The sequence below is a fragment of the Adiantum capillus-veneris genome, chromosome 4, assembly GCF_014529385.1.
Source record: "Adiantum capillus-veneris isolate H3 chromosome 4, ASM1452938v2, whole genome shotgun sequence".
Taxonomy (NCBI): Eukaryota; Viridiplantae; Streptophyta; class Polypodiopsida; order Polypodiales; family Pteridaceae; genus Adiantum; species Adiantum capillus-veneris.
The window spans coordinates 109,160,618-109,232,706 of NC_140934.1; the positions used below are offsets into that span (position 1 = coordinate 109,160,618).

General features: G+C 40.5%; 1 protein-coding gene across 1 annotated transcript; it reads right to left on the bottom strand.

Moving 5' to 3' along the window:
* Positions 1 to 29,992: 29,992 nt before the first annotated feature.
* Positions 29,993 to 30,307, bottom strand: LOC147459781 (uncharacterized). The gene has a single exon (XM_086509902.1). It carries the CDS (start codon positions 30,305 to 30,307, stop codon positions 29,993 to 29,995), a length of 315 nt encoding a protein of 104 aa, XP_086366028.1.
* Between the last annotated feature and the right edge of the window lie 41,782 nt (positions 30,308 to 72,089).

Sequence of the window (72,089 nt, forward strand, 5' to 3'; positions counted from 1 at the left end):
TCTATGGTAGAACTATTGCTTGGGCCAAAGACTGGAGACACATTATTGCGAGGTCCTTTCACTTTGTCAGGAGAGCATGGAAAGCTTTGGCACATAGAAAATAATATGGGAGAGCATGTTTATGCTATTTATACAGCATTTTTGTGATCCTCCATTACAATATGATGGATATATTGCTTTTGAGATGCCACCACAATGTGACAACTAAAGCATGTATGGTGAGGAACAACAATTTGATGGGAACTCTTGGACAATATATGTGACTTGCAGTAGGGACTTATTTAAAGGTGTGATACGCGTTAATAGGTGTTGGGTAATTTCCTTTTGAGTTGAGGTGTTGGGTGGTGGAGTCCAACAAGTCATGATTATTTTCTTCAATATAGCTTGCGCTTGCATCAATTTGTCAAGGGTGTTTCTCATATTTACTCAGAAATTAGCTTTGATCGTTGATTGGAAACCCCCATCAGTAATGGGCTAGGGTGGTGGTGATGATGGGTGGTAAGGGACGACAATGGGAGGTAGTGGTGGTTGGATAAGGAAAGAAAAAGCTCGCTTCGTTGAGCTCGCTCCTTCATAATCGCCCCCATGCACATCTTCATGAATGGAAGAGACAAGTACATGAAGATATTCAGATAAGTATACAATAAATCCAAAATTTTCTCTCTTTCTCTCTGTCTCTCTCTCTCTCTCTCTCTCTCAAAATGATAATTTCCTACTTTAAAACCTCTTGGCATGTCCAATATAATGATACGGTCTCTTTCCTATTGATTTTATCTCCTTGGTTGATCGGATTGTTTTTTTAAACCCCCTTTTGGGTGGAAGTTTCTTAGAAGTATGTACTAGAGCCGCCCTCTCCTTGCATTGCCTTGGTCTCCACTCCTGCCTCTAGTGCCTCTCCCGGGGCCACATGCCACAAGGCAAACAAGGTTCTCTAGAAGTAAAAAAGAAAAAAGATAAGAGATACAAATAGCAATAGAGAAGAGAAGATAAGTATAGAGAAGAGAAGAGACACAAAGTATAGAGAAGAGAAGAGATGAGATTAGATGGAGAAGAGAAGAGAAGAGAAGAGAAGAGAAGAGAAGAGATGGAGATGGAGTTAGAGAAGAGATTATTGTAAAAAGTAGATTAAATTAGAGATCTCAAGTAACCTATTACTATTGATTGGATAGTGCTTTCAAAAGTAAAATGAAAATCTTGAGGCTGATTTATAATTTTTTGATGGCATTCTAATACAATCACTCACAATTGTGAGTTTTGAAAAAAAAATGCAAATCTAGAATCTGTACCAAGTTTAAAATTTTAAAATAAGAAAAATTTCAAAAAACACTAACAAGTAAAGTATAGCCATGTGGCACGATAAAAATCACCATACATTAGTTCAAATTTTCTAAGGATCTAAACTAGAAGTTTAGGCTAGAAGAAGTTTAAATATAATAAAAAAGTCAAAAATATAATATTTTTTAATTTACTTGATTAATGTACTATGCCAGGGACTTGCCAGACTTTGAATATGAGAATATTGTTCACAAGATAAATAAGTACTAGTGTGTGACCCATGTGTTGCTGCGTCAAAGAAAAGCATGGCCATTGGATCATACACATACACATATCCGTGAGTGTGTGTGTGTGTTTTCACAAGTGAGAAGGGTGTACTTCAGTTCCTATAATCACTCTAAGAATATGAAATTCCCTCTATCTTTATAATTAGAACTTGAGATCAAGACTTGTCGAGTAAATCTTTGATGTCTGTTTGGATTATTCTTATAACCATAAAAATTCTCTTCTTCTTCATCACTCCCTCCCTCCCTCTCTCTCTCTCTCTCTCTCTCACTCACTCACTCACACACACACACACACACACACACACACACACACACACACACACACACACACACACACACACACACACACACACACAATTCTGAGTTCAATACTTGTCGAGTAGATCCTTGGGATCTCTCTCAGTGAATAAGAAAAGGAAACTATAATAACCTTTGAGTGTAGGAGATTGATTATCATAGTTCCCTCTTAAATACTAGGTCTTAAGTTCAAGACCTATTAGATAGAGCTTTGAGGTCTCTTGATGTGTCTCTATAACATTAAAACCTCTCTCTCTCTCTCTCTCTCTCTCTCTCTCTCTCTCTCTCTCTCTCTCTCTCTCTCGTTTTTTGACCTAGTAGACAGCAGTTTAGTCTTTTGATCATAACTCACTCATTTGAACTCCGATTTAGGTGATCTATAGCCTCAATCAAAGAGCACGAAGCCCTCTAGGCATTGATGTAAAGACAGATTTTCTTTGAGCAATGGAAGGCTTTGCTGTAATAGAATCTCAGAATTGAAAAAACTGTCAAAACTTTGCGTTTTTGTTGCCGACTTGAAGGCAATGTCGGACAAAACTCACAAGGGTGGAAAATCCACACTTGCCATGGATAATGATGCAAAATCTTCAAGGAATTTGGATGCTAATCCAACCACATCGTCCACAACAACGGAAGCAATGATCATGAATTACTTGGTCTCATTACTACAAGAAACCGTCAACAAGCAAGGTGAAGAGCTGCACGCACTTGCAATGGAGAATGGCACTTTAAGAGTTCTTATTGTGGAGAATGAGCATCTCAAGAAGGTTCTTGAAATGCAAATAACACGCTTGATGCATCTTGAGAATGAAGTTCAAGAATGTAAGCGCTCTCTTGTTGACATGAATGTATTGAAAGAGCGCTTGAGCAAAGTTGAGAGTGATCATGTATTGAAAGAGGAAAAGATAGATACAATACGACATGATGTATGTGAGATGAGAAATGCATCCAAATCATGGTCTAATATATGTAAGGATAATGTGGTTTCTACACCTCCTATCACGCAAGCTGTTGTCCAAGCAAAGAATGTAGAGAATGTGGACACTCAAGAATTACAAGAATGACAAAAACGCTCAAAGAACATCGTTATTCGTGGAATTAAGGAGGAAAGCATGGAAACACCCCAATCTCTTGCGGTTGCTATTGAAGAGTTTTTTGCTACATACTTTGGCATGTGTGGAATCATGGCTTATGGTGCACATCGAGTTGGAAAGCAAGGACTTCCTCGCTCGGGAGAAAGACCTATTGTATGTACCATGGTTGATGAGGTAAAGAGAAATATCATCCTTGACAATAGTTGGATCTACCTCAAAGGAACGGGTTGTAATGTATATGAGGATCGCTCTCTTATGCAACAAAATTACGTTGCAAAGTCTATGAGGAAAGAAGCAAGAAGGTTAAGGTGTCATCTTAAGAAGAAAAGTCATTTGAGGAGGATGCAAGTCCACCCAACAAATAGGGACACATGATCTATGAGACCAACTCACGCTTGCAAATAACCTTTTGGAATTGTAACGGGTATCCATGGAATGCGGGAATTGGCATTGATGAGCTTACCAATGACTCCGATGTGATATTTCTTTTCGAAACATGGGAGCATGATGCGCAATGAATTCTTGATTTGACAAATATGATGTGCATTCTTTGATGTGGGCCAAAAACGCAAAGCAACGTAGAGGCCAAGGAGGCGTAGTATGTATGACCAAAAAGGGTTTGAAAGATGTTTCCATTGTCAAAGAAGATAAGTATAAAAGCTACTTATGGCTGAAAATCAGCCCACCAAATGGTCGAGTAATGTTTATGGCTGGTTGTTACATTCCGCACTATGACTCCAAATTTTATGCACGCTTGGATATGGATAGAGATCAGCCCTTTGTTGAACTAGAGGAAGACATTGCTCATTACAAGGACCAGGGTGAATGCATTGTCTTTGGAGACATGAATGCTCACACAAATACATTACAACACGACACACAACAAGTCGACATGCCGCATGTCTCAAGAAGAATGGAGGACTCATGCATGTACAATCAAAGTTCTAATGATGCAAAAGAACTAGATTACTCTAGAAAGTCACTTCTACATATGTGCAATAGTACCGGAATGCTCATTGCAAATGGTGTATCTCTATGGCAAGGCACCAATGACTTTACATGTGGAAAGCACAATGGTGATAGCATGATTGACTATATGTTGTTTTCGGAAGCCACTCTAGAATGCATACAAAGGTGAATGGAATCCGCAATCAGATCATAGGATGCTATGTATTGACCTCAAGTGTGGTAAAAGACCCGAGCATGTAGCCTCCAATTATGATTTGAATCATTCGTACCTACGTCTAGACTTCAAACGAGCACTTATATATGTTGATATGGTGGACTAAAAGTTAAGCATGACACAGCATCAAGAGAGCCCAACATTAAGTGGAAAGTTTTCAAAGAAGTAATTTTCTCTTGTGCGAAGGAATGCTTTTCGATGAAACACATGTCTTGCAAAAGGTCTAAGAAGGGTAGCACCAAGAAGAAATTGTAGTCAAGCCCGAAAACACTTGCTAAGGTTGGATGCAAGCAAAGACAAGGAAGTTTACTGGAACGCTCACACACATACAAAGCACTTGTTCAAAAAAAGAGGAGGAGGTGGGAAGTAAAAAAAAAACTTCTTTTAGCGCAAGAGAAGCACATGCATGTGGCAAGTTTTGGCAAAATCTAAAAGGCAAGCGTGTTGAGGCTTTGGTGATTTGACTCTTGAGGATATGTATACGTATTGCAAGAACCTCTATGAGAAACCCAATGTTGATAAGATGGAGTGTTGTAGCTCCCTTTCGTTTATGCCTCCCTTCTTTACCCCATTGAAGATATATGCCGCACGCTTGAGAAACTTGCTAGCCGCAAGGCAGGGGACCTTCAAGGTGTCAAGGCTGAAATGATTACATGGACAAGCAAGAAAGCACGATATAGGATACACGATATGTTTAACCTTACACTTAAGCATGGTATGCCTAATGATTGGAGTGAAAATTGGATCAAACCTTTGCACAAAGGAGGAGATGTAAACAATGTGAACAACTATTGCACTATAATGGTTGGTTCTTTGATGGCAAAGTTATTTGGATGTATCATGGAGATGAAGACAAGTGAATGGGTTGAAAAGAACGGCAAATGTGCTCTTGGCCAAGCAGGTTTTTGAAAGAATCATAGCGCTATTGATCACCTGTCACTCTTCAAGTTCTTATGGAAGCGTCTCGAATGAAAGGAAAAAAGTTATATTGTTGCTCTGTGGATTTCAAGAAAGATTTTGACATGGTACACCGAGGAAATCCTTGGAGACGTATGCAAAGTCTTCAAGTGCCGAGAGAATTTATGCATGTAGTCTTTCGCATCTACCAAAAAGTGATACGTCGACTACGTATGGGAGATGGAATTTCAGAATTTTTTGCAAGCCCCATTGATGTCAAACAAGGATGCCTACTTTGCCCAACCCTCTTTGGGCTACTCATTGATGAATTGGAATGCATGGTTCTTGATTTTATGGAACAAGAAGGCATAGAAGCGGTTAAGATCGGAAATGCGGTGATCATGCTTTTGCTTTATGCCAATGATGTAGTGCTCTTGGCACATACCTTAGAAGATGCACAAAAGTTTATGAGTGTCTTGGAACGCTTTTGCCTACATGGCGGGCTGATCGTAAATGGATCTAAAACCAAGGTTATGCTTGTAAAGACCCTCAATGAAGAAAATCCATGCATTGTATGTAACATTTAATGGCCTAATAACTTTTGTGTAGCGGAAATCAACATGAACATAGTGGGCATTTCATTAGAATAGCTTCCTAATGAGAATTACAAGAGTGCTTGGGTGGAGAGAGCAACAAAAAAACATAACACCTAGTTAGATAGCATCGACAATACTTTCAAAAGAGAGAGCAATTAAGCTATTGACAACAGTTGAGGACCGGATTTGCATGGAGCCGGTCCCCCCTCCAAAAGGCTTTGTATTATGGTTTCTCCCATCAAGAGAGACATTGTACAATACAATTCTTTGTGTTCCTTCAAGACTAGCTAGTGCGATGAAGATGGAAGCTTCATACACCAAGCAAAACACTTAATCAAACACAACTTGAATTATCCCCGTTCTCAGACCCAAGACCTCACACACCTTCGAAGATGGTGAGAGCTAGCAGGGTATGAGAGTAGATTGAGAGGAAGAAGGAGTATCTTACGAGAAAGATGTACGTCTCCTCACATAATCACTCATATTAGCATAGCTTAGCTTAGTAATTAGCTTGGTAGAGGAGATGAGCATGCATTGAATCTTGGCTCTTGGTTGGATTTGCATCCACATGCCAAGAGAGTGTTGATGTAGGCTTCTATCTCACAAGCTTGGAGTAGGTGATGAGCTCTCCATTAAAGCTTGGGAGGAGATAGAGTATTCTTCCTTCACACATGGTCAAGTGTGAGTGTGTGTGTGTCAATGCCCAGCAAAAATCAGCCCTCTCTCTCTCTTGGGCGAGCCCTAGCTGCTAATTAGGTCTGGCTTTTGCCTCATTGGACCTCCCCAGGTCAAGCCAATAGGAATTAAGCAGCATAAGTGATAGCCTTCTGACATGTGTCCCCCTTTCCCCTTTTGTGAGAGCTTTAGGTAATTAAATAATTAAACAAAACTCTCATTGGACCCCTTTGTCTCCTGGCCAATAGGAATCAGGCAAGCCATGAGGCTTCTGAATGCTCATTGGACCCTTTGGGAGACTGCCCAATAGTCTTCTAGGAGACTTAATTCTCATTGGTTTCTTTTATTAAATGTTTTTAAATTAATTAAACTACATTTACTCTAGCTTAATTCTCATTGGTCCACTTCAAGGGTCTTCCAATAGGAATTGGGCACACCTTGTGGGCATCTGGCTTAGGGAGCTGACATGTGTCCCTCATTCCCTTTGTGTAAAGGGAGCCTGTGTGTGTGTGTGTGTGGATTTCTCTCTCATCCCCTACCTTTGGGGCTCGCCCCCTCCCATGTAGGGATGTGCAAAGACTTTTAGGGCACACACAAAGCATCCAATTTTCCCTAGGGTTGACCTTTGGACACAACCTTTGAATTTTGGAACCTTAGCATTTTGGAAGTCTTAATGGGCTGAACCTTAGGGTCTTTTTAGCCCATTGTTTCACATGGCTCTTTTGCAGATGGCCCCCCTTTGGATCCCTATTTTCCCTCCTTTGGATCCTTACTGTGGCCGGTCTGCTAGCTTAACCAACATTCTAGCTTTTTCTCCCTTGGCACTTCCCCACATTAAATGATCAGTTTAATATGAGAAAATCATTTAGGAGAATTAGATATTGAATATTATGACATTGTATACGACAATGAGCAACTTGAAGTGGTAGATAGCTTTAAGTACCTTGGCCTTGAGGTTCCATCCAATCATGAATGGAAGGACTGCGCAATGCGTCACTTGGAAGTCGGAAAGAGGGTTTATTATGCATTTGAGAACATGTGCAATGCTGGAGAGATCAAGTGTTGGGCTCTCAAAAAGTCCCTCTTTGACACATTGGTGACACCGGTGCTTCTTTATGGAGTGGAGATGTGGGGTGGTAGCATCGGGAAGTCTACTTGGAAAAAGTTTGAGAATGTCCAAAAGAGTTTTCTCACCCACTTTCTCCAAGTCAAGACACAAACACCCTACATGCTCTTACTTCTTGAGTCCGGGTCGCTTCCCATTGAGGTCTTGGGCATATAAAGGGTTGTGGAGTACATGCTTAAGACACAATGTAGCCCTTTGTATCGACATCCTAGAATCGCATATGAAGCAAGTCAAAAGGTCCAAAAGACATGCAAGAGCAAAATACTAAGTTCGGGGTGGATGCTTGACATCAAGAAATGGTTTGGAAGATGGGATGCATGTTACTTGGTCAAGGATGTGTCAATCGCCCAAGTTAATGAGGCCTTCTTACAACACCAATGTATCACGGCTTGGGAGAAATCCGGAGGTTCTCGCTTCAACCATTACACCACACAGATTGCCCCAAACTACAAATCTCTCTTTTTCTTCGAACGAGGTAGCCGAACCCATCCCTACATCCTTGAGCCCATCCCATTGAGTACGATCTGCACCATTGCCTCTATTCGTCTTAGCTCCCATTCTCTAAACTCTGAGACAGGACGTTGGGGCACTGGTGAGGAGTCTCATCAACTTTGCAACTTATGCCCTCGTCAAGTGCGAGAGAGTGAGTGCCACATACTACTTGAGCGCTCAACTTTTGACCACATTAGGTCCTCTTTTCCCATATATTCAACCATGAGCTCTCCTTACATACCTTCCTCTCCCGACCACGATGTGGACTCTCTATTGCGATGCTCATTTCAACCATTTTTGAGCATCGAGAGTCACTTATGACCTCCACTCACACCACGTGACATGCTCATTTGGTCCCATAGGTCATATTTGACCTCCGAGGACGATAATAGAACTATCTCTCTCTCTCTCTCTCTCTCTCTCTCTCTCTCTCTCTCTCTACATTGTGCGATGCATGGAAACATCCAGAGCTCAGATTTGTGAAGCTCTTTAAATACAGTATTAAAAACTCTCTCTCCTTATATCTCTCTTTCTCTTGCTTCAAGTCTTGTTCAGGTGGATCTTTGAAGTCTATTATTAGAATTCTCTCTCTCTCTCTCTCTCTCTCTCTCTCTCTCTCTCTCTCTCTTACAGACGCACACACACATATCAATGTCCCACGTGAGGGTGTAATAGATTTTCAATAGGTGTGTCCCTCCTCTCTTGGCATAGCATGTCCTCGAGGTGGTGAGAGAATGATCATGGATGTAGTCTCCATTCAATTTATCTACATCCGTCATGTCCTCCCATTTTGGGGCTATTTGAGATTCCCAATGTTTGCAATAAATCAAGCTTTGGTGTTTTTTTTCCCGCTAAAATTACAAATTCCAGGGTAGATTCCAAGCTTTTCTTGAAGAAAATCAATAAAATTTTACAAGTTTTAGTGTACCATCAATTCTTCAAATTTTGACCTAATCCAAAAGAGTCCTCTATGCAAACCTACAACGTGCAATGTATACATCCTCGGGGCTAGAAAAACATGATACATGAAGGTGCCAAAGGCAAGGTTTTAACTCAATATCATGTGATGAGTGAAAGCTTCAAAACTTCTGTATTTGTCTCAACTCAAATGTGAATTTTAAAGTTAGGTGCATATTTGTGTTGAAAGAAAAGAGGAGTTTTATGGCCTTCAAAATGCAAAGTAATGTAGAGTCACTTTAAATATTATAAATATAGATAGAGTACTAAACTTTTTGACTTTACATTGCCATTTCAAGTCTCAGAACTCACTCAAAAGTCTTTTCATTTTCTACCATCTAGTCATTTTCTACCATCTAGTACTTACACTCCACTTTTGCATTGCAAATTAAATGTTTCTTTATGTTTTCTTTGAAATGAACTAAAGTGTGACACCATGGTGGCCCTCTCCCCCTTAAAAATTTTAAGCTCCATTATATATAGTATAGAAGTATAGATTCTTGGAAAAGGTTTGAGGAGAAAATTATTCTTTAGCTTCAAAGATGTGGAGTAAACTGCCCACCTTGACATTGAAAGATAGAAGTAAGAAAGATATCCACTTTTTACTGGGTTCATAAATACATGGATTTATTATTATGAGGAACAAATGTCCTCTTTGTAAGTTGCATCTCATGTTTTTATAAGCGTCTTTGGTCCTTTGCCTGTAACTTGCACGCAATTTTAAGTATTGTTACATTTTGATAATCTTCTTTATTGATGACCTAATCTTGGGAGGGCTAGGTCATCTTGGTGTGCACCCAAGTAACTAGATTTTGTTACCTGAACCATGCTTGGATGTCCAGAAACCTTCGGGTTTTTGAGGCCAAGTTGGTTGTGGTCCGTTTTGATGATACCGTGTGCATGAGCACTGAGCTCATCCCTGGTGTTGAAGCAAGAAGAGGGTCAGTGGACAAAGATGAAGAATGGACTCACGCATTGAGCTGCTTGGAACACTTGAGAGGGTAGGTTCTTCATTGCTGGTTTTGTTTCCTTTGTGTTTGTGTGCAAGCCTCCGTTGGAACCCTAGCCCCCCCCCCCCCCCCCCCCCCCCCCCCCCCCACCCCACCCCACAAAGACACATGTGGTGCTTGAGGGCAAACTGTATTCTTTTTGAGTTAATATAATTTCTCTTAACTCACAATTGTATGGCAAAAAAAAAGTATTGTTAGATTTTTTGGGTTTTCATCTTGCCAAAAAAGATGGATTCCTACTTTTTTTCCCAAACTCACAATTGTGAGTATATGTATTAAATTCTCCATAAGGAAATGTACAAAGTAACCTCAAAGCTCGTGTCAAGCATTGAGGGATCATGCAATACATCGAGATGCTACATGGTCCTAGTCTGAGGTGAGCCAATACCCATGATTCCTTATACATTGTCCCTCTTGGTTTGTTCAATATAATGATGTAGTCTCATGGTTGCTTACTCTGGGTGGTTGAGTGGTTAAGGTTATACACACTCTGGGTGTGAGTAGCCTATCTGAGCTCTTATTCAATGAAGAATTGTGTGCTCTTGTGAAGCCAAAAGATCGATCAAGCAAGGATGCCCCTTGGTCCCTCTTCTCTTTGCTATTGGGTCACATCCTCTTATAACGATGCTCAATGCTACTATTGGGCGGGGGAAAAAGGGTTAACTTTTCTCGGTAACAACCAACTCCTGACCAAGATGTTTACGGACGACTCCCTCCTCTTCTTAGAAGCCTGCCCTTAGGTGCTCAAGAAGGCCCTTGAGATTGTGCAGACACTTGTTGTGGCTTCTGGGTTGAAGTGTAGTATTACGAAGTCTAGACTGATCTCCCTAATGGAAAACGACTCATTTGACCCATCGGTTTGGTAATGGGAGATTGTGTCTAAAGGTAGGATTTTTAGGCATCTGGGGGCCCCCTTAGACAAAGGTTCCAATGGGTCCCTTGAAAACATTCAGAGGATAATGAGAAGGTGGGAGTATGTGTTGCTTCCCTTCCAGAGTCGGTTCAAAGTGATCAATTTATTTATGCTTCCTTAAATTGCCTTCACCAGCCCACTCCTCAAAATAGCCAAATGTAATTGGAAGGATTTTTTGAAACTAGTTAAAAGATCCTTGTGGAGGAACAACACTAAAGCCTCGGCATCGTGGAAATGGGAAAAGTGGGAAGGTATTGCTCTACCATTGGTCCAAGGTGGCCTTGGAATTCTCAACCCTGTTGTTCATGTTGACATCTTGTGTGCCAAGTTTGTGGTCTCAATTGCAAATTAAGACCAATCTTGGGATATCATGACCAAGGATATGATTGACAAGAGAGAAATTTTCTCAAAAGGTGGTCAATGGAAAGGGATTGAGGTACACGACAAACTTTTAGCCCCAGGGTGGGCTAGCTTAAGACTGAGTGGCATCATGAGAGAGATGGTGCAAAAGTGCAATAGAGCAATAGGGGCACTGGAATGGGGTGAATTAACCAGATACTTTCAAAACTCCATCTCGCACTGGTCCCCTTGGCTATCTAAAGCTGCTGGGGTTATCTTGAACCCTTATTGGAGAGAAATTTCAAGAAGGATGAACAATAAAGGATTTCAACGGCTGAGCCACTTCTGGGATAGAAATAGCAAGTGTTGGAAATCCTCTAACCAAGTGGTTGCCCATTTCAACTCAATGGCACTAAGAAGCTTCTTGCCAATAGGGTTGTAGAAGGCATGGACTGTGTTTTGATGTCGATCTGTGAATCTACTTTTGACTGGAAAGCTTAGAAATGGCCCATGAGTAGTCGATTCTATAAACCCCATACCAAGGGCATTTACCAAGTGTTAATTCATGAGGCTGATTGGTTCGCCCCTTTAAACAAGTAGTGGAAGAAACAGTGGTCGGAGGCTAGATGGGTAGAGGTCACAAAGAACATGTAGAATCCACAATGGCCTCAATTTATGAAGACATTTTTGTGGAAGGTACTTTGGGGGGCCTTGCCGACAGGTGCCAAGATTCAAGCGTGTGGTATCGGGCCAAATAGATGTTCAAGGTGCAGATTGGATAGCAAAGACCTCGGCCTCCTTTTCATGGAATGCCCAACTATTAGAGGCCTTGCAGAAAAGGGGTGCAATTGGATACAAAGGACGTGGAAGATAGGGTTTTTCAAGAGGGATTTGTGCCTTGGTGGCAAATAGTTTCAAAGTTCTACAATTCTAAGTTGTACTCAAATTGTCAGATATTGTTTCTTCAATAATATCTGGAAGCCCAAAAGTTGTCGTATCTTTGATAGCAACCTCTATATGGCTAGCTTCTTAGAGAATGTACAAGAAAGAAGGGAGATAATATATGTGGTAAGTAAAAGGCATAGCTCCGATGATTGGCTTAGGGCAATCCTCACCATCCGGTCGAGCCCTTCTTTGTCAAGGATTGGACTGTTCGCAATAGTAAGATACTAGGTACTTGCAACATCTAAGCTTGGATGTAACCCTCTATCCCTCAAGGCTCGGCCTGAGCTTGAGGCCGATTTGTTTATCTAATGGTGACTTTATAATACAATCACTCACAATTGTGAGTTTTGCCAAAAAAAAACTTCCTTTTTTATTTGGAAGTTTAAGTGCTCTCTCTCTCTCTCTCTCTCTCTCTCTCTCTCTCTCTTACACACACACACACATACAAAAACTCTAAATGAAATGCACAATGAAGTAATCAATGTTTTTATATATGTATAATGGAAGTGTTTTTGGAGACTATAGTACTATTGTGTGGCTTTGGCGGTTTTATACACATGAATTTTGGGCAAATGCAACATTACACTATTGAAATTCTGTGAACTCTTGTGAAGCATTCGAAAACAAAGAAGTTTCTATTTTTATGAGGCTTTGGAAACAATCTATACTATGTATAATGGGGAAGGGATTCCGACCCCTCCCCCCACCACATGTCAGCATATCCTAATTCCGACAGGCTCCAGGCAGTGTACACTGGTAGCCAAGTAGCAAGGACAGAGAGAGAGAGAGAGAGAGAGAGAGAGAGAGAGAGAGAGAGACAAATTACAAATTACCAATAGTGCCCTTTACGCTCTCCAACTCCAGCCTTCGTATCCACATCGCTCACAATCAACTACACTCCTTGGCCCGCTCCAAGAGGTGGCAGGCACATTGAAGAAAGAGGATGTCGCCAGGCTGGCAAGAGCTGCTCTGAGTGCCACATTATTCTATAGACTATAGCCCACTGAACCCTGCTAGGTAAGGGGGGTAGCCTCAAACTCCATGGCTGTGCTTGGTCTGCTTCAATATTTGAAGCTTTGAACATGATGTAGCTGTAGTTCAACGCCATAGCTGTGTTGCGGTGGGAGGAGCTCACCTCGGCCAACATGTGTTGTACATGTTACGAGGGTGTGTCTTTTTGGACTACAAATTTTCCTGCCATACCCTTGCAGCTCCATCCCTAGGTTCAAACAGACTGCTTCTGCATGCTCATCATGAAACGTGAGTTGAGCATGCTCACCATCATCACATCCTTGGCTCTTGTAGCTTTGGCAATGTGGTGTAGTCATCTGCATCGCTCTCTCTCTCTCTCTCTCTCTCTCTCTCTCTCTCTCTCTCTCTCTCTCTCTCTCTCTCTCTCTCTCTCTCTCTCCAGGTTCAAGCAGACGGCACCTGCATGCCGATTGTGAAATGTGAGATGAGCTCAAAACACAACACTTAGCATGCTCGCCATCATCACATGCTTGCCATCATCACATCCTTTGGATGTAGCTTTGCTGATATGGTGTAGTTGTTTGCATCTCTCTCTCTCTCTCTCTCTCCTCTCTCTCTCTCTCTCTCTCTCTCCTCTCTCTCTCTCTCTCTCTCTCTCTCTCTCTCTCCTCCCTCTCTCCCCCCCCCCCCCCCCCCCCCCCCCCCCCCCCCCCCCCCCCCCCCCCCCACAAATTGGCCATGTGTCAGCTAGCGCTCACTTTTGGCAGGCCTTTCTTCTTCAATTGCAAGTATGGACTTTGCTTCACAAAACAAGGATTTAAGTGCAATGCCACATGCTGAAAATGAAGAGCTTGAGGGATGGCTAACCTCCCACACAATTATGCAAGAGAGAGAGAGAGAGATAGATAGATAGATAGATAGTTCTATTATCGTCCTGGGAGGTCAAATATGACCTATGGGACCAAATGAACATGTCACGTGGTGTGAGTGGAGTTCATAAGTGACTCTCGATGCTCAAAAATGGCTGAAATGAGCGTCGCAATAGAGAGTCCACATCATGGTTGGGAGAGGAAGGTATGTAGGGAGAGCTCATGGCTGAATATATGGGGAAAAGAGGACCTAATGTGGTCAAAAGCTGAGCACTCAAGTAGTGTGTGGTACTCACTCTCTCGCACTTGACGAGGGCATAAGGTGCAAAGTCGATGACACTCCTCGCCAGTGCCCCAACGTCCTGTCTCACAGCGTAGAGAATGGGAGCTAAGACGAATGGAGGCAATGGTGCGGATCGCACTCAACGGGATGGGCTCAAGGATGTAGGAATGGGTTCGGTTACCTCGTTCCGAGAAGAAGAGAGATTTGTAGTTTGGGGCAACGTGTGTGGTGTAATGGCTGAAGCGAGAACCTCCGGATTTCTCCCAAGCCATGATACATTAGCGTTGTAAGAAGGCCTCATTAACTTGGGAGTCGATCGACGCATCCTTGACCAAGTGACATGCATCCCATCTTCCAAACCATTTCTTGATATCAAGCATCCACCCTGAACTTAGTATTTTGCTCTTGCATGTCTTTTGAACCTTTTGACTTGCTTCATATGCGATTCTAGGAAGTCGATGCAAAGGGCTACGTTGTGTCTTACGCATGTACTCCACAACCCTTTCCATGCCCAAGACCTCAATGGGAAGCGATCCGGACTCAAGAAGTAAGAGCATGTAGGGTGTTTGTGTCTTGACTTGGAGAAAGTTGGTGAGAAAACGCTTTTGGACATTCTCAAACTCTTTCCAAGTAGACTTCCCGATGCTTCCACGCCACACCTCCACTCCATAAAGAAGCACCGGTGTCGCCAATGTGTCAAAGAGGTACTTTTTGAGAGCCCAACACTTGATCTCTCCTGCATTGCACATGTTCTCAAATGCATAATAAGCCCTCTTTCCGGCTTCCAAGCGACGCATTGCACAATCCTTCCATTTATGATTGGATGGAACCTCAAGGCCAAGGTACTTGAAGAGATCTACCACTTCAAGTTTCTCATTGTTGTATACAATGCATGGATTTTCGTCATTGAGGGTCTTTACAAGCATAACCTTGGTTTTGGATCCATTCACGATCAGCCCGCTATGTAGGCAAAAGCGTTCCAAGACACTCATAAGCTTTTGTGCATCTTCTAAGGTATGTGCCAAGAGCACTACATCATCGGCATAAAGCAAAAGCATGATCACCGCATTTCCAATCTTAACCTCTTCTATGCCTTCTTGCTGCATAAAATCAAGAACCATGTATTCCAATTCATCAATGAGTAGCCCAAAGAGGGTTGGGGAAAGTGGGCATCCTTGTTTGACACCAATAGTGCTTGCAAAAAATTCTGAAATTCCATCTCCCATACGTAATCGACATATCACTTTTTGGTAGATGCGAAAGACTGCATGCATAAATTCTCTCGGCACTTGAAGGCTTTGCATACGTCTCCAAAGATTTCCTCGCGGTACCATGTCAAAAGCTTTCTTGAAATCCACAAAGCAACAATACAACTTTTTTCCTTTCAATCGAGACGCTTCCATAAGAACTCGAAGAGTGACAAGGTGATCAATAGTGCTATGATGCTTTCGAAAACCTGCTTGGCCAAGCGCACGTTTGCCATTCTTTTCAGCCCATTCACTTATCTTCATCTCCATGATACATCCAAATAACTTTGCCATCAAAGAACCAACCATTATAGTGCGATAGTTGTTCACATTGTTTACATCTCCTCCTTTGTGCAAAGGTTTGATCCAATTTGCACTCCAATCATGAGGCATGCCATACTGAAGTGCAAGGTTAAACATATCGCATATCCAATATCGTGTTTTCTTGCTTGTCCATTTAATCATTTCAGCCTTGACACCTTGAAGGTCACCTGCCTTGCGAGTAGCAAGTTTCTCAAGCGCGCGGCATACATCTTCAATGGTAAAGAAGGGAGACATAAATGGAAGGGAGCTACAACCCTCCATCTTATCAACATTGGGTTGCTCATAGAGGTTCTTACAATGCATATACATATCCTCAAGAGTCAAGTCACCAAAGCTCTCAACGCGCTTGCCTTTTAGATTTTGCCAAAACTTGCCACATGCATGTGCTTTCTCTTGTGCTAAAAGAAGTTGTTTTTCGACTTCCCACCTTCTCCTCTTCTTTTGAACAAGTGCTTTGTATGTGTGTGAACATTCCAAGTAAACTTCCTTGTCTTTGATTGCATCCAATCTTAGCAAGTGTTTTCGGGCTTGACTACATTCCATGTCAAACCATTTCTTCTTGGTGCTACCCTTCTTAGACCTTTTGCAAGACATGTGTTTCGCCGAAAAGCATTCCTTCGCACAAGAGAAAATTACTTCTTTGAAAACTTTCCACTTGCATTCTAATGTTCGGCTCCCTTGATGCTCTATCATGCTTAACATTTGGTCCACCATATCAGCATATATAAGTGCTCGTTTGAAGTCTAGACGTAGGTACAAATGATTCACATCATGATTGGAGGCTACATGCTCGGGCCGTTTACCACACTTGAGGTCAATACATAACATCCTATGATCCGATTCCGGATTCCATTCACCAAGTGTAAAGCTTTGTATGCATTCTAGAGTAGCTTCTGAGAACAACATATAGTCAATCACGCTAGCACCATTGTGCTTTCTACATGTAAAGTCATTGGTGCCTTGCCATAGAGATACACCATTTGCAATGAGCATTCCGGTACTATTGCACATATGTAGAAGTGACTTTCCATAGTGATCCACTTCTTTTGCATCATTAGAACTTCGATTATACATGTATGAGTCATCCACTCTTCTTGATACATGCGGCATGTCGACTTGTTGTGTGTCGTGTTGTAACATATTTGTGCGAGCATTCATGTCTCCAAAAACAATGACTTCACCTTGATCCTTGTAATGAGCAATGTCTTCCTCTAGTTCAACAAAGGGCTGATCTCTATCCATATTCAAGCGAGCATAAAAGTTGGAGTCATAGTGAGAGAGAGAGAGAGAGAGAGAGAGAGAGAGAGAGAGAGAATTTTGCAATCTCTAATGAAGTCTTTGCTCATAATAGCAGGCAAATGCGCAGTATTATTATCGTGGGAAGTCTTTGCTCATAATAGTGCATAAATGCCCCGGCCTGGATTCTTATTGTTGTGGGTAGTCCGTCTTTTGGTCATTCAGTTGCAACCTGCTACACTGTCAATGTAGTCCTGATGGCTGCTCTTTGTTAGCTTTCATATTGGGCCCATTGAATGTAGGATGGTTGCTCTTTGTTAGTTGATCCCCTCTTAGGCCAATTGATTTTATCGATGAGGAGGGAAGTTTTGGTCTTGGTACTCATATTTGCAATCATTGGTTGTGCATGTAATATTCCTTACCCGAGAAGCCTAAAGGCAAAGAAGGTCCTATTGTTGATTGTTTTTCCAAGGTAATCCAACCATGGCAGGGTTGCATTTCATTCTGGTTGGAGCTACGACCTACCAACAATCATGCTAAAATAAGCAGTGCATGAAACTACTAGATGTCTACCACTGATCGTTTTTCAAGAGTTGGATAGTAATAGGGCTAAAGCTAGGAAAAACTAGATTTACTGAAAAATACTAGTCCTCATGCATGTGTGGACCACCAATTGCAAGAGCCCTCCTACAATGGGCATGTGTATCTATACTATCTATAATGGGGGCGAATCCTCCCTCCCCCCCCCCCCCCCCCCCCCCCCCCCTCCTTGCCACGCGTAAGTAGCTCCTACATCCGACACCTTCAAGCAGTGTTCATTTAGAGAGAGAGAGAGAGAGAGGGGGGGGGGGGGGGGGGGGGGGGGGGGGATTTCAACGCGTTCCATATACCAACCTACATCTCCATTTGCTTGCTTAGCATTGAGCAAGGCCGTCCCGTCACCTGATTGTTTCTTCCTTCGATGACCCATCCTCCGACATCTCTGGCTCACTGCATATTGAGTCTCTTCCTCTCTTAGATGATCACCTAGCATGTCATCGTCTTCTCCATTGCTATCGTTCAATTTCTTCTCTCCACCATAGCATCCAAACAACGTGCTATCCTTCATGTCAAAGGAGCCTACAAGAGGATGCACAAAACTATTAGCGAGGCTATGTGCCATGAAATCACGGGAGAAGAAGAAGAAGAAGAAGGAATTGTACAAAGGCAATAAGATACATGCTTGATCATCAACTCTGCATGAGGGCCAGCAGAGCCTGATTGTCAACTTTGTGTGCAACAAGCTTGATCATCAATAGTACGCAAGGGCCATACCTTTAAGAGAAAGCTTAATCATCAACTCTTCGCAACCAGCATATCTTGATCTCCTTAAAAATCAAGCTTGGGATGCACGTGGATTTGATGGAGTGATATATCTTGGAATGCACTAATTGCGGGATATGTCCAACTTGTCTCTGGGCGGTTTTCAACGAATGCAAAGTGATGGTGTCTTCAGATGTAGTCCCATATGCTTGCATCTTGAGGGCAAACATGCAGAGGAAGAGAATAAGTCTTTATTTTTGTGAGATCACTTAAAGATTGTGCTAAGAAGAAGGATTTCTACCAAGGAAATAGGATACATATTGATATTTGTGATAGCGGGTTGCTTGAAAAGAACACATACTTAGGCAGCACGTTAGTTAGTATGTATGCCAAGTGTGATGGACTTGAAAAAGTGCAAGTCCTTGATGAGCTTCCTGTCTGTATTGTTGTCTCATGGAGTGCATTGATTGCAATGTTGTCTCATGGAGTGCATTGGTTGCAGGATATGTCCAACAAGTTCACATACACAAAGCTCTAGGCTATTTTCAATAGATGCAAAGAGAGGGCATCTCTCCAAAATTCATATGCAATCACGTACACATGCACCTTGAAGGCATGTGACGTTACATATGATGCTCATAAGGGCCAAAGAATTCAGGATGATATTGTCAAAACTCAGGATGTTGAAAGAAAACATCGTGCTTGGAATTGCCTTGGTCGACATGTATGCCAAATGTGGTGCCCTTCATAAAACACAAAAAGTGCTTGAGGAGCTTCCTCTCCGAGATGTCATCTCTTGGAATGCACTAATTATGAGATATGTCCAACTTGGGTAGGGCCAAGAAGTTTTGGCGAATGCGAAGCGAGGGTGTCTCTCCAGGTGCTGTCCCATAAGCTTGCATTTTGGAAGGCAAACATGCAGGGAAAAATAATAAATATTTCTTTTGTGAGCTGAATTAAAGACTTTGTTAAGAAGAAGAATTTGTACCAAGGCATGACATATGATGCTCATATGGGCCAAAGAATCCAGGATGATATTTTCAAGGCTGAGGTTGTTGAAAGAAAACATCGTGCTTATCATTTCCTTGGTCTACATGTATGCTAAATGTGGTGCACTTCTTAAATTAAGAAAAGTGCTTGAGCTTCCTCTCTGTAATGTTTTTTCTTGGAATGCACTAAAATGGGCTACAAATCAAATAGAGAGACACGTAAAGAATACATGTATTGCAGAGTAGAGAGAGAGAGAGAGATGTGTTTGATGCTTTTCTCTCTTGCCCGTAGACTATTGCATCAAACACATCTCTGTGTGTGTGTGTTTGTGTGTGTGTGAATGTAGGCCTTATGTTGGCATGCCCAAGCACTGCCTGATACCTTATCATTGTATTGTTGGTAAGAGCGAGCGAGACCCCCCATAGGCGGGTCACACAAGCTAGTTATTATTATAGCCACTACAAGGCCCTTTAGAAGCATAGAAATTTTAAAAAAGAGAAAAAAATATAAATCCCATTTTAGTGGTAGGCATGGGGTAGCTCTCAAAGCTTTAAAAAATTATTGATGTGACCATTAATATTGGAGAGATATTGATGCACAAGTGGCAGGAGGGGCTCTCTGGTGGCACGGTCGGGGTCTGGTTGGTGAAGGTTCTTATGGATCTGGTATGGTGGCTCTTGAGTCTGCTGAGGATTGATTCTGGAGGTCTTTACTCTGCTGGTTTGCTCCATTTTGTTCCCGATCTCTTGAGGCATGGCGTGCTATGGTGGTAGAAGAGCTCCTATGGTGGCACCTTTGGAGTCCTAGGTGGGTAATGGGGACTATGGGGCCCAACCCCTCTTTGGCATGTAAGTTTTTTTTTCCTGTATCGAGTGTGGCACCCTGTTCAACCATGGACTTTGGTGTTGGATCGATCGATGGGGGTGGCTCCCCTTCTTTAGCCGATGTTCTTGGTCTCATGTTGGCATGTCTGATGCTATGATATGGTTGTCTGGCAAGTTGATCTGGGCACCCTGGCTCGGTTGTGAGCAAAGTCAGAACTTGTAAATTTTTTGTGTTTCTTACATACAATATCACTTACATATTGTGAGTTCTGCAGAAAAATATTTTATGTTGTTTTGTTACAAAAATATAGTCATGTGGTATGGTGAAAAGCACCATGTATTATATTTAGACTCTATAAGAGTCTAAAAGTTTAGATTAGAAGAAGTTTTAATGCCGCAAAAAAAAATTTCAATTTAATGTCAAAATCTATGAATTTTCCAATCTATTTAATCAAAATATTAACTTAAATAGGTATGCTTGGAAAAGGTTAGAGCAAAAAAGAACTCTTTATCTTTGAAGATGTGGCAAAGATAGAAGCTCAAAACTATGACTAATGGAAGAGAGAAATGAAGGAAGATATCCACAAAAGTATATACAAAATCCAAAAAGGTCTCTCTCTCTCTCTCTCTCTCTCTCTCTCTCTCTCTCTCGCGTGCATCGTCATCATTGTTGCCACTCCCCTTCCAGTTGTGTGGAGGTTAGGTCTCACGCTTGTATGTGTAATATTTGTAGATGACTGTCATACTCTAAGTCTTGCATTTTTGTTGGTGTTGGAGACTCTTTGGGAGTGGTTCATTGATGTAGAATTTCATGTCTTTCAAGTTGTAGGCAAAGCATGGAATGGCTAAGTTCGAGTATATTGGACTTTATATCACAAGAGACAAGATTTTGAATTTCTCAATCAACTCACTCTTTGAAGAGGTGTATTCTACATGAATTGATTGGTAGGCAGTTTGACACGACATAGGACGAGGGAGATTTTTGGCTTTCAGAAGCAAACTTTAGCGAAGACGAAGAAGAGTATTTTAATATCCTAAGAAACTATCCCAAGAGACCTTAAAGATCTATTTGACGAGGAGAGTTGCACTCAAAACTTGTTATTCAAGAGAGAAATGGCATAACCAATCTACCCACTTGGGTGATAGAAAGGTTACACCATTTTTTTCGTTTTATTAGCACACACACACACACGCATCTGAAAAGAAAAGCATTTTAACATCGTAAGAAACTATCCCAAGAGACTTAAAGATCTATCCGACAAGGAGAGTTGAAAGTAGACCAAGTCGCACGGAAGAAGAGAGTTAGAGATACATTTGGATTTTTGGAGGCAAAGAATTGAGTAATTGAAATCTTCTTTTGGTATAGCTTGTAAAATGGGTCCTTTTCATTTTATTTTATTTTTGCATTAGAATTCTACAAACACTTGTGACTTGACTTGTCTTGAGTGGCGCTTTTTCATGCTAGAGAGGGACCTAGGTAGACAATGCTTTCCAAAGCGTGTTTTGGGACAAGGGAAGTCAAAAGCGTGTTTTGAGAGAGCAATGGAATGGACATGTGAACGTTATTAAAAGCAAGATGGGCACTTGTAGCGTGTACTAGCCCATTGTTTGTAGGCAAGTTCCTTGAAAGTTCTCTCCACCCCCTTTTTGGCTTTCTAAAAGTAGTGTTGAAAGTTCTCTCCACCCCTTTTTTTTTGGCTTTCTAAAAGAAACCCCACCCCTTTTTTGGCTTTCTAAAAGAAACCTTTCATTTCACACTTCTACCCGTTCATTTCACACCTTGACATATGTTTACTTTTCTTGAATTCTATTCTTTTAGAATGCTAAAGTGAAGTTTCACCTTGCATAAATTTTAGCAAATTTTACACACACACTATTGTTTTTTCTACATTCTATTGTTTTAGAATGCTAAAGTGAAGCTTCACTTTGCATAATTCTAATAAATTCTATACACATATATTAAATTGTTCTTTTTATTTCACTTTTCATTTCATAACTTTATATGGTTTTACATTTCTTGCATTTTATAGTTTGATTTCACTCAGTGTTAACGTTCGAAAAAGTCTCTTTTGTTAAGCGATTGTTGATCGAGTTTTTTTCTCACAAAAAAGAAAATCAGAAATACTAGTAGAATTTTGAGATTTGCAAAATTTTTGGATAACTTTCTCACATATTTCATCGGTTTTTCTTCCGTTTACCATGGTTTGCAGTTAGCTAGTTTCGATTTTCAATCGGCTCAAGACTAAGCTAAAGCAATCCTTTCCCAAACACTGAAACCAGTTTAATTCAACCTAACAATTTTATCACTTTCTTATTGTTTTTGAAAGCCGATGTGATTCTTTCACTTGTTTTGACTTCAAACACACCTTGTGCAAAAATACAAGGTAGCATTGTCGCTTCCTAAAGGGGTAAAGCCTTAGTGATGCATCATCTTTTTCTATACTAAGGATAATGGGGGAGCGAATTTCGGTTCCCTCCCCCTGTCACGTGGCGCGACCTCCTTCTTTCGGCATGTGTCTTCTGTAGCCCAACAACTCAGTGAGAGAGAGAGACTCAGGACGTGTCTCTTGCACGTGGGGCCTGTCAAGCGCAGTGTGATGAGGACTCGGGAGCGCCCGCAGGCCGCCCACCTTATCGCACGTGGATGTCACTGGAAGGGGAAGAGAGAGAGAGAGGAGAGAGAGAAGAGAGAGAGAGAGAGAGAGAGAGCAGTCTCACGTGGAGAGGAGGGAGATGAAATGAAATGTTATATTAAACGTCTTCGAAGAGCCAAGGGTCTATGGGACCAAACTCAGACAATCTTGGTCGATCTAATACAATGTTTGATTACAGAATAAAAATGAAGTAAAGTGAAAAATTAAAATCATTATCATCATCATCGTCAATGCCCAAGGATGCATGACATCGGGCAAAGGGAAAAGGAGAAATTCCACCCCAAAATAGAGAAAAATTGTGATGGGTCGGGACAATCGCGCGGCCTCATGTCCGGGCGAGTGTGTCTTAGGTTAATATCGTGTTGTTTTCGATTCCAAAAATGCATGTTGGGGGCAAGGGGAAAAGGAGAAATTCCACCCAAAATTTCCTCATTTTTAAAACTTCCTCTTCGCAAATTCCCTTTGTTGAATTGGAATTTTGTATCAGTGTTTGGGGAAAATGTGTCAGCTTAATATCGTGTTGTTTTTTATTCCAAAAATGCATGTTGAGGGCAAGGGGAAAAGGAGAAATTCCACCCCAAAATAGAGAAAAATAACCTAATTTTTAAAATTTCATCTTCGCAAATTCAAGAAAGGGAATTTTGTATGTTTGGGAAAATAGTTTCTTCAAACATTGGGCCGGGCTGCTGGGGTCAACCGTCGCAGTGCCGTAGCAAGTTGTGGGGACGCCAGCTACGGTGTGGTGAACCAAGGTAGGCCAGAGAGAGAGAGAGAGAGAGCTAGAGAGAGAGAGAGAGAGAGAGAGTACCCTTTAGGATAGAAAATTTGCAAAATAATTGGCATTTTTAATAGACGCTATTTTTTTGAAATTTTCACGTGATTTTTTTCCTTATCTCCAGTGTTTGGGAAAAATTGATCTCAGCTTAATATCGTGTCGATTTCAATTTCAAAAATGACGGTTGAGAGCAAGGAGAAAGGGAGAACTTCCACTCCCAAATAGAGAAAAATAGTGTAATTTTTTTATTAAAAAAACATAAATTTTTAAAAATTTCCTCCTAACAAATTCAAGAAAGGGAATTTTATATGTTTGGGAGAATAGTTTTTTCGAACCTTGGGTCCAGGCTGTTGGGGTCAACCGCCATATTGCTGTAGCAAGGGGTGCCAGCTACGGCGTGGTGAATCAAGGCAGGCCACAGAGAGAGAGAGAGAGAGAGAGAGGAGAGAGAGAGAGAGAGAGAGAGAGAGAGAGAGAGAGAGAGAGAGAGAGAGAGAGAGAGATGTATGGGAGTGACAAGGGTCCAAGAAAAATTCATTTTCACGAACATGAAAAATACCCTTTAGGATAGAAAAATTGCAAAATAACTGGCATTTTTAATAGTTTATGCTACTTTTTTGAAATTTTCACGTGATTTTTTTCCTATCTCCAATGTTTGGGAAAAATGCATCTCAGCGGGTTGAGAGCAAGGAGAAAGGGAGAACTTCCGCTCCAAAATAGAGAAAAATAAAGCAGTTTAACAAAAACATTTAAAAAAAAATTCCCTCTTGACAAATTCAAGAAAAGATTTCTATGTTTGGAAAAATGATTTTTCCCGAACACTGCCCGGGCCTGAGGGAGAGAGAATGAAATGTTATATTAATCTCTTTTGCGCGCACACATACACACACACACACACACACAGAGGAATGAAACCATGTGGTAGGAGATGTCCATTTTGGGGGCAAGGGGAAAAGGAGAAATTCTACCCCAAAATTTAAAACCTCCTCTTTGCAAATTCCCTTTCTTGAATTGGAATTTTGTATCAGTGTTTAGGGAAAATGTGTCTCAACTTAATATCGTGTTGTTTTTTATTCCAAAAATGCATGTTGAGGGCAAGGGGAAAAGGAGAAATTCCACCCCAAAATAGAGAAAAATAACCTAATTTTTAAAATTTCCTCTTTGCAAATTCAAGAAAGGGAATTTTGTATGTTTGGGAAAATAGTTTCTTCGAACATTGGGCTAGGCTGCTGGGGTCAACTGTCGCAGTGCTTAGCAGGTTGTGGGGGCGCCAGCTACGGTGTGGTGAACCAGGGTAGGCCACAGAGAGAGAGAGAGAGAGAGAGAGAGAGAGAGAGAGAGAGAGAGAGTACCCTTTAGGATAGAAAATTTGCAAAATAACTGGCATTTTAATAGACGCTATTTTTTTGAAATTTTCACGTGATTTTTTTCCTTATCTCCAATGTTTGGGAAAAATTGATCTCAGCTTAATATCGTGTCGATTTCAATTTCAAAAATGACGTTTGAGAGCAAGGAGAAAGAGAGAACTTCCACTCCAAAATAGAGAAAAAATAGTGCAATGTTTTATTAAAAAAACATAATTTTTAAAAATTTCCTCCTTACAAATTCAAGAAAGGGAATTTTGTATGTTTGGAAGAATAGTTTTTTCGAACATTGGGCCCGCACTATTGGGGTCAACCGTCAGAGTGTTGTAGTAGGTTGTGGGGGCGCCAGCTACGGCATGGTGAATCAGGGTAGGCTAGAGAGAGAGAGAGAGAGAGAGAGAGAGAGAGAGAGAGAGAGAGAGAGAGAGAGGGAATGAAACCATGTGGTAGGAGATGTTCATTTTGGGGGCGAGGGGAAAAGGAGAAATTCCACCCCAAAATTTCCTAATTTTTAAAACTTCCTCTTCACAAATTTCCTTTCTTGAATTGGAAATTTGTATGAGTGTTTGGGGAAAATGTGTCTCAGCTTAATATCATGTTGTTTTAGATTCAAAAAATGGATGGTGAGGGCAAGGGGAAAAGGAGAAATTCCACCCCAAAATAGAGAAAAATAACCTAATTTTTTAAGTTTCCTCTTCGCAAATTCAAGCAAGGAAATTTTGTATGTTTGGAAAAATGGTTTTTCTCGAACATTGGGCCCGGGCAAGGGGAAAAGGATAAATTCCACCCCAAAATAGAGATAGAGAGAGAGTTGAGAGAGCCATGCCGCCTTGCCATTTTACTAGTGCTAATGAAAAAGGGAGGTTATTAAAAAAAGAGATTATATATTTTTTCAAGTTAATTATTTTTTAATTGATGCAGTGGTCATTTCTTTTATTGGATGAATGGGATAAAAATCTCAAGGAAAAGCAATCCTTAGATTTCTATAGTGAATGAGATCTTGTACACTATCTATAATTATTATTACATAAATTAATCGAAATACCCCTCTAATTTATGGAAATTCCCAAAACAAGATGCTAAAACTAGAATTTGACTTGGTTTTGTAGGTTGTGGAGATGAATTGCTTCATTGTTTTTAAACATAATTGCCTTCTTTTGCGAAGTATTTTGTGACAAAATACATGCTAAGCACTCAAAAACGGATCTCTCTGGGTTTAGACAATCCAACAAATATCTACCCAAATGAGTAGTGTTTTGGAATTAGCACAAAAGCTAATCATTAGTCTCTTTACTTACAGGGAAAATTCCCAAAATACCCCTCTAATTTGTGGAAATTCCCAATATACCCCTCAAATTTCAAAAATTCCCAAAATACCCTTGTATCTATTTTCGTTGGATTCTTCAACATTTTCTAATCTTTATTCTTGTTTGACAATTGAGATCGGTTTTTGAGTGCTTAGCATGTAATTTGTTGCAAATTACCTCGCAAAAAAGTGAATTATATCTAAAAATAATAAATCAATTCATCTCCAAAGCCTACATAACCAACTCAAATTTTAGTTTTAGCATCCTGTATGGTAGACAATCACTCTTCTTATGAAAGCTACAAATTTTCCCTTACTTATAAGGTAGTTTGCTAGATTGGCTAGTAAGAGCAAAGGCTTTGGATTCTCACTCTCATGAACTAAGATGTCTAAATATTTGTGTACAAAAAGCCTAGCAAGAAGATTTGAGGGATGAATGGTTGTGGGCAATCTTTGTACTGGTATTGCCATCCTAATTAGCTAGACATCTTGAGGTTTCCATTGTGCACATCGAGAGACACTTCACAATGTTTGCAACCGCACCGATGAAGATTTCATTTTGCTTATCTCTTTGTGCATGACATGGTCCTTCGATTGCATGTTTGACGAATATGAGCTTGATGAAGTAGTAGTTATTAATGACACAAATACTTCTTTTTTCTTCTTACCAAAGGTAGCACCGTTGGTAGACCTGGCAAAAGTCCTGATTACCTATGTTAAAATCTTAGGAGTGAAGTCTACAGGGTTGCATATTTATGCATCCATGCTCAACCACTCGTGTAAGAGCCTACTTGATTGTCACTTTGCTTAATCTATGTGGGAGCCTCTTGTTCACCACCAACCACGTTAGTAGCAAGTCCTGGCCATCCCACAAGTGGAAGCTTGCTTGCTCTACCCTCATGCTGAAAGAGACAGAGGAGATTCTCTTTTGAAAACCAATGTCGAATGTAACGATGACATTGCTATACACAAAATTTTAATGGTGTAATGGTGGGATTTGTACACTCCATCAACTATCCATGGAACCTTAATTAGCACCTAGAGCTTGGAACCTTAAGCGGCAACGATGACGTCTCTCTCCCTCTAGTTATGAATGTGTGCGCTAGCAATGAAGGTGGTCATTTTTTGAGGAAGGGAACCATTGCAGTGGTGTATAATTTTTCTCGTATGTGAAAATAATGTTAGGGTGAAGATGTAGCGAGAAGTTTGTATGCGTATATGCTACCCCCAGATGCATGTGCAAGATGGAGAGTTGCCATGGTTGTAGCTGATGATGTGGGTGTGGTGCAATTCATGACTATGCTACCAAGCATACCTCCATTGAGTAGTAATCGATCATGATCGTCGAAGAACCATGGCACAAACAAGTTGATATGTTATATTTCTAACTTTTGAGAGTAGGTGTCAAGGTCCATGAACGAGCAAAAGAAAGAGAAGATGGAAGCAAAAGCAACAATTGTAGTGAAGAAGATGGTAATCGAAAGCATGTTAAGATGTCAATTCAAAGATCGTAGTTGAAAGTTCTACCACATGTAGAGCACCATGCCTCCGTGTATTTCTCATCACTTGCTGGTGGCAGGACTTTGAAAAACTATCTTAATAATTTCCTAATTTGTTAATGGACCTTGTGTATCAAGAATAAGAGGGTGGGTTGAAAGGAGTGGCTGCCCTGATAGTAGCCGATGTAATTTTGGTCCCTGAATGGTGTCATGGCTCAACAGGAGCATGACAAGACCTTGTAATTTTTTTGGGTTGATCAATATAATTCACTCATTTATGATGCTAGTTATTCTATAAACCATGTAGAAAATCATCGTAGTACCACACTTCCACAATGTGCAGGAAGGGTTTTCCTTAGAGCCGGTTGAAAATTTAGATGAGCCGGTTCAAAAGAGAATAAGAGGAAGACCAACCGATAGGAAAAATCACAAAGAAATACTTCAAAAATCCACCAAATTTTGAATTTCTAAACATAATTCTAGGTTTCATACTTTCTGTTGAGAAATTTTCAATTTCTAAACATAAAAATTCCACCAAATGTGCAATTTCTAAACGTACTTCTAGGTTGCATCTTACGGTTTTCCAAGGAGGGAATTGGACCCACTAGCATTAAAAGTTTTCTATACATTGCTCGCAAAAAACTTTTGTCCAAAACCTTGGTAAACGTGCATATATGAGAAGTAGTAGAGGCATCTACTAACATAATATGGCGGAGGACTTGACCCTTTACACGTGTCACCTTTTGCGAGATGAAGGCTATAAGCCAAAAGTGGAGGAGCGAAAAAGAGAGAGAGAGAGCTCAGAGGAGGGAGCAAAGGAGAGAGGAATAGTACTCATATAGACTAAATTTGAAGGTTTTTACACTAACTTACACAAAATTTCTCTAAACTATGCAGGCTTTTATAACTTCAACTTTTGAATTTAGAGGTAAATCTCAAAATTTGTAAGGGGGATTACAATTAACTTAGGTTTTTTTGGGGCACTATGAATCCAAATCCCTCTTCTTCTAGTAGCTTTTTATACTTTTACCTGCAAGTTAGTCTCTATTCAACTAGCGCTTCTCATGATTGACACCTCTTAGGAGGATTGTCCTTCAAGAAGCCTCTTCTTCAAAGACCAACATCATATACAACTACTCTACCTATGTTGTATCAGAGGTCGAGAGATCTCAAGTCTCTACATGAGCTTGAGGTTACTTTGTACATTTTTTTTTGAGATTTTTATTTTTATTTTGCAAAACTTACAATTGTGTGTAGATTATATTAACATAGCAAAAAAATTTGACATGGTCACGAACTTGTAATTCTTTCTCGAGATTTTAATACATACACCCGCTTACAATTGTGAGTTTGTTAAAAAAATAAAATCCATTATTAGTGTGGTAGAGTGTTCAAAAATGAAGGAACTTCAAGAGGCCATATGCTACAAAGCGCCAACCATAGGCTAGCTGATATCCCAAATGCCCTGATTCCACTCGTCTTTACACAAATCTATACTATGATAAACGGGGAGGGATCTCCCCCCCCCCCCCCCCCCCCCCGGCTCTGCCATATGGTGCAATATCCTTCATCCGACGGTGTGCCTTGTAGCGCGATAATGAACAACGAGAAGTGTGGAGAGAGAGAGAGAGAGAGAGAGAGAGAGAGAGAGAGAGAGAGAGAGAGAGAGAGAGAGAGAGAGACGGCTGAAAGCCGCTTGCCACACTGGTGTGGATAATAATGGGGTTCTTCTCTTTACTTGGTGAGCCAAAGGCCCTTTTCCCCCTATCTGATCGCACAAGCCACCACGTGTCAGCTTTTCACTGGAAGCTTTTCACGCTAGCAAAAGCTAAAAAAACAAGGATTTAAATAAAAATTCCACAGCACCTTCGCACGTCAATGTCGTAGACAGAGCAGACAGAGCAGTTCGCAGGCACCACAGGCAGATCGCAGGTTCTTGACAATCAGCACGCTGTTCTAGTTCGTAGGTTCCCGACAATCAGCATTCGTTCGCAAGCACCACAGGCAGTTCGCAGACTGTTCCAGTTTGCAGGTTCTAGAAGCAACAGGTTTGGTGACTCGATTCCAGATTAGGCCAACTCCTTTCCGATTCTGCCCACTACATGGGCAAACAACACAGAAAAGAATTGGTGTGAATCTTGAGAATTAGGCACAGGGACCTGCTGCATATCATTGCCATGAACATTGGGGCACAGGGTTGTTGAATCTGCATGAGCCGCCGAGAAAAAAATACAACAATGCTAATCTGTGCTTGCAATTGTCTACTCTAAATTGCCACATTGTTGCTTACAATTGTCTACTCCATTGCCGCCTCGACTATACCCGAGCCCTGACCGGATCCTCTCGCTGCCCCACATCCTTGGCCTAGCTTCCAAGCTCACTCTTCTACGCTGGCCACAACCACAGCTTGTAAGCCTACGTCCCCTTGATATCCTATCCATGCTGCCCGCCCAACAGTCCCAACACCTCTCCGTCTGCAGCTCTGCCCAATCACGCTCCAGCCTAACTAGTAACTTCATTGAATCCATATTTCCTATAGCCCCTCTGGCCCCGCTCGCTGCATCCGACCACGGCATAGCCGCCCACAATCTGGGTTGCTTGGCTAGCCTGCCATCGATATTAGATGCCATCATGAAAGAAGGCACTTACTCCGTTGCAAGCACAAAGAAAGGGGTGGATTACGCAGTTGATTTTAGCGTTTTCATGAACTTGTGGAGATTGGAAGATTTGGTGATGGTGCGGATGAAGAAAGACGAGCGATATGGAGGAGCCATCGCAACGGTTGATGCAAGAGTGAGGGTGCTGAAGGCGTTGGTGACGGGCAAGGGAGGAGAGAACCAAAAATAGCCAACTGAATAAGCATCAGTGTCGAATACGCAGATCATGTCCTCTAGGCATTCTTCACGCCTGGAATTTTCTTGGGTGTTGACTTTGTCGGTAGCCTATCACGACTTGATGAAGACTCCAGATGAGAAACACACAGTCATATTCATCTTTCTGTGCACTCTACGTCCCTTATGGCAGAAGGAGAACCAAAGATCTGCAAAACAAGCTTGAGCATGAGGCTGACAAGTAACAAATTAAGCATTCAGACTCACTCTTCCTTGGGCTTTTTGAGGGAGAATCAAAGATCTGCAAAATGAGCTTGAACATGAAGCTAAGTTGAAAGAGGAGGAACAAAACATATGTATTGGTGATGGTAGACATGATAGCATAAGTGAATGCAAAAATCCACACGATACAAAGCTATTGTAGGAGTTTAGTCCACAACAGCAGGTGGGATCTAAATATATACCAGCATGCCAGGCGATATGAAAGTGAGTGTGACTGGCTAAATCGCCTATAAATTGTTTTTTACTTAGTAAGCCTAATCTGCTCTTGTGATTACTTGAGTCCACAAGCAGCCGCTTTGTATGACCAAAGCCGCATTTCCCTTGACCTTAATCAGACGGCTTCAAATAATAGGGCATGCTTTTATATTATCTAACGAAAAATCAAAGCAACGACTTGATCTCCTTATCCCACAACTGTCTCCTTTTCTGACCTCCTTCATGGATGACATTGTACGTCCTACCCATACACGATTATCAGGTTGGTAGTACAATATAATTTTTCTAATTTGTTGATGCTTTTTTTATTTTTTGAGTTTGTCAATGCTCATTCTTGATCATTGTATCTATTTAGTTTGCCAATGCACTTTGCATTTCTTTACTTAAGTGCTAGATGCTTGATATCATTATGCATATATATTCTATTATGTTGCATTGATGATGACTATGAATATTGTCTATCATTGTCAAGAAAAAAGTATGGAGCAACCCCCTATGCTCACCGGAATTCGTGTTGTGCGTTGTCCTAAAAGCAAACTAAGCATTCACATTGAGCGCTTTTTAGTGTCCCTGATGTGAGAGAGAGAGAGAGAGAGAGAGAGAGAGAGAGAGAGAGAGAGAGAGAGAAGCTAATAATGATCAAAGGAGATAGAACATAAAGTTACATCTGCTTCTCTTTATGCTTAATCAATATCCTACATCTTCTGTAATCGCCTTAATGTGTGTTTTATGTATGGCAAAGAGGACATATATTCACAACACTGGACGTTGTGATTGCAAGTGCATCTCCATCTCAACAACATTACAAGGTCCGTTATTTGCATCCAATTTCCCATGCGCATGCGTTTGCTTGGTGCAACACATAAACGCTACGGGGCAGGGCACGGCTTTCGTTTCTTATAATTTTTTGGAGAGAACACAGTGCCAGCTCTCCACCATACTTTTCTATGGCACCTCTACATGACATGCACTGTATATTTTGCACTTTCAGTATGTGAGGTTTCATTATAAGACGATATGTTTAACTATTCACATCGCTTTTTTGTAGCTTGACTCAAATATTGGCCTATAGATTGGACAATCCGCAAAAAGCATAAGTACAACATTGCAGGTCAGTAAAGCACCTCATTTCTTGTTGCAGTTCATTGATGCACTTAACGTTGTATCCTCTCATAACACAATAACAATTTTAAAATGTGCGTGCTTCTCTTTAAAAATCAACTAACTCTCTTAAAAATCACCCCTATAATCTCTAATTGATGCCACTTATTTGTCTCTAACCAAAAATATAATAACATTTTCTAAGTGTATTTCCCTCTCAAGCCGTTGCCGAGTTAGACACAATCTCGTTTCCTTTAGTGCTAGATGATAAATGTCAATTTTCATATGTCGTGTTATATTCTATAGTTGTTATATAGCAAGGCCCACCAAGCAAGACTAGTTGCCGTAGAAGATAGTATTTTTAATTTTTAAGTTTTAATTTTTGGAAGTGTGCCCCTAGGAATCAAACTTGGTCTTTACGCACCCACACAATCACCAAAAACCACTAGAATATAACCACTAGAATATAACCTTGTTGGCCTCTTTACCACTTTAATTGCATAGTGCCATCATCCATTGGACACAACCTTTTCAAATATCTTACTGTTTATAAAATTTGGATTCGACCCACATGCTGCTACTAATGATTTGATCGAGTAAAAGCATGGTAGACTGTAGTGGATTCAGGATCACATGCTCCAATGCCTTACATTAAACATTGTGCACGTTTGGAAAAAGATTGTTAACATTTGTTTAATGTGATTCTTGGCATAACCGTATCAAGACAAAGGACAATCGCTACATAAAGCAAGCTGAGAACTCATGAGGGATGGCTAAAGGTGTGTACCGAAGTCATTAGGCTCCCAAATGCAAAGACACGTCTATTCCACCTTTGTCCACCTGGCCAGCCGTAAACAACATAAAACCCCCCCCCCCCCCCCCCCCAAAACAAAAAAAAAAGAAGAAAATAAGGGCAAACTTGAAGTTCTCCCGGTTTTCAGGTCAAATGTTGAATCTTTTGTCGATAATTACACTAAAATTTGTGAAAATTTCTCGGTGACGAATACAACCTTTTCCATTTTGAAAGATTATACAAGCATACTCACAAAAAAGAATTACAACACCTCCTTGCTCCAAAAGAGCTAATTTTCGAGCAAGGGTGACGTACAGAGACCATAGGTACTTACAACCGCTTTACGAGTCCATAAAACGTGGCTTTTTGCAAGGAAGCCCATAACCCGTATAATCAGAGCCATTAACCATCCTGAGTACAAGTCATGCAAGCCACCCCCCTCAGGAGGTTTGTCAGCCCGCCCTAAGATGTACATGACAACCAAGAATATCGTATAACAAACCAAAACTAACATAAGCAGGAGACAAAAAGCAGTACCTCAGGAGCCATCACCAAATCCAACAAGAGCTATGGAGGAGCCATGCAAGTTAGGTGAGCCTTGTATCAAAACACAAGTTTATCTTCTATTGGTGGCTCATCTTCTGGTGCTATTGTCTCTGAAGTGGGGCATCGTTGATCTCATGGTGGTTTGTGGAGGATCCACAAAGCAAATGCACTCACAAGGGAAGGAGCTAGCAACCCTTTGCCCTCCAAAAAGGATACGGGAGGGGTTGCCTCTCTCGATCACCAAAAATGAGGGCCGGGCAAGGGAGGGACATAGAGATCGAGGGGTGAAGTAGCTTGGCCCCTCACCCCCAGAGATCTCGTAAGCTGCATCGACAAGACGATGCTCACTCCCAAACCCTATAGCCAACGTTTCAATATAAAAGAATGTGAATGTCACATTAGCATTCTAAAGAATTGGCATTCTAGTGAGCATTGCTATTAAAACAAAAGAACATGGTAAACATCACATTGGCAATTTTTTTTTCAAAACTCACATACTGTGAGTGGATGATAACTTAGAAGCCCAAAAATGTTCAGAGACAACCATGCTTGCACCGAGCCATGGCATCACATAGCATCACCATCCCATCCTAGAACATAATACATAAGATCAAAGCAACACACAGCTTGAGGTTGCCACGGTAGCCCGCAAGACTGCCACCCCAAATGAACTACCCCCTCAAGGGCCCGGCGGTGACTCTTCACGTTGGCATTTTAAAACAACAAGGTGAGGAGTGATGAAGGGTTGCTTCAATTAAGGGTGGACAAGAGTTATCAAGAGTAGGTGTTAATGAGTGCTTCATTTACGCATCATTTTTCTTGTGTTTTAATATAAAATTGTATTGTCCAAATACACACATAATCACAAATGCCTTTTATTTTACCATGGCCCACTTGAACAACAAGGTGAAATTATCACATTGGCATTCTAAAATAAAATAAAATAGAATAAAAGTAAAATACAAACAGTAAAATGAATGAGTTAAACTAAAGAAAACTGATATTCAAATGTTTTCATAAGAAGGGTAGGTCTGAGACTCATTGATAAACTAAATCAAAATAATATTTTAATGCTTTCATAACAAAAGGTAGGTATGATAAACATAATAAATGATAAAACAATTTAGTGAAAGAGAATTTTAAGACGTCAAATAAAAATATTTGAATATCTCGCATCATGGGATTAAACCTCTGTGAATGCACTCTTTAATGCCTTGTTCTCTGACGCCTTTTTGGCTTTCTAAAAGAAACCCTTAGTGTTGGGTTGCATTTGTGTTGGGTTGGCTTAAGGGGTTTTCCATAGTTTTAAGTCCATGATGGCGACTTACCTTTCATTTCACATCCGGTCTTTAAACAATAGAATGCTAAAGTGCAGTTTCACTTTACATTTTTACACACACCTTTTTTTGCATTCTATTGTTTCAGAATGCTAAAGTGAAGTTTCACCTTGCATAATTCTAATAAATTCTACACACACATATTAATTAGTTCTTTTTATTTCACCTTTCATTTCACAACTTCACATGGCTTTACATTTCTTGTATTTTATAGCTTGACCCCAATTAGCGTTAACATTCAAGAAAGTCTCTTTTATCAAGTGATTCTTGATCGAGTTTCCTTCTCACAAAGGAAAAAACCGGAAATACTAGCAAATTTTTTGAGATTTGCAAAATGTTTAAACGACTTTCTCACATATTTCATCCGTTTTTCTTTCGTTTACCATGGTTTGCAGCTAGTTAGTCTCGATTTTCAATCGGCTCAAGACTAAGTTGATGCAATCCTTTCCCAAACACTGAAACAGTTTAAACAATTTTATCACTTTCTTATTGTTTTTGAAAGCCGTTGTAACCCTTTCACTTGTTTAATATGTCCATAGAATGAAAAGTAAATCACAAGGCTCATAAATGAGAATATCCATTTATAATTTAAAGGCCAAAGAAAATTTCAATGGTGATTTAAGAAGTGAAAAAAGTTAATAACAATTCACATATACTACTATGTGATTCCTGCATTGCTGTGGCTAAGAAGAAGCAAGGCCTAACTCTGTGGCACTCTCCTCCCTCACCTCCCACTCAAGGTGATAACATGTGCAAACATGCTCTATGCATCAATAACATAGTACCAAGTATCTTCTTAGGTGCTTTGCTATTAAATAAGATCATCTTTGAAAGCTATGATAAAATAAATCTAGCTAACTATCAATAGTGACATTTTCATTAGAACAATGGAGGAGAACTCGAGATATACAACAAACTACATGCCGCCCCATGGACTAGCTTGAAGCTAGGGGGCTCGACGGGCGAGCTTGCTTGGAAATGTAATAGAGCAACGGAGACGCTAAGAGTGGGTCATCTTGTTTGACCTTGGCTCTACTCACAAATTCATATCAACGGAGCTGGCCACTAAGTTGGGCATTCAAGCTTTCGAGATGGGAGATAATGTAACTGCCGATGCAACTTTCAAGGGACAGCAAGTCTCCGTACTCCTTTGATTGGCAAGTTGAGGCTTCATGTCCAAAGCTACGTTGACAAAGAAGAATTTTTCATCCCTCCTCTCCAACATGAGGATGTTACCCTAGGGGCACCATGGTTCAACCGAATGGCTGCCAACATGAAGTTCCCTAAAAGGAGAATCTACTTCACCTACATGGAAAACAACATGTATATAGATGCTAGTGAGTCTGGTCGTACTTTGCCACTTGTAAATTCTCTTGCTTTTGACAAATCAATAAAAAGCTCAGTTTTTGCGTACATGATTTTTGTCAAAGAGTCCCTAAAAGGTCCTAATGTTTCATCAAATGTAAATGGCAGGAATCAAGAAGAGTTAGAATTGTATAATTTTCTAAATGGATTCCAAGATGTGTTCATCAATGATATCCCTAAGGACTTACCTCCAAAATGAGGGGATGGTGACCATCAAATTGAGATCCTACCAGGAAGCTCACTGCCTAACAAGCCTCCTTATCAAGTTTCCCAAGCTCAACAAGAGGAGATCATGAGGCAAGTACAAGAATTGGTAGACAAAGGGATTGTAAGGCCTAACTCCTATCCCTTTTGTTCACCAATCCTTTTAGTGCAAAAGAAAGATGGTACATACCGCATGTGTGTGGACTATCGAGCACTAAACCATATCATTATCAAACGCAAATTTCTTGTACTGCGGGTAGAAGATCTGTTTGATAAGCTACAAGGCTCTACCTACTTCAATAGGATTGACCTTAAAAGTGGCTATCATCAAATAAGGATAGTGAACGAAGATATTCTAAAGACCACGTTCCGTACAATGTTTGGTCTTTATGAATATCTAGTCATGCCTTTTGGATTGACTAAGACACCAACCACGTTCAATCTTTTAATGGAGAAAATATTTAGACCTATTGAAATTTCTTTGGAGTGCTCTTTGATGATATCGTCATCTACTCCAAGTCCTTGGAGGAACATAAGCAACATCTCCAGGTGATTTTTCAAGCTTCGAGGGAGAACAAGCTTTTTATCAATAAAAAGAAGAGTGAATTTATCCTTCAAGAGATTCGTTACTTAGGTCATATTATCTCTCAAGATGGTATCCAATGGTATCCATATGGATCCATCAAAGTTGGAGGTAATAAAAGCATGGCCTAACCCAAGGAATCTACATGAGCTAAGAAGCTTTATTGGTATGTGTGCATACTATAAACGCTTCATAGCAAAGTTCTCTCAAATAGTAGGACATTATATGACTTAGCAAAGAAGAACGTTAAGTACTCATGGACTGCTAAAGAGAAAAATTCTTTTGACAAGCTCAAAGAGAAGCTTACCTCCCAACTAGTCCTTATGTTGCCGGATCTCTCAAAGCCATTTGAGGTCCAATGTGATGCTTGTGGTGATTGCCTTGGAGAAGTCTTGCTTCAAGAAGGGCATGCCATAGCATATGAGATTCAAAGGCTCAATGCCGATGAACGAGTCTGGGGCATATATGAAAAAGAACTTTAGCTATTCTACATGCCCTAGAGACATGGAAGCAATATCTACTAGGGACTCCATTTGTTTTGCGAACAGACAACCAAAGTCTTAAGTACTTCATGACGCAAACCAAGATTTTAAACAAACAAATGAGGTGGGAAAATTTTCTTTCGCAATTTTATTTTCATATTGCTCACATTGCTGGTAAGCACAATCAAGTGGCCGATGCACTTTCACAAAGACCAAAAGTTAATGTGGTGTCTATAGCAACTCACAACGATCTATCTTCTATGATAGATGAGTATGCTACTGACCCTAACTTTAAAGACATAATGTCATCCCTTGCATTGGGGAAGAAAGAAGAACCATTCACCTTGTAGGATGGTTATCTTCCCCATGGCAATAGGCTATGTGTTACCCACTCCCTTCGTGAGAAAGTCATGTATGAATTCCATGCTCCTCCCTATGTGGGGCATATACGAATTCAACCTACTCTTCAAAGAGTAGAGACGTACTTCTACTGGCCTACCATGAAAGTGAACATACAAGAGTATGTTTCAAATTGAGTGCTATGCCAAAAGACTAAGTATGATAGAAGGAAGCAACCTGGATTACTCCAGCCATTGCAATTCCCTAATTCACCATGGGAGAGTATATCCATGGATTTTATCTTTGGATTACCCAAGTCTATCCATGGAAATACGGGAATATGGACAATAGTCGACATGTTTAGGAAGCAAGCACATTTTATTCCTATCAAGAATGCTATTAAGGCACACCAAATGGCAATTCTCTTCATATCTCAGATTTTCAAACACCATGGATTGCCAACATCCATCGTGTCAGATAGAGGTCCTAGAATGATCAGTAATTTTTGGAAAGGTCTCTTTGAAAATCTAGGTACAAGATTGAATTTCTGTTCAGCCTATCACCCACAAACGCATGGCCAAAGTGAGATAGCCAATCTTACAATACTCGAACTACTAAAGACTTATGTTACAAAAGTAGATCAATGCTCAAATGGGGAAAGTACTTACCCCTTGTAGAGTATGCGTACAATAATACTGTCCATGCTTCTACAAGAAAAGCATCTTTTGAGATCATAGAGGGAGGACCTAAAAGTCCCTTGATACTTAAAGTACATGGGAAGATTTTTGCTGCTGATGAGTATAGCCATGACCTACAAGAATCTTTCCAAAAGATTAAGGAGGCTATATCCATCTGTCAACGAAGGCAAAAGGCTGCTCTGCAGATAAGCAAGGAAGGGCCTTAACATTCAAAGAAAATGATTGGATCCTACTCAAGTTTCCCAAGGCTTGATTGAGGCAAACAATGGGCAAAAATCCTACGGGCCATCAAAAGTATTATGCTAAACTAGCAAAAAGATACTATGGTCCTTTTTAAATCTTGAAGCCAATCAATGAGATGGCTTATCAACTTAAGGTGCCCAACCTTTGGCTCATACACAATGCTTTTCATGTGAGCCTACTTAAGCCCTACAAAGGAGAGCCTCCAAGTGAACCAATTATGAAGACCCTTCAAAAATTGAAGACCAAGAAGAGGTGCTACAACCCAAAGCTATCCTTCGGCATGAAGACAAGGTACTACGACATGGTTTTCTACTTGCTCTGGTTTCTACCCACCCACAACTTGATATTACAAAAGAACAAATGAAAATTCTTGTTATTGTACTAGAAATATACCTCTCATCTTTGTCCAAAGTAAGAGGAGGTGTTAGTGGCACGTTAGGTCAAAGAAGAGTAGCTCTCTGTTTATCTCTCTTTCTCTCTCTCTCTCTCTCTCTCTCTCTCTCTCTCATGCACACACACACTCACACACACTCACACACAAACATAAGAACTAATGGCACAAATGATCTTGGAATTGGCCATTTGGACTATATGAGCTAGGGTTTTCTTGAATTCAAATTTCCCAAGCCTACCCATTAGCACTATCACACTTAGGTCAATAATTACTTGATTTGGACCTGTCTAGCCCTACTTACATCTATTTTGTGTTAGGAAATATGACGTAGCTAAGTAGATAATTGAGTAGATTACTTACTGGAGAGAGATAATTTTCACACACAAGAGATTATAGAGTAGAGAGAGAGAGAGAGATAGAGACAGAGTACACACGATATACGTGGTTCAATGTGGGCTACGTCCACGGGAAATCAGCCACTCAATGGATTTAGTACTTCAAAACAAGAAGTAGGTTACAAAGAGATTATACCCTTTTGGAGCTCCCTCCTTGCTTCACTCTCACCACCTCACACCCGCCTTGTTACATCAACTTCACACTGTATAATGTGTGTAGAAATGGCCTCCTTTATAGGCCAAAAGGGTTGCCCTCTCTCATGAGAGGCAGCCATGTGTAGCTGCCCTTGTGTAGATAAGTCCAAATTGGACCCTCCAATCCTCCCATGTGTGGCCGCCCTTGAGAAGACAAGTCCGCTTTTGAATTCGAAAACCGGCCATTGACTTCTGACCACTGGCCACCGGCCAACCGGTCGGTCATTTTCCAACCACTTTCCGGCCACCGTTCGACCATAATATTTCGGCAAAAAGGAATATTTCGACGAGACTCGGCGTGAAAATTTTGGTTTTCGATGAGTGATTTATATTTTTAGCGAGTGATTTTTCTTCACGCACGATGGCTTCTCCTGATAATGAGGGCCTTACAAATGTGCGTTTTTACCATAAAAAATTACAAGGGGTAAATTAGGCTCCATACTTAACAATATCCCACTTGGCTCAGCTTCTCCTTGTTGACCACCTTTGTAAACATGTCTGCAAGATTTTCACTTGTATGTACCTTTCCCAGCTTTAATTGTCCCTCTTCCAAAAAAGTGCGTATGAAGTGATATCTCACCTCAATGTGCTTTCTCCTTGAATGAAAGGCTGAGGTCTTTGCAAGATGGATAGCGCTTTGGCTATCACTGTACAAGACACAATTGTCTTGTTTGAATCCAAGCTCTTCTAAGAATCTGTGAAGCCACATAATTTCTTTGCTTGCCTCCGTCATTGCTACATACTTTGCTTCCGTGGTAGAAAGTGAGACCACTTTCTGCAGCTTTGAAGCCCAGCTTACTACTGTGCCTCCAACCGTGAAGACATAGCCAGTAGTGCTCCTTCGAGTATCTTTGTCACCTGCCATATCTGCATCAGCATACCCTTCTAGAAAAATAGCAGTTCCTCCAAAATACAAAGCATTTGTTGTTGTCCCTTTTAGATGCCTAAGTATACACTTCACAGCTTTCCGATGCTCTTTACCTGGGTTGTCCATGAACCTACTTACAACTCCCACTGCATGTGCAATGTCTAGCCTTGTCCAAATCATAACATACATAAGAGAACCTACCGTTGTAGCATATGGAACTTTATACATATAGGCTATCTCCTCTTGTGTCTTTGGACACATATCCTTGGTTAGTTTAAAGTGACCAACCAAAGGTGTAGAAACCGTTTTTGCATTTTGCATTGCAAACCTTTCTAGTACCTTCTTGATGTAATCCTCTTGAGATAGCTTTATTGTCTTCTTCGTCATGTCCCTTGATATCTTCATACCAAGTATCCTCTGTGCAACACCTAAATCTTTAACTAAAAAAGATTTTGATAGCTCCTCTTTTAGGTCTTTGATGTCCTCCATGTTAGCACTTACAATCAGCATGTCATCAACATACAACATTAGGATGATGAACTTCACATCTCCCAAATTCTTTGTGTATACGCAATTATCCGAGTTGCATCTTGTGAATCCATGATCCAACATCCATCGATCGAACTTCAAGTACCATTGTCTTGATGCTTGCTTTAAACCATACAAGCTCTTCTTTAATCTGCAAACCATTTTCTCCTTACCTTTTACTTCATACCCCTTTGGTTGAAGCATGTAAATTTCCTCTTCTAAGTCACCGTGAGGGAATGCCGTATTTACATCCATTTGCTCAAGATTTAGATCATGAACAACCAAAACGCTTAAGACAAGCCTAATTGAGTTCATTTTTACAACGGAAGAAAATATTTCATTGAAGTTAATACATTTCTTTTGAGAAAACCGTTTTATCACAAGCTTAGACTTGTACCTTTTCTTCCCACCTTCTTCTTCCTTCAGCTTGTACACCCATTTGTTTTGAAGTGCCCACTTACCTTTAGGCAACTCAATCAACTCCCATGTTTGGTTGCGATGTAGTGAGTTCATATCCACTTGCATGCTCTTCATCCATTCTTCTTTGGATTCATGATGCATAAATTCTTTGTATGATTCTGGCTCTCCAGAATCTGAGATCAAGAGATGGTTGAAGGAAGGAACAAATCTTTTTGGAGGTCTACTTGCTCTTGTGGATCTTTGGGGAGTAGGTTGAGGCTCCTCATTTAGTTGACTTTGTTGCACGTTGTCACCGTTTGCAGTCCTTGAGTCTTCACCGTCCTCAAGCTCCATGTACTCATTGTCTGTTTCTTTTGTTTGTTTTTTTTCCAAGTAATCTTTGTACATATTTTGTTCATTAAAAATTACATCCCTGCTCCTAAAGATTTTACCATCTTCAGGATTCCATAGAGATACCCAAAGTCACCTTCTCCATAGACAATGAAGAAACACTTTTTGGACTTTGCATCTAGCTTTGATCTTAGGCTTCTATCCATGTGCATGAAAGCCTCACACCCAAACACTTTGAGAAATGCATAATTCACCGATTTACCTGTCCATGTCTCTTGTGGAATTCCCCCATCCAATGCCGTTGAGGATGACCGGTTGATTAAGTACACAAATGTGCTTACTGCTTCCACCCAAAGCTCAAGCGGTAGGCCTGCATGTAGCCTCATGCTTTGTGCTCGCTCCATGATTGTTCCGTTCATCCTTTCGGAATGCCATTTTGTTGAGGTGTCTTGTGTTTTGTCTTTTGCCTCCGAATGCCATTGCTAGCACAAAAGATTTCAAAAGCTTGGCTGTAATATTCGCCTCCATTGTCAGATCTGAGGCATTTAACCTTAGTACCTGTTTCATTCTCCACAAAGGCTTTCCACCTTTGAAATATGGAAAACACATCTGATTTATTCTTCATTACATAAACCCATGTTTTTCTAGTCGCATCGTCTATGAATGTTACATAGTACAATGAGCCACCGAGTGATGGTGTACTTGCAGGACCCCAAACATCAGAATGAACCAACTCAAGTTTTTAAATTTTTTTTTCATTTCCAGATTTTTGAAATTTTACCCTTTTGTTTACCATAAACACAATCTTCAGAAAACTCTAAGTCCACTTCTTTCAAACCTGGTAGAAGCTTCTTTGTTTGAAGGATTTGCATTCCTTTGGCACTCATATGCCCAAGCCAATAGTGCCACACCGCACTGTCAACTTCTGTAGTTGTTGCACGAGCTGAAGGTTGCATGCTAACAGTACACAAGTAAAGTGTACCAACCTTTTCTACCTTGGCAACCACCAAAGATCCCTTTGAAATCTTCCACCGTTTGCTTCCGAATGCAATGTTGTGACCGTCATCGTCAAATTGTCCTGTAGAGATCAAATTTTTGCGAAGAGAAGGAAGATGCCTAACATCTTTAAGCTTCCATTCATTTCCATTAGCAGTTTTGACACAAAATGTACCTTTGCCGACAATTTCACATTAGGAGAAATATGAACCTTGCATGGGCCTTGTAAGGAATCCTAATTTTTAGGGATTAAGGCTAATGGTGTGTAGGGTTAAGGGGACAAGGGCATTCAAGAAGCTAGTTTTGAGTAGGCTTTTCTAGCCTTCTTTTTAGACACATGTAGGATGTGGACCTAGGAGGTCACCTTCTCTCTCTAGCTTTTTGAAAGTGAAGGGAGTAAAGAGGTGTGGCCACATCATCAAAAACGTGGATCACTAAGAGCCAAAATTTGACTTTTTTTAAAAAAAAGTTATTTTTACTTATTTTTGACTTAAAACTCCCCCCCAACATATATCCATATCAAAAAAGTATTTTTTGACATTTTTTTAAACTTACAAGCACTAAAAGTCCAATTTTTCAAAAAAAAAAACTCCCCCCCCAAAAAAAACCTTTCTTCTCTCTTCCTTCTCCCTCCTTTCTCCCTCTCCTCTCCCTCCCTGCCCCTTCTCTCCTCCTCCTCCCCTCTCTCCCTCTCCCCCACTGTCCCCTTCTCTCCTCCCATGTTCCTCCCTCTCCCTCCCTGCCTCCTTCTCTCCTCCTTCTCCACTCTCTCTCTCTCTCTCTCTCTCTCTCTCTCTCTCTCTCTCTCTCTCTCCCCCCCACTACCCTCTTGTCTTCTCCCATGTTCCTCTCTCTCCCTCCCCCCTCTCTCTTTTCATCCTTTGCTTCCTCATGCAACAGCTACCATGGTGCTCAAGGACATCACAAATCGTATGTATACATATTTGCTTGTTCGCAACGTTTGCACCGAAGGCCGCACATGAGGGTGAACAGAGGTCATCCCAGGAATGTCATACCACGGGTGAGATGAATGTTGATGATTATTCAATATCTTGCCAATACCATCACATATTTGAATAAAACACCCCTTTATGCAAGGTAACAATATACTTCTTACTTTTGATTGTGTTCTTCTTATCATAAACTTTGAAGTCTAAGGTGTTGCCTCTACTTGTTTTGTAGTGCTTGGCACAAAGGTTGCTTTTATGCACAAATAGTGAAAGGCTACAGGTTAGAGAGGCCAAGTGTCACCACTTTTCCTCTAAAACAGTCTTCTTTGTTACATCTTGCAGGTAGGTGCTTCAAATCCATGCTTATTAGGGGTGGTAGTCTCATCCTAATGTATATTTTTGTATTGTTTATTCCCAGCTAGATAGAAATACTTGCAAATTTGTACAACATATACTTAACAAGTGTCTTCATTATATAGCTTGCAAATGTTGAATTCATACATGTTTTTGTTACAAGGTGACGTCTTGCTATGCTAGTTGAGTGGCGTTGTTTGCAAGAATGGCTCAAGGAACTGGCATAACATGAAGCTTTTACGGTGGCACAAAGCTCTCCTCAGCGGCAATGTGGCTCCCACTATACCAAAAATCATTATGCTGACATGAAGAGATCCCTAGTAGGGCAATGCAAAAACTTTTCATGAGCAGCAATACACTCTTTCCTAACATGAGGGCACTCTTTCCTAACATGAAGGCACTCCTACCAAAGATATTTTTATGTGATAGGTCATTCCAGGAGCATACCATGTCATGGAATGGATGTAAGAACTATGACCGCACTACTCCTTGGAAAGTGTTCACAGATGTATGTTTATCAAAGTTAATGAGAAGAAATTTGGACTTTTTTGTTTGTTGATGTGTAAGAGCACTCTAGGTCTACCATATTTTAGATTGTTTGATAAGTTAAATAAAATTTGTAGTCATTTAAAAGTGTAAGTTTGTTTTTGTTTGGTAAGATTGTACATGAGAAGACATAATAAAGTATAAGAGATCTTGACGGAATAAGCCTCGATTAGATTCCTACCATGCACTTGTGACACCAGACCTCTCCTTGAACCTTTTGATTTCTATCATTGTGGGAAGTCTAAGGGTGGTCTATTTTCAAATTTTTAGCAATAACTTTTTTTTAAAGGAAATTTTGGTTATTTTAAAGTTTGTACACAGTCTAGAAGTTCATTCTGATTGTTTTTCTTCAGTTTCAATTTTTGATCGAGGGCACTCCTTGGAAGCCACTCTTGAAGGTGTTAGCGTGAGCTTTTGAGAAAGTTTTGTATGTAGGAAATGCAGTCCTTAACATAATAAAAAACATTGGTTCTCTGAGTATTTTAGGGCTGATTTGCGCGCCCTTGTGGCCCCTCATGTTGAGGGTCCCTGGGGCCCTAAAATGACTTTTTTTTTAATGCATAGCCATGAGATAGAATTGGGAAAATTAATGTATTCATAGCAAACTCCCCCCCCCCCCCCCCCCCCCAATGGCAAATAGCTGAACATTGTATCATGCCATGCATTAAAAAAAGCTTGTACTTGTCATTTTAGGGGCCCAGGGACCCTCAACAAGAGGGTCCTTGGGCCTCTTGTTGTGGGTCCCTGGGCCCCTAACAACAAGAGGGTCCCTGGGCCCCTAAAATGACAAGTACAAGCTTTTTTTAATGCATGGCCATGAGATAGAACTGGGCAGTTTAATGTGTTCATAGCAACCCCCCCCCCCCCCCCCCCCCCCCAAAATGGCAGATACCTAAACCTTATATCATGCTTATCAACCTTTTTTTACTTCCTTGTATCCATCCCCTGTTCTTGGAAATATCTTGGTCCCTATTTGTGCCTGGATGGGCATTCTACGCGCCGTTGTGGTCCCTCTTGTTGAGGGTCCCTGGGGCTTCAAAATGACAAATAGGAGCTTTGTTTTAATGTATGGCAATGAAATAGAGTTGTAGTGTTTGATGTCCGGAGTATTCACTATGTCAAATTTTCCTATATCATGTGCGTTCACCACAATGGATTGAAAGTAGCCCTTATAGGCCTTACCTACACATGTTTCTGTAACTTTACAAGAATATAAATTCCCTTCTGTTGAACACATGTGCTATGTTACATATACTTTAGTGAACTCCCAAAGTCAAAGGTCTCACAAATTTTGTGCACTCAGAACATTTAGCACTAGAAATCAACCAAACAAGGAGCCAATTTCTACTTCCTTGTGTTCACCTCGTATTCTTGGGAATGTTTTGGTTAAGCCATTTCTTTGGTATTTAAAACCACATGTGACCCCTATTGTTATAGTATCCGACCAAAGGTTTCTTGATTAGCAGTTATATAGGTTCGAGTGATACATATCTTCTATGTTAACAATGCATATATCTATAATTTATGTTTACACTTTCTCTATCCAAATGAGCTACATAGTAAAAATCAAATCCGCAATTCAACAATTAAGTTCACAAGGTGATAGCTATTGATATTATCTTTAGCAATACCAAATAAATAGCTACCAATAGCGAATGAATAGGGATATTTAAGAAGGTTTGATACCAAAAACTTGTCAACACTACTCAAAAAGGTGGAAACTCAAAGGCTTTATAATATATATGATGAAACAAGAATCAATAATAAGTCACCCCTATATATCTACACCTCCATCTCAAGTTGTCATTTCTCTAAGTCAAGCTTGGCATAGGCATAGTATGGAAACAATAACATTTTGGAAAGCGAGAATTTAGCTTTCTCAACTTTTGAAATGTTGCTATTGATATATATTCAACATCCCCAAATGAGGACATCTTGACAAAGGTTATGATCCACTTAATAAGAATAACCATTAGTGATTAAACTGAAATCAAAATATTGCATGAATTTCTTCATGGTGGAATGATTAAGACTTGAAACTTCAAACATCTTACAGGAAAATCGGAATATCCAAAAAAATCAACAATATTTCTTAAATCTGTATGAAACTCCAGTAATCTAAATAAAATACTCTCACTCAGTGCGACACCATTTAACAAAAAGAAATATTTATATTGCATTTATAGAGGAATCCAGCCTCATAAAAATAATTACAAATGGAGACAATGTTGTTGCTGTTAGGCTTCTCTTACAAGTATTTGTCTTTCTCATCTAGAGATTCATATACACGAGTATTTGTGTGTCTATGACACTAGGAAAGATAGTAGTACTATAGGGATGGCTTTTCTAAGAGCTCCTAGAGAGTACCTATTGGTTCAAGATTCTACAAAAATCTTACTATTCTTATCAAAATCTTTTAACACGGTAGTGAAAGGTTCCTCACGGAACAAAAATAGGGTGATTTCCATCTCTGCACATGCTTGCTTGCTAATGTCCTCTCAAAACAAGTTGACTCTGTAAGTAAACAACAGATTATGTGAGCACAAAGTTATAAAGTACAAAATGATATCATTCTAATAGTCTAATGACAACTATACAAAGAATAAATTATAAGAAAAATCTTTGATAACTCTCCATAGATAACACAACTTACTTACATTGTGAGACTCAATCACATGCTACAAAACTATAGATGGCGCACCAAAGCCATCAACAAAATAGCACCACCCAATGTTATGAGGTGTGAAGCCTAAACATTGAAAGCCATAAAGAGGTTAATTCCCTCCAGCATGATAAACTTAAAGATGGAGATGATCTTAAGCTCTGAATGTAAGCTACAAGGGTAGTTTTCTCACGATTCTATCTTTATGTTGGAGATGAATACTTGCAATGCCCATGCACTATTCACACCTCCTGTTCTTGTGGTATGCAAGTCATGTGAGTTGATGCTTTTTCCACCTTCGGGAGTAGAGGTTTCCATGTAGTGCGAGTGAATGAAAGTAGAAGGAGGAGAATCTTGTTTCATGCTGTAATGGAGGTGAGAGAAGGGAGAGGAGCTAGCTTGGTGTGGAACTATGTGGTGGGCAAGGGGAAGAGATGGGGGAGAAGCTTGCTTGGTGCTACAATGGAGATGGGAGAAAGCTAGTAGAGAGATAATGTTGGACTATAGGGGGTGTATGTGGTTGTTGCAGCTTTGGAGAGCTTGGAAAAGGGTTTGTAGAGAGAGAAAATCACTTTTAGCTATAGAATAGGTTTGGAAAGACTTTGAAGGGTGGAAAATGATGTTTTGAATATTTTTGAAAAAAATTATTTTTTTGGATTTTTTTAGTGTACGTTTTTTACTTTTGGAGGTCAAAAAAACTTTTTTGACCATGAAATAGGTTAGGAGACCTTTTAAGGATGGAAAACTTGAAATTTGAATTTTTTTGAAAATTAGAAATTTTTAGTGTATTTTTAAATCCGGGCCAAAAAGTGGGGGAAAAAAGGTCAAAGTGGTCCCCCCGCCCCTCCCCCCCCCGCCCCCCCCCCTCCCTTTCCCCTAGCCACCTCCCTTACCTTCTCACTAGGTAAGAGGCCATTAAGAGGTGTAAAGCTACCTTGTCCCCCTACTTTTTTGAGAGTATAGATTGTGTCCACCACCCTCTTCCTATTGGCTGGCCTCTAATTAACCTTAATCCCAAAGGGCCCCTAGAGGGTTCATATTTTTCCTAATGAGCTTCGCCATCTCTTAAGTATACATACCCAAACTTACCTTTGGTGTAATCTTGGAAATGTTGCTTATGTGGTGTCGCATGGAATGAAGCACCAGAATCCAGTATTTAGGAATTAGACACACTGTCTAATGAGAGAATTAGAGCATCTTGCTCTACTTTACCTGCCACATTGGCATCTGATGTTGGCTTGTTGTCTTGAGACTCCGACTCCTTCTTCTTTTTGGACCAGCAATCCTTCTTGGCGTGGCCCTTCTTGCCGCAGTTCCAACATTCAAGAATTGACTTTGTGCGTGACTTGCTTAGTCTTGAGCAATCACGACCCTTTCGGTTTTTGAACCTCTCCTTAGGCCTTCCTCTTGTTTCCACTGACAGTGCAGTACTTGATGATTCTCCTATGCTTCTCCTTCGTATTTCCTCGCTTAGGAGAACACCCACAACATCATCAAACTTAAGAGTATTTGTTCCAGAAATAGAATTACTTACATCCATCACAAGGCTGTCCCAACTATCCGATAGAGACGATAGTATAAGGAGAGCTTGCACTTCGTCATCGAAATTTAGTTTCACTGATAGAAGTTGACTTATACTGGTGTTAAAGTCATTTAGGTGTTCTCAACTGAACCATTCTCTGCCATCTTTAGATTGAACAAGCGCTTCATGAGAAATACCTTATTGGATGCCGATGGTTTCTCGTAGAAGTCGTCAAGTGACTTCATCAAGTCCTCCGTGGTCTTCATCTTCAAAACTTTGAAGGCCATCGTTGAGGCCAAGCTTAACTGGATTGTTCCCAGTGCCTTTCGATCAAGGAAAATCCATGCTTCATTTGCCATCATTGCGGACTTCTTTGCAAGACCGCCTAGTGGCAAATAGAGGTCCTTCTTGTAGAGATAGTCTTCAATCTGCATCTTCCAATGTTGGTAGTTTTTGTCGTAGAACTTCTCAATCTTGAGCTTCCCTTCCTCCGCCATTACTCCCACTCAATTCAAGAAATCCTTTCCTTGAGATAATTTAGCTACGAGCAAACCTTGCTCTGATACCAATTGTTAAGAAATATGACGTAGCTAAGTAGATAATTGAGTAGATTACTTAATGGAGAGAGATAATTTTCATACACAAGAGATTATAGAGGGAAGAGAGAGAGAGCACACACGATATACGTGGTTCACCCAATGTGGGCTACATCCACGGAAAAGCATCCACTCAATGGCTTTAGTACTCCAAAACAAGTAGGTTACAAAGGGATTATACCCTTTTGGAGCTCCCGCCTTGTTTCACTCTCATCACCTCACACCCGCCTTGCTGCATCAACTTCACACTGTGTAATGTGTGTAGAAATGGCCTCCTTTTATAGGCCAAAAGGGTTTCCCTCTCTCATGAGAAGCAGCCATGCGCCCTTGTGTAGATAAGTCCAAATCGCACCCTCCAATCCGCCTATGTGTGGCCGCCCTTGAGAAGATAAGTCCGCTTTTGAATTCGGCCACCAGCAATCGGCCATTGACTTCCGACCAGCGGGCACTGGCCACCGGCCAACCAACCGATTGTTTTCCGATCACTTTCCGGCCATAATATTCCGACAAAAAAGAATATTCCGACAAGACTGGGCGTAAAAATTTCGATTTCCAACGAGTGATTTTTATTTTCGGCAAGTGATTTTTCTTCACGCACGATACCTTCTCCTCATAATGGGAGCCTTACAAATGTACGTTTTTACCACAAAAAAGTACAAGGGGTAAATGAGGCTCCATACTTAACGTTTAGATGATGTTGTTGAAGCAGCCAATTAGGTTTTTTATTAACATGCTTTAAATTCTTGCAAATTTCTATGTCATGTGCCAGTCTTTACTTTGGAGTCAATTGTTTGAAGTCAATTTGTCCATCAAATACTCGTGGCCATTTGTGATCATTTTTGAACATTTTTATCAAAAAATTGAAGGAAGATTAGCAAAATTTAACCATAAATTCTAAAAAACACTCAAAAAAAAAAGTGAACTAAAATCATATTGTAAATATGTTTAGGTGGATTTCTCCATTGTCTTAACGTTTTAGCTAAAAACTAGCAGAAGTCAAGGAGAAAGCACTATCATGTACCTTACACACCTAGGGGTTCATATTTGGCTTTTGCCCTCATCTCGTTGATTGGGCTCGGTTTAGATTGGGCTCGGTTTAATGGGCATAAGTGCAAAGAATTGAAAATTTTCAAATCCAAAAAACTTTTTTTTTTCAGTTTTGTTCATAAAACAATGCCCTTATTATTCATACTTGACCTAAATTGTATTCACATGTGGAAGGCTTCCCTCTCTCCTAATTGGAGTCCTCCTAGATGATGGTGAGTGGCCAGAGTAGCGTAGTGCATGGGTTGATGCATAACCCTTTTTGGCTCCACCATGCAACTAAATTCAATGCGATTAAGGAGGGTATGCTATATAAGAGGGGGGTCTTGAGCTAACTGCCCTGCAACGCCTTGCTATTGTAGTGGCACTAATCAAACCCCTCTTTGATAACGCAAGGGATTTGCTGGTAGTCTTCAACATTGTGGAGGTCGAGGGAATGAGACACATAGCGCATGGCATGTAGCTGCATCTCCCTTTTGTGGCGAAATGGTTGCTATTGTCGGCTGGAATGTGGCCCTGGCTACCTCTTGTGAGGCTGAACCACCATCTACAAATGCTATTGGGTAGGTAGGGATTGTTGCTGGCTGCCCGCTATTGATGTTGATGCCGTCGCCTTCTCCAAGCACCTTCGACTGGCCGGAATTGTTGTTTGCTAGTCGCCTTATCTCCTTCCAAACTTAATCTTGGGTTGAGCTCGTTGAGCAACACTAAGTCTCCTACTTGCCGAGAGCATGAACCCGATGCTCTGATACCAATTCTTAGGTCCTGTGATGCCAAAGCATACACACTCTCAAATGCTCATGGCTAGTGGAAGATCGAGTTCAAGAGAGATTTATTGATATGTGCAAAGCCTTACAAATAGGCACTTACAAAGTAGATATTTTTGGGGTTTTGGCCAGCTCAAGCATAGATCTTTTCTTCTAGCTCACATCATAGATGACATAGAGAAGGATATTTAATCAAAGAGAGATTCACACCAAGACGGAAAGTTGGGCTTACCCAACAAAAAGATGAGGAGTTTTGCTCAATTTTTTTGTGGGAAGGACAGAGACACAGATTTAGCTCTGACTAGGTCCGTCATAGCGTATCACTTGCTTGGCAAGGTATTTCTTGATTTAGTACGCTAAGGTGGTGCAGAGAGATGCTGCCTCTTGTGAACGAGGAGGGTGGAGGCACAAGAATTCAATGAGGACTGCCAGTGCCCACCCTCTTATGAGAAGAGATAACCTAGTGGCCCACATTTCCAAAAAAGGGTAGTCAAGATGATACCAATGCTGACAAAAGGGACTGCCCAACCAAGATCCCCACCCGAGATGCCCCCCTATAGCTCGGATTTCCTAACATCACCCCCCCTCCAATCGTGACAGCATCTGCGAGCCCTATCAAATCCTAACACTTCTAAGGAGGTATTGAACTTGGGGCCACGTTCCAACTAAAATGAAAATCCCAAGGCTGGTAAGGGCTTTGTGCTTAAGATATGGGAGTTTTGCAAAAAAAAAAAGAAGATATGGGAGAAAGAGAGACCTCAATTTCAAAGGACATGTCGAGCTTGGAAGAGGAAACTTTTTCAAAGATTTAAATATACGAGTTCTTGAGTTGGGTATTCTTTTCACCATGAGAGTATGGGAACGCAGGTATTACCTACACGGGCATTGATTGATTAAACACAAAGAAGGAATGGCTTCCCATATCCACTCGACACGCAAGCAAACGGGGGCTAATGAAGACCTCCCGCATCTTTTCAAGGACTGCCCGACGATTTGCAGCCTGGCAAAAAAGATTGGCAAATGGGTTCAAAAGACCTGGAAGATAGGATTCTTTAAGAAAAATCTCTTCTTGGGAGGGAAGGTGTTTAAGAGCCAAGCGCTCCTTACGATAACACAAATTGTAAGATTTTGTTACTTCAAACATGTTCGGATGGCCAAAAACTTGATGTCTTCAAAAATGCCATGGAAATAGCTAGATTCACAGAGATAATACAAGAAAACAGGGGGGCGATTATTGCCATTGCGAAACGGATGAACAATGATGAGTGGAACAAGGCAAGTAGCACAACAAAATGACTGATTGGGTCTATTGTGCACTCCATTAATTTATTAATCAACAAGATTCTTCATTGATCGCATTCGAGGAAGAAAAAGTTTGTTCGTCCGCGTTTCCCACGCCGTGTCCGCCAATTGCAGCAGCGTAGAGCAACAGGACCCTTTCCCTTTATCAAAATGACCCTTTCCCTCCCACGCAGCCTGTATGTCTGTTGCTGCGTACCCACCATCTTTGTTGCTCATGGCCGACCATCCTTTCGACAGAGTTTCTGGGGTGCGTATCCCTTCACCGCTTCGAACTAGTCTGTCTTGCTCCACCGTATGCTACACCAAGGGAATGGTTTCTAGGCAATGCCTCAATCTCCAGGTGTTGGGCACCATCAACAGGTCATTGCACTACATCAATTTTTGTTTGTTGATAAAACTATTGTAGGTATGCCAAGGTAGAATCAGAAATGCCGTGTTTGCCACTAGGACAATGGAAAAGACAGACAGATAGAGACAGAGAGAGAGACTGCAGTTGTTGGACATGTTTATTGACATATGAATCAAGAGACTGCAGTTGCTAGAGGTGGATGATTTGCACATCTGAGAGATCAAGACACAACAATGCATGATTATTGACATATGACTCGAGAGACTGTAGTTGTTGGAGGTGGACGATTTTCACATCTGAGAGATCAAGAGAAAGTTTTGGTTGTGCCATCCAAAACAGTTGCACAAAGAACAAAGCAAAAACATCGTTTCATTTGATATCAATACATTGCTCTATAAAAAGTTCTGATATTCCAGCCTAGAAGACATGACAACTTCAAAACAAAGTTTGTACTACACTTCGCTGCAACAATATAAAATGATATGCTCGCTACAGTTCCAAGCACCTCAGAACGTGATCCAGAGTATGTACTTCACGTAGTTGCCCTACCAAGAAGGTTTGAAAACCTAGATGCTATCGCATTTAAGCGATTTAGATGTTTTTAACATCGTCACTTCTTTCAGCAACAAAAAAATTTGCTCTTCTAGCTTTGTGACTTGTACATCCGCGACATTGATATTATAATCGTCGACAGCATCTTTCATAGCATGCACTGCTTCAACAACCTCCGATCAAAGAGCAGGTTGAATCCTTGTTTGATCTCCAAGAAATTCTTTCAAAATACCAACCAACACATCTTCAAGCCTCTCAATTTGTAGGTCTTCGACTTGCGTGAATGAGTCATCTGGCTGTGTGTCCTCCAACACCAGTAGTTGATTGCCATCCTGCTCATCTATTTTTTTCTTGCAAGCATCAATATTTTGCTTTAGTCTCATTCTTTGAAGAAAAAATAAACCCAATGGTGAAGACAAAAAACCAGCATTAGTCCACTAAGCGATCGTAGTGACACCAATGTGATGCACCAGTGGGATGTACTCGTCTGCTATCTTTGCATCTCTCACATCAGCATCATATCACCATCATCACCAAGTGTAGGTGCTGGGCTGCAAAACATACTTGTCATCACAAACTGTTTCAATCACCAACTGTCCCCTGTGCAAACCTGACACCTTACCTTTCTCTTTCTTGCCAACGCGACAAAAACCAATCTGATTGTGGTTGGGATGTGCCATACATCTCGTTGTTAACAAAGATGCTCACAATATCTTGGTAGCTGGTAGTTGTTGGATGTATATGCACCTCCATAGCGCCTTCATTTTCCTTAGCTGCATGCCTTGCCCCTGGTATGGAGTTATCCACAACGAAGATGGATAGTATTTACCGGTCTTCACCATTCCATGCAAGGTCGATAGAAAATCATTGCCGGGTGGCACAACTTAAATTTCCAAACCATCAATGCCCTATCAAAAATGTTTGCTGGTGTCAGGGAAACCTTATTCTTCACCTCATTGGCTCCGTACAAGCTATATAGTTCTATCGCTTGGTTTACATCATCAGCACTAATGTTGTGCATGACTTTTTGAAAGTGCGCCTCACCAGTTTCCTTGAGACAATACCCTATCATCCCTTCGAAAGTATGCATCTTGCGTTGTTTGAGTCCCCGACACAGCACCATGCCATCTGCATGCATTGATTTATCCCACCCTAGATACACTTTGATCTTCTTATTGACATCAATAAGTGATGGTGTCCACAAGCGGACCACCATTTGCAAATGGAGGTGAACAAGAGCTCCTCCCCTCTCTACAACATACAAGCCATCCACTGTTTCACTTTCAAGAAAATGTTGCATGCGTTCCAACAAGCATATATCTATATCCCCACCCCCTACGGAGACAGTGACACTCACCTCCATCACTTTGCTGGCTGGTTTTGACAGTTTCTTGTTTTCCCACTCTACTTTACTACGCTTGGCTCTCTTTGAAACAATGCATTCATCTGCTTTTGCTCTAGCTTGAGCTTCACATTTTTTTATTTTTTTATTTTTTTATTTTATAGCAAAACTCACAATTGTGAGTGAATTATATTGAATAGCCCAAAAACTTACAAGGTCTTGTCATGCTCTTGTCGAACCATCACATCATCCAGGGACTATAATTACATCGGCTATCAGGGCAGCCACCCCCACCAACCCGACGCCTCCTCCTCGATACACAAAGTCCAAAAACTTGTCCTTATGAAATCTTCTATCTACCGATGGCCAAGATTTTCCCCCGTCCTAGGAATTCCATCTGCTGACGATAAGGCACAAGTAGTCCAAGACCAATCCTCCGAGTGTTGCTTACGCCCGAGCGTCCATATTAGCACGTTGCTTTCTTGAGTAATTTCTGCGAAGCTTGCCACCTCCAAACCTCCTTCAAACACACGGAGGTTCCTTGTCTGCCATACATTATGTAAGAACAAGTATCTGACGATTTGAGTGCTGACGAGGAGGGCAGGATTTCCTGTATTCTTGCCTCCAAGGAAAAGGTCAGTTTTTGAAGAAACTAATTTTCCATGTTCTTTCGACCCACTTGCATATTTTTCCTGCGAGGCCTTTGATAGATGGACAGTCCATGAATAGGTGGGCCAGATCTTCACTAGACATCTTGCACCCCAAGCATCGATATGATCCAATCCCTCTCTCCTGAATCTTCAACCCCGTCGGTAGAGCACCCCAAATTACCTTCCATAGAAAGACCTTCATGTGATGTGGAACCTTTGGCTTCCATATGTTCTCCATTACTTGCTCCCACCTTTCCTCCAACCATTTCTTTTTCCACAGCTTGTTAAGGGGGCTAGACCAATTCTTCTTATGCATCATTGCCTGATATATGCTTTTAGGATGGGGTTTCCATAAGAGACTGCTTTCGGGCCATTTCTAGGCATTCCAGTTAAACTCTGAATCACAGATTGGCATCACTAAATTGCTCCTTCAACACTTTGTGGACAAGCAAGACCTCCAAGCTATTGAGTTGGTACTGGGTAACCAAAAGGTCAATGGTTTTCCAACTCTTGTTTCCACTGTCCCAAAAGTGCCCAAGTCCCTTCAGACCCTTGTTATTCAGTTTCCTGGCTGTCTCAATCCAATAGGGAGTTTGTGGCAGATCTACAACTTTGGACAGCCAGGGGGACCAATGCAAAATGGAGTTCTTGAAGTATTTGACTTCTTCCCCCCCACTTTAAGACTCCTGCTTCTCTATTTCATTTTCTTATCAATTCTCCCGAGCTGCCCCCCAGTCTTAAGGTAGACCACTCCGGGGCTAACAGTTTGTCATGAACCTCCACCCTTCTCCACTTTCCACCATCCGAGCCAAGTTTAGCTGCTTCTATCATATCTCTGACCATGACAACCCAAACTTGATAGGCTGTTTAGCCAAGGAAATGACAAACTTGGCGCAACAAGCTTCTGCATGGGCAATAGGGTTGAGAATTCCGAGGCCTCCTTGATTCACTTGTCGAGCAACTGATTCCCACCGGGCCCATTGCCATGGCCTGGAGGATTTCGTGTTGTTTTTCCATAAAAACCTTTTAACTGGTTTTAAAACTCTTTCCAGTGACACTTAGCCATCTTGAGGAGCGGGCTAGTGAAGGCAATAAAAGGAATAATAAAGGCAGCCATCACTTTTATCCGACTTGGGAATGGGACAAGAGCATACTCCCACCTACTCATTTTTGTTTTGATTTTTTCAAGCACCCACTCAAATCTTTGCTTGTGAGTTACATCCACCCCCAAGGGGGCTCCCAGATGTCTGAATATATTCCCTTTTGTGACAATCTCCCTCGACCAGACAGAAGGGTCAAATGAGTCATTTTCCGATAGGGAGATCAGCCTTGACTTCTCTACATTACATTGGGACCCGGAAGCTACTGGGAATATTTGTACAATCTCCAGAGCTTTTCTGATGACCTGTGGGCACGCCTTCAAGAAGAGGAAAGAATCGTCTGCAAAAAGTTTTTCTTGGAGTTGGCTATTTCTTGGCAAAGCAAGGCCTTGCAACTCCCCTCGTTCCGCACTAGCTTTGAGCGTCGTGATTAAAGGATGTGATTCTATGGCAAAAGGTAGGGGGGCCAGAGGGCATCCCTGCTTAATAGACCTTTTGACCTCAAAAGAGCCCACAATTCTATCGTTGAACAAGAGATCTGACTGGCTTCCAGCCCCCAGTATGCGTACCAACTGACATAGGCGAGGCCCAAAGCCCAGAGCTTCCATGACGGCTTCTATATATGTCCATGTTATTCTGTCATAAGCCTTGTCCAGGTCCAACTGTAGCAGAATGCACTCCTATTTTGTGACAGTTGCGTATTCGATGCCCACCATTGCTGCCAAGATGTTATCGTAAATGGACCTTCCTTTTATGAACCCATGTTGATGGGGAGAGATGATCTTGTTTAGTACGAGAACTAGTATGAGGGCTACTGCTTTAGCTATAATTTTGTCAGCCACCGACATCATAGTTATAGGGCACCAATGTTTCCGTTGAGAACAACATATCTGTTTTGGGATGGGTTTGATAAGCTCAAGCTTCACATTTTAACCGAGCCATGGTTTGGATACACAACAATGCAGTAGCACTGCAACAAATATGTTATGCTGCTTTTGGTCCTACCACCACGACGGACACACACTGCAACACAAAAGATTCAAAATAAACCTTTGGTAGAACTTTTGAGCATTGAAACTCACCACCTTGTGGCACAAAATCGCAAAGTGCAGAACGCCAACTACGATGCAGAAACATGGATAACAAAACATAAGCAGCTAGTCAACTTTCAGGTACTTGTCATTCGGATTCCTTGGGACCATTGTGCACATAGCATGGCGACCACAAACTCTTTAAATAAACACAAGCAGTTGCTGCCAGCGTTACATGTGTCTATGCGAGCTCTTGCGATGCGTTCGACTCCACCCTCGCCGTGCTCGCTATTGGCCACATCGTCGTGTGTTTTGTTTTTCCTGTTCAGCTCTCGCTAAATCACAGCGGATCTCTCAGATTCGCGTTAATTTGACCTGTTTGCAAAATTAGAGGCACATAACGGAGGGGAGGAGGCAATAACTCAAAACAATTACCCCCTTTTAGGTGCCTGTCGCAAACGGGCGACGGACAAGGCAATAAAAATGAAATTTGGGCACCTTTCTTGTCACACAGGGAGGACTGAGTTCATATTTATACTTTCCACTTCCTTGGACACCCAATATCCGTAGCGATCGACGGCTGCTGTGCCTGGTTCAAGTCCTGCCACTTCTTTTGCGAATGTCTGCCAACGAGTCAAGATGGGCGAGGGGTCTGCCCCGGTGCTGATCGCAGAGCAGTGGACATATTCTCTATCCAACCATCTTTTGCCACGACAGTCCCACTCTAGTCCGAGCGGATGTGTCTGACAAGGGCCTTAGTGTGGTAGCCCCTTCAAGACAAACAAAGATTTTCAAAGGCACGTTTCCAATCACTTTTTGAAATCAAACATACCATGTGCAAAATACAAGCTAGCATTGTCACCGGCCTCCCAACTTTTATATTCCCACCTTTCCTCAATGCTTTACATAGCTTTACAATCCCTAGTCACTTTTAAGAACCTTTGATTAATCGCCATAGTGCCACTTCATAATACCTTCCCACTTTCTAAAGCCTTGGGAAGTCTACATAGTGCCACATTTTCTCACTTTCAAATCTTTCTTGTCGTTCCAACTTCTAGTTTCTGTTTCTTTTTCTATGTTTTTCTAGCTTTACTTGCAACTTAGTCTCTGGTGCCCTTGCAACTTAAGAAATGCCTTTTAGGGGTCGTGATGTAGTCTCTTACCAAAGTGCCGTTCTAAAAGATTTCTAATAAACATACGTATTAGCACCTAATGAGCTTGTTTCAACTATCACGCTCCACCTTGGAAATGGGGGTCTTTTCTTTTATTCAATGCACACCTTTTTGGCCTAGAGAACCAGGGAGTAAGGACTGTATTCATAAGAGTTTGATCCCATTCTATGAAATATTGACTCATTCAAATTTTCATTAACATTTCAATTTGTGAAAGAGTCCTTACATTAAAACCTCATAAGGGTCCCTTTCATTAAATTATTTTATTATGTTTATGCAAATGGGTGTAAAAGACCTCGAGGATGAAGATTGCAAAACCAAGCCATTTTGTTATGCACTCAAATCACCATATACTTTTATTTGAAATTGGTTGATTGAATTCACAATTGTATTCTAGCCTATTGGGATTGTGATTATACAATCATCGATGATAAAGTCTACATCTGTCTCAGTATTGATATGTCTTACTAGGTGATATGTCTTACTAGGAGAACCGGGTATGGTAGAGCACATTTTCTTAAGGTATCCAATTGTAAGAACCCATGTATTGGTTTGTTTTGCAATGCCTACAACTTTTCAAGTAGTCTATGGACAATAGCTATGGTATTCATTGTGGCTTGGTCCCGACTCAGTGCAGGTTGCTCCTTTCTTAGTTGTAGGCGTGTTTTTTATCTTTTTTATCTTTAATAGATCTTTGGTAACTCGGTTGTTGCTTCTAGAGTTGTACGTGGTAGTGGTACTATAGCATTTCCATCTACTATCCCTCTTGCTAGTTCTAGGGCTCTTCCTACGTTACTCTCTTTAAACGTGCCTCTTGTTTTCTTTGCCTTGTCGCTCAGATAATCCCAATACTCTTTTGATAGTTTCTATTTCTTTGTTGGCCTTCTAGATGCCCCTATGGTATCAAATACTAAGTTGTTCTTCTTGGTAGTTACTGTGGCCTGTTTAGATTTCCCTACTGCTCTTGTTAAAGTAAGTGTCTAGTCCTTTAGCTTCTTGGTCTTGAGTGCCAGAATTTTGGGATGGTTTGGCTCACAAGTCATCCAATAGAATAAATTCCAAACATACTAAGCTTTAAGCAGGTATTGGGTCTTTAATTTGGCCATGTGGGCCACCATAAAATTATACATGATTGTGCTTAGGTTGATTGGACACTTTCTATCTAGGGCTTTGCTGAGAAGTATGCTAAAATCTAAGACCAAAGAGAGCTTTAACCCTAATTCTCTGCCCCACCACTACCCTTTATATAGGCACCCTTGAGTAGTTTAGATTAGCCTTGGCCTCTAGCCCTTGGTCTAACATTACTCCCCCATTGGAGAAGCATTTTAATCCTTGAAAAAAATAGTGGGAAATCTCTTCTTAAGAACACTAATGTTTTCCCAAGTGGCACATTCCTAAGGTCTAATGCTTGTCGACGTACATGATGATGCGTATATAGATCATGCTAGTTGAGAATACGCTCAGGTTCATGCAACTAGGTTGGAGGTGAAATAAAATCAAATAAAAATCTCTTGGTCAATAATATTTTTGTCCTTATATAATTTTCTTTTGACTTATTAGCAGCATTTTCTTATTCTAGAGAGAGAGAAGTAGACATAGTTGGACGAGAAAACAGAGAAGCATCCGGCATTAAGGAATTGTCATTCAAAACATTATCAACATTTGACAGAAAATAACACAGTGAATAACACAAAAAGAGTTCTTCTATTTCATCTTGAGAAGAGAGCTTCATAAGCTTGGTTGTACAAATAAGTGGCAAGGAAAGAATGTCGTTCTCCCCCAACAACAACACGTGCATGCCATTAGATTTGAACATCAAACTATTGTGCTTATAGCTACATCTTAATGCTATTGGATCAACCCGATCAAGCCTTGGGACCAAAAGGAGAAAGCCCATATAAGAGCAAGGGTACTTGCTAACTAATTATCTCAGTCATAGGGACAAGTCAAGGAAGGATAATTGTATCCTTGGTAGCCTTGATCAAACAAAGGAGATAATTGAGAAGAATTATAGGAGTCTAAAATTAAAAAGTGACTATGCTAAGGTCGTCCTTAAAATAACTCTTTAGAATCTAAGTATGAAGTATGGGAAGCCTTGGGGTGAAATTATAACTTTCCATAAAATGTCTAAATTAGCAAATCTAAATCTAGTAGGTTTTGGAAGTATCTTGATGGCACCTCCAAAGCACTATGCTAAGGTTTTGCACCAAAGGAAAAAGTTTTAAAGCCCAAAGGGTGAGTTTTACTTTTACCAAATTTTATCCTAATCTAACAGATAGGATGTAGCCCCTGATCAACTTCATAAGCCTCCAAGGTTTGTGCAAATGGCTTGTAATAATGATTGCATATATGTAGATGAATCTACGGTAATAGCCACAATGCTTGGGGGGTTCACTATAGAGAGATCTCATATAGCACGTGCGTTCAAGAGGTATTTATAAAACCCTCTATTCTACATTTTTTGAGGTATATAGAGACCCCCTTATGGAACACTTTTCTCAATAAAAAGACCCCTTATGTACCAAAAGTTTCACTTTTTCCATTTAAAATACCCTTCTGTATGGATATTTCTTGTAAGTTTGTAAGAAAAATTAACCACTTATGTTGAACTCACGTGCTATTCTACATCATTTTGAGTGAACTCCCCGCGCCACAATGCCCCATAAATGCATGAACTTCCTTGACATTGGTCAGTTTAGACACCTCAACAATTGCTACTCCTCTTTCCATATCTATAACAATACCATTTTTCAATACAATATGTCCAAAAAATTTGTTCTCTCTAACCATAAATACACAATTCTCTGGATTTAAGCAAGTTCGATATAGACAACATTTCTAAAAGACACACCTTCAGTGTTCAAAATGGCTCTCTTCTTTAGTTGAATGCACACAAGGATCATCCATGTAAACTTTCAAGAAATTTTGTAGATATTCCTTGAATGCATGGCTCGTCAGCCGCTAGAATGTTGCTGGTGTCTTCTCAAGACAAATCTGTAGCTATGTATGCTGGCTTTGAGTCTTCTCTCGTCTCTGTAAGGTTAATTTGTTTGGCATTTTTGGGACCCTTATAGGATTTTCTTAGTTCCTTGTGCTGTCTCAATGGTTGCTCTACTATGATTTGTCGATCTTGTAGAGTGTAATTTTTGTAGTACAAAGGAACACTGATTGCCCCTAATTTTTTTCTCTTTGACTCCATCTCAATAGTCTAGACCTCTTTCAAGGTCCATTTCAACTCTCTATACTTTGCTTTTTGCTTGGTTTTAATCATTCGAGGTCCTTTTCCCTTCGTCTCATCCAATTTGCTCAGTTTTTGTTTTGTTTTGTTCCTTCAATGTGTGTTTTTCATGGCTGAATATCTCCCAGTTACCTTGTCCTTGATGCAATTTGATGCATCTACCATCATCAATAATTGTGTTTTGGTCTGTATTTCTGGTATTGACTGTAATCTATGTTCTTGTTTTCTACGATATCTTTATTATCGTTTATGATGCTGACTTGAAAACTCAGAAAATTTTTTTTCTCCTCCCTTGAGTATCAATTTGGCCCTAAAATGTTCCTTTTCAGCATCTAATTCCTCCGATGTGAGTGTTTCCTCGTCCAATTCATTCGTGACATCATAGTAATGATCAAAGGAAACCTACTAGTCCTCTATCAATTCTATGGATACCATCTTAATTGGAATTTTGTCGTATCACTCCTCATCACAAAAATAAGTGGGTGTGGATTTGTTAATGCATACATCCCATAGTAGCTAGGATCCGAGTCCACTCAAAATGTTCAAACAAATGTTTTGAAAAGGGTTCAGGTACGTATTCCACATTGTTTACCTCTCGGTATAATATGAAATCTTCTCTTCATAAACTACCACACTTAGAAGCTCCACACATCTGAATTGGAGTGTCTTTACTTATCCATGATAACAATTTAGTTTTTGATGAGGTTTCTGAATCCAACTCTTGGATTGGTGTCCTCAAAACATTCTTGTTGGAATGATCCTTCAGATTTATCCATGCAATTGATCCAACTGGTTTCAAGTAAAGATAGTCATTTCCTCAATCTTGAATGAATTGTATTTGTCTCATGAAAGGTCTTCTCAGAATGATTTCATAGTTCAATTTTTCCCTAAATCTACAATAGCAAAAGTGTGATGGTAATCAATTCCACAGGAGCTAACTATCACATTTTCTAGTAAGCCCATTGGTTTCTCAATATGCCCATCTTCCAATTGCAGTTTCATTTGTGTTGTCTTATTGTCGATTTTTCCCAAGCTTCATAGACTACTTTCATTGCTATGGTTATGCCCCAGGGAGGTCACCTAAGAAAAATGTAACCTATCATCTAAGTTCAACAGAAGGGTATGTAAAGTTCTTGAAACTTACAGAAATATATATATAGAAGGACATTATTTTTTCAAATTTGAAAAAGACTTACAGATTTTGAAAGAAAAGGGTACATTATATTCTTAAAAAAATTCACAGATAAAGGGTTTTACAAACATGTCTTGAACGCACGTGATATGGTAGTTTTACACATAGTGAACCTCTCGAGGGTTATGCATGCCCCACTGTCAAGAACATCCATGGTTTTTACATCACTGTATTGAATTGGAAGGGTCATGTTTCCTTCGTTTCAATCTCCAACTTTGTTCATGGGCATGGATTTGACAAACTTTGTCCGTGATTCTTCTCTATGCAATTCTTCTCGGGATAGTCCCATTAAGACCATCTTTTCCATGGTTTGTTGTCTCTATGTGGTCTTATCTTAAGAAACTCACCCAATGTGATAGTACATTGGATAGGATTTAACACGATGGACTGGAAATTCTCCACATCCAAGGTCTGCTTTGGTCTATTTTTTATTTTATTTTACAAACCAATGATCTCTTTTCATTTTCACCTAGGTATGAGGGTAGTGTCTATAGTATTCAAGATTTTGATAAGCTTGAATGCTTTGATCCCCAATCTCCATACGAAGATTGTTCATCTAGTTCCTCAGGTTGTCGATCTAACCATACTTCTTCAATTGGAGCCGACTTTAGAGTCAAGATTTTGTCATTCACTTCTCTCACTTTTTCCCATAGGAGGTTTGACCAATCTTCCTCAACTAAGTGAACTCCATCTAGCCCCTTCTCACTCTTTGGAACTACTATCTTAGGTTTTCCCGGGGAGTCCAACCTTTTCAAAAATACCTATTGCACTCACGTTGAAGAGGCATTTTTGAAATCCCTCTACACACACTTTGTCATGAATTAAAAGACCCCTCCTCTTTCATAAACTTGTAGATTTTTTTCAATTTTCCATTTTTAAACCCCTCTTGTACATGTAATTCTATAACGTCCCTTTGGATTATAAAAAACCCCTTTGGGTGAACTCATGTGTGCTACACTTACATATTTTGAGGTGAACCCCCCGGGCATTCCTCCAACTCCTTAGAATCCTACGTTTTTTCATTGTTTTGATTTGGTCTGAGTTTTTGCTGGTTTTTCTATGAATTCCAGTTTCAGCTTCTATTTCTCCGGCATAGATTGAGTGATCTCTACTATTTTTTGTAAGCTTTAAGTTTAGCGGCTTCCATGTCAGGTGTTGGGTAGTTCTTCCATTTTGTTTCAAATGTCTAACCCACTTTCAAGTTTTCTTGGAAGGCTTCCAAGACCCCATTGATGGGTTTGTAAATTTTATCAACCAATATGGATCCTCTCAATTCAATTTCAATTCTTGAAATTTTGATGACAATGTTTGAGTCATTTCCTCTACCTTTTTCTCAACTTTCTCTTTGATCTCCCTTCGTTGTTTGTGTCTTCTAAGATTGTATCACTTGTGTCGCTCCCCTTTTGAATCTTTCAAAGGCATGCTAGGTGTATCTAACCTACTTGCAATTTTCTATCTATTACCCTTGGCTTGTGCCCTAGTGACTATTCAAATCAAGATTGTGGGTCTCCCTTCTGATGAGCTACTTGGCATGACTTGGACTATGTTTATGGGTGCCTTCCCTTTGTCAGATAGATTCCTAGGACAATCTTTTGGAACATGTCCACCCTTACAACCACACTCCACACAATATGCCTCTATTGGTTAGCTGGATACCTTCCATTTGTTAGCTGGATTCCTAGGACAATCTTCTGGAATATGTGTACCCTTGCAACCACACTCCACACAATATGCCTCTATTGGTCTAACATTCTTATCTGGCTTAGGATTTTTTTTTTTCCAATGGTCATTTGATTCCTAGTTATGGAAATTCCTGGTTCTTGGCTTAGGCATTGGTTTCATCATGGGTGGCCTACCTCCCTAGTTTGCAATGAAGTAAGTTGATGCTACATTATAAGGTTCTTGATACACTTGTTCTACCATGGTAGGAGTTGATTGAGTGTAGCACTCATCCTCTTTTCCCACAATTGAAAATATTGCTTCACTATATGGCATGATTGGTACTAGAGCCTACTAATTCACTTTCCCTTCAGACAATATGTACTTGACTGGTGTTGCATTGTTCCCTGGCAGTGGTGGCTTAATACGGGCTGTGGTATTTCCATAGCCATAGATGGTTTTTGGATTGGTGCCATGTTAGGTGGATACCTATACACGGGTTGTCCCTGTTGTCTCATCGATACATAGTAGACATTTCCATCATCTTTAGGCTTATAATAGCATTCATTTATTTTGTGGTTTGTCCATTTCCCTCTGATGGCACACCATTTCAATGGTATATGTGTTGTCCCATAGGTTGCCCCTGTGGTGGACCCTATCCCGGCCCTTTCATAGGCATCCTTTGCATGTTATTCATCATGTCGTTCATGTGCTTAATCATGTTCTCCATAGCATGAAGCTCTACCATAGTTGGTCCTACTTGTGCTAGCATAATAGATGTGGCATGCTCGCTTTGAGTATCCTTAAAAATGCTTTACTCATTAAAAATCTCTCAATTATCACCCAAGCAAGTTATTGCATCCAGGTTGCATGCTTCCCAAGTCGTATGTTTTTTACTATACAAAATGGCATGCAAATCCTTGTTGAGTAATCCCTCTAGGAATAGTGAGACAAGCCTTTCCTCGATTGAAATATCCAACTCCGAGCATCTGTTAATGTGTTGCCTCATCCACGAATCACACAATCTCTTATGGTTTCTCCCATTTTTGTTTGAACCTGCAGATTTGTGCCACGGTGCTATGCTTGTTTCCCATTTTTGAGTAAGGAGCAACAAATCTGATAGCCAAATCCGGTAGATCGGTTATTGATCCAGGAGGTGTGGTCTTGAGCCAAGTTAAAGCTTTTCCTTCTAACATCATCCCAAACCCCTCAAATTGTGCATGGAAGTTTTTTATGCGTTTAGATCTCACAACGTGTTTGAATCTTGCTAAATGATCATACAAATCCCTTGACCCACTATATTTTTTGACCCGTTTTTGGAAATTAGATGGTCTGACTCTATGGTGATGTTCTGCACCCACTCTCTTGGATGATATTTCTCCCATTAGACCTTCAAACAAGTTTCTTAGTAGGTGTGAGTCATGTGGACCCCTTCTTGTCCTTGTGTCACTCGTTCATCGTTAATTAATGGTGGTTTCTGCATCTCTAGTCCAATTTCCATCATTGAGGTGAGTACCTCAAGCCGTACTTCCACATTGATTGACCATGCTAGCATAGGCTCTCTCGTTTGGTCCCAAAATGTGTTTTATTTCAGGTATTGTTCCCATAGTGACTTCTCGAATTGAGCATCCATGGTATTTTGTCTATTCAATCTTCTTTGGAGTCATCATAACAAAGTTATTGTTATAACACTCCTTGAAGAGATGGAGGAGAAGGTTTGCTAAGCCCTTCTCCCTTATTTTGAAAATATACATGATTTTCAAGGGTGCCAATTTTCCTGGTTTGGCATGAGCAATCTAGATCAAGTCCATAACATTGTTTTCCTCCCAACAATAGACTCCAAGCCTTGGATTTCCAGTATGTATGCGCTTTAGAGGTTTGGTGTCTATTAGGTTGCATCCTTCTAACTCTAATACTGATAGTCCTTCCTTCACGGCCATGTTTGGAATCAGAGTGTCAACCTTAATCCCCATCGGTCTATAGTGTCACGATTTTGTATTTTGAGGTATTGCACCCTATTTCGGTCCATGTAGAAGGTATCTTTCTTGTTCGCTCTAACCTCCTCTTCAAACTTGACAGTATGGTCATCTACTCTTACAGGATACTCCTCGTTAGGATCTAGAGAAATATGAGCCCCATGCTTGTTAGTCTTATAAAAGGTCAGAATGTGCTTGAACTTGAGTAAGGTTCTAATCCCTGATTGAGTTGAAAAAGAAGGCATCTTGGAAATTGAGTTGGAGTAAGTGTCTGGCACTTCTTCCGCTATAGCCTTTAAAGGTCTTGCTTGGTTTACGCTTTCTTCTGTGGATACTATACTCTCAATCTCTTGTTATAGCCTTGATTTGCAACGAAACAGCCTGACCTTTAGTACGTAAAGGCTTGAACTCCTCAATGAAAATGAATAGTTGGCTTCATGTACCAATACCAACCCATTTTGGATGCAGTCAATTCAAACTGGTTATTTCCCAAGTTCTTTATGATATCCTTGTGGAATCAAAAGCATATAATTTAGTTTGATGATATCATGGATATACAAGAATTCTTGATGCAAAATTTTGCTTCAACCCTGTCAAAACTATCAACAATGTCAACTTACACCCTTCAACTCTAGAAAACTCAACTTCATGTGGAAAACAATGTCCAATTGACTCCAAAATTTTTAGGCTATTTATATGATGGGTATATTAACACTGGTGACCAAAAGCTGTGAAATTTGGCTCCTCTTGTTTAAGTGCATGTCCAATAAGCCCTGAGTAAAATTTCAATAAATTTGGACAAGTTTTGTGCAATTTTTCTTTTGTTCTAGAGATTTGCACAAATTGGTATCAATCAACTATCAATATTAGCTAATACCAATCCAGATCACTTGCAATTTGGCACAGGCACTCTACTTCTATCATAGAACTAGCAACTTTTGAAAAATAAAATAAAAAAATGGACTTTATAGATTAAGAGATAATAATTGCAATCATTATCTCTCAGGTCAAAATGAAAGAATTCTCCCACTTTGTGCACTTGTGCTAGATTCTTCCCCCCTAAACAAGTCACTTGCCAAATTTCATGAAGTTTGGTTCAATTTTTTAGGCCAAATTTTGTGTCTGCCTTTGGACTTTTGTGAACTTTGTGCCTAATTGACAACTTATAGATCCAAATGGCTTCAACCTTAATGTCCAAATGCATCGTGCTCTAGTTATGGTATGGTCAACGAATGAAAATTTTTCACTTTCAAGTTAGGAGATAATAATCATGATTATTTGGCTATAATCACAATTTTTTTCCACTTTGTGTGACACAAAATTGCAATACAAGGAGTTTTAAAGTTTGTCTGAAGGTCTTGCCAAATTTGGATTCAGTTTGAATTACATACCTATCAATTTTGTATTGTTCAAGGTAAAGGTGCTGTCACCATGAAAATTCACACTCAAATGAACTCCAAGTCCATATATTTCTTGCAAAAAGGTTTGATACCTGGTGAGAGTGTTGGTAGAGCTTCACATAGAGCTTTCACCTAAAAATACATTCAATCACATGTTCTCAATATGGAAATGGATAGTGATCTTTCCTAGTGCTTGCATTAATCTTCTTGAGATCCACACACACTCTGAGTTTCCCATTCTTTTTTGGCATAATGACTATTGGAGACACCCATTTTGAGTGCTCAATAGGGTGTATGAATCCACATTTGATAATCTCTTTGAGTTCTTCTTGAATAATCTTCGCATACTTAGGATTCATTGGGTAGGGTCTTTGTTGGACTGATTTAGCAGTGCTAATAATTGGAATTGTATGTTGCACTACAGAAGGTGGAACGCCCTTCATGTCATGATATGTCCAAGAAAATATATCCTTGAATTCCTTGAGGAGCTCCCTAAGTACATATTCCTCCGTCTCTGTCAGGTCTTGGGCAATGAAAACAGGTTTGGAGTCCTTTGTCAGACCATCATAGATTCCATTACTTCCATCAGTAGGTGTTCTTTGGGATTTTTTATACACAACCTTATGTTCCTTCGTGGTGTAGGATTTGAAATGATCAGGTGCAGGGTGTAAGTCCGTGGGATCTTGTTGTGTTGTGGATTAGTATTTTGCTTCCACTTCCCTTAGTTGTTGAAATAACTCTTAGTTTTGGCATCTCCTTACAATTCGGATCAGCTTTGGCTTCTCTGCGGCCTCTAACTGTACAATGTCAATGGATTGTGGGCTACACCACATGATGCTTTGAAGGTATTCACCCCAATTATCTACCAAATTCTTCCGATGAGCATCACATTCCCCCATATAATTGAGCCATTTTGCGGTAGATTTCTTTTAATTTTTCCTAGCACGTACATTCGCTCAATATCCTCGCCTCTTATATTGCTTACTCCTCTTGTCTAATTTTTGATTATGGCTGGTCTCTAGTGCACAGTCGCTACTTGTGTCTTCTCCTCTCCAAGATAGATTGTCATCTAGGGTACCACTGGGCCTTGAATGGTTTGTCCACACATTTGCACCAAGATTTAACTCACTTTCTTCATCCTCAGAGTCAATTTCAAATGATGATTCCGACTCCAAATCGTGTGGGCTATAGTCTTCTGAGACACTACTGGTTCCAATGTTAGACAAGCCTTCATCAGGTAGGTCATCAAAAGCTATATGAATTTCTCCTATCATATTTGAAGGTACAAGTTGTGGCACTTCATCCCCCTCAGGTGTTACCCGAGTCCTCCCTCTATTTCCCCAACTATCTACGGTTGCGCTAGGTGGACCTAGTCCACATTGTCAGACTCAGCCATTCCAGGTAGAACATCCATATAAGGGGAATCTTCTCCAACATCATTGTTCTTTTTACATGTGTAACAATACTGCAATGGGACCGAGTGAATTGTGGTGTCAGATCAATGGTCAATTATAAATATGTTTCTTGGAGGATGTGCTTGTCCAGTCACAAGATCAACTCGAATGACAGATTCTTGGAACTGTAAGTAGACATGGTTTTTAGACCAGTCATGCACCATTTTTGCTTCCCTTATGGAAGGAAATCCTAATATAATCCCATATGACATTGTGAGCTTGGATAAGTCCATAACAATGAAGGTGTGCATCCCAATAGGTTTAACGATGGTCCCATTGGCCATCTTTACCACTATGTTTGTAGTCCCAAGGTGAGGTCTTCCCATATATTCCTAGCATTTTTTAGTTACAATGCTAACCCCAGCGCCCCCATCAAGGATTCCCTTCACAATTAATCCTTTGGTAGTGATTGGTAAGGTCGCATTGGATTCATCGCCTCCAAAGTATTGTCCCAACTTGCTAACAGGTATTTCAACAACAGAGTTCTTGTCCATGTTGGGTTGTGGATCTAAGGGTTCCTCCTCTACTGGCACTTCATTAGACCTAGCTATTGGTGCAAATTGTGGTAAACCGACTTTTAGTTTTCCATTGAGGAAAGCTCAAAGAGCTAGGTATAGCTCGGGTTCTCCATATAACTTAGACATGATGGTGGTTCTAACTTCTGAAGTCATGAAATCCATCAATTTGGCAATATTTAATGAAGCTTTTTGGGCTTCAATTCCTTGACATGGAGAAGATAAAATCTCCATTTATTCAATAGGTTCAAGTAATCCCTCTGTAAAAATTCTCTATCCAACAAGAAGGGAGTACACCCACTTCTCGATGACTTAAAGTCACTTTCTTCTTGGATGACACTAGGTATGGCTAGTGGTCTATGGTCTTTGTGAGGTTGATTTTGTGTAGGAAACATTGTGTCTATAATTTGGATCTTCCTAGGTGTTGGTTCTAGCTCCCTTTGGGTCTCATCTACCAAACTCCTTAATTTCTTGACTCAATCGATCTCCTCTATAGGGTTTGGGTAAGTTCCAATCTTCTTCTTATGTTCTATAAGTTGTGTCCATTGTGGCTTATCATGATCCTTCTTGTTTTTTTCTTTTCTAATGGTTGTTTTAGTCTCAATGGTGTCACTTGGAAACACTCGTACCCTTTCTTGGTATTGCAGAAACCTTGTCTAGTAAGTCAATTTTCCAACAAAAATAGATGCACGAGACTTATTGTTCGAGATAAGTAAAAGAAAGGGGTTTTTACTGACTCGTTAAAAAAAAAGAAAAAAGTGTGTTTCCCACTTCCAAAAATAGGAGGAAATGTCTGTTACCTTTCTTGGTATCACAAAAAGCCGTCTAAGTGTGTCGCTTTGTAGGTGCAATGATAAACACTGCAAAAACATAAACAAGTGTACAAGTCAACAAAAATCATCTTACGACATTAAGCACTAAACATTTCACCTCTTGGCTCATTACAAAAGAAGAAACATCACCATACCCAGTGAGAAAAATAATCTTTAAGACATTAAGTACTTGATTGTTTACATTGCTTATCATGATAACATGTCAGAATAGAATGTCTAGTTATCATATTCTCTGTGCCATTTCCTTGCAACTTCTACTTTCACATTATCAATCAATCGTGACAACAACGATGAGTGGATGGCAAATTGGAGGTGATGCATAAATCCAAGATATGAGCCAAGATTTGACACTTGGTAAGATATTCTTGAATCTCAGTGGGATTCTAATCTTCCATATTCTTTACTATGCAGGAAGTGCCTTTAGAATTCCACAACATTTTGTACTCTGAGCCATCCACTACAATTGTGGGTGCGGCCGGAGTGTACCAATAACTTGTCTCCCAAGATTCAGATAGCTTCTTGTAAAATATAGGCTTTCCACCTTACAGTGTGAATCTCTTAGCTCTTATGCAATTCTCTTGTGAAAATACTGCCTTGAACCTGGGAAAGTACAAAGGGAGGTAGCTTTTAGATAGTTCTTATGCTTTCTTCCTCATGTAGCATGTCCACACAAACACATCAAGGTGTTCAAGTCACCAGTCCAAGAAGGTAGGTGCATCTCTTTTGAACCCAACAAACTCCCTTGATGCCATATTCACAATTGTGAGATGATCCCAGTAGGAAGGTGCATGTTTACTATGCTTGCTATCTATTGAATTCAATAGGAAACCATTAATGTGAAGAATTACAGCTGGCTTTGATTGAAATAATATATTCTTAGAATCCTCCCATGGCTGATACACCATCCCATCCTTACGCTTCACATATCCACTCGCCCTAGATGCATCACCACTTGCACCACCTGCATCACTATCTGCCACACTCCCAGATGCATCACCACCTGCAT

Bases quoted from the DNA above. Each gene is read 5' to 3' on its own strand.
- LOC147459781 (XM_086509902.1), bottom strand. From the start codon at position 30,307: ATGCCGTGGTCGGATGCAGCGAGCGGGGCCAGAGGGGCTATAGGAAAT.